Below are 70392 nucleotides of genomic sequence, written 5' to 3'. Positions count from 1 at the left end.
CCCAATGTTCACAGCAGCACTATTTACAATAGCCAAGACATGGAAACAACCCAAATGTCCATCGGCAGACGAATGGATAAAGAAGATGTGGTAAATATATACAATGGAATATTACTCAGCCATTAAAGAAGAATGAAATAATGCCATTTGTAGCTACATGGATGGACCTAGAGATTATCATACTAAGTGATGTAAGTCAGAAAGAGAAAGACAAATACCATATGATATCACTGACATGTGGAATCTAAAATATGACACAAATGAACTTATCTACGAAACAGAAACAGACTCACAGACATAGAGAACAGACTTGTGGCTGCCAAGGGGAAGGGGGGCACAGGGGAGGGATGGATTGGGAGTTTGGGATTAGCAGATGCAAACTATTATATATAGAATGGATAAACAACAAGGTCCTATTGTATAGCACAGGGAACTATATTCAATATCCTGTGATAAACCATAATGGAAAAGAATATGAAAAATAATATATATATATATAACTGAATCACTTTGCTGTACACCAGAAACTAACACAACATTGTGAATCAACAATACTTAAAAAAAAAAAGTTGAGAGGGAGAAAGAGAGAGAGACAGAGAGGGAGAGAGCAAGAGTGAGCAACTTGTTTGGAGCAGCAATGTGCCACTCCCTGGTGAAGGATCAAGACAACTTGTATTTTTCATACTGTACTTACAATCCAACAGTGTATCATGAAATTAAGTTAGTAGGTGATCTGACTAGTATTTAAAAAAAATAGAAAATATCAGTGTATAGCACACGTAGTAAACATAAGTTGTGTCTTATGAAAGTTTTTGCACTATGTTTCATTTATGTGTATTAGACTGTGATATAAAATGTGTTTCTCACTGTGGGCCACAGTCAAAAAAGGTTGAAAGCTAGTGTCTAAGTCAGTCTTGACAATCTTTTTCATGGCTTTCTCAGCTTCCTTTGAAGCTATAAGTGGTCACATGACCCAATTCTGGGCCAAGAGATAGGGAAAAGTGTGCTGGGGGGAGAGTGAAGACAACTTTTGCTTTCCTGATAGAAGGATCAGATAGATACCCCCTTTCCCTGCCTTTCTGTCTCAAATGTGGATAATGTGTAATGTCTGGAGCATTGGCAGCCATTTTGAGGTTATGATACAACATGTCCACATACTAAAGCTAGGGGAGCACAAAGATAAAAGAAGTCTGAGTCTTTATTATCATCATGGAGTTGCTGCATAATGCCTTCACTGCCTACTCTAGATTTCCTGCCATGGAGAAAAATAAACCACTATTGGTTTAAGCCAGAGGTTGGTTAAGTCTTTTCTGTAAAGGGCCAGATAGTAAATATTTTAGGCTTTGTGGGTTAAGTGCTCTGTGCTGCACCTACTTAGCTCTGCTGTTGTGGTTCAAAAGCGTCCACAGATAACAAGCAAATCAAAAGGCATGGCTGAGGTTGCAATAAAACTATTAACAAAACAGGATAGGCCACATGTGTCCCATGGGCTATGGTTTGCTAACTTTCACTTTCCCTAGATGATCTTGCCCCTAGATGATCTTGCCCCTTTTATTGCCTCTCTGACCTCATCTCCTCCCACTTCCCCTCCCTCTCTTTGTTCTGACCACACTCTTCTTCCCACATACCAGGCCCACTCCCACCTCACGGCCTTTGCACATGCTATTGCCCCAGCCTGGAAAGCTTTCCCCTCAAACATCTGCATGGACTCACTCCTTCATCTCCTTCAGGTTTTACACACAAATTGCTTTTCTTTGAGGTCTTCCCTGGCCCACTATCTAAAATGCCCATCCCTGGCCCATGCAGACTATTTTCTGGCACACTGTATTTCATTTCTTTTATCATGAGCTCCTTGACGGAAGGAGATTATATCTGTTTCCTTAGATATTGACTCTGTCTGGAATGTCAAGGTGTTTAATCAACATTTGGCGTAGAACTGATTTTTTTTTTTCTTTCTGCAAGATTCAGGTAAGAAAACAGACTTAGGGAGGCTCATTACCCCATCCAAGGGGACATAGAATCTGGGTTTGCCCCCTGGTGGCCCTGGTGGTCATGTTCGTGCCACCAGAGAATGAGAGTAGAACAATATCTACCTCTACGGGAAGATCGGGCCTCAGGGAAGCTGGGGCCACAGAATTTTCTGCAAGACTACTTCCCCCAGGGCATCACCCCAATAAAGGGGGCCTTTGGGAGTCCATTAAGGGAATAGAGCATTATCCTGTTATCTTGGGCAGTCTCATTTTTTATCGCATTCCTGCATCAGAAAGTCTTTAGAAAAGTTATTATTTTGTGAACAGTCCAGACTGACTTGGAAGATCCATAAAAAGCCAAATGGGAGCACTCATGAGCCAACATTTTTAGCTAAGAAAGAGCCACAGGGCTTCCCTGGTGGCGCAGTGGTTAAGAATCCGCCCGCCAATGCAGGGCACACGGGTTCGAGCCCTGGTCCGGGAAGATCCCACATGCCGCGGAGAAACTAAGCCCGTGAGCCACAACTACTGAGCCTGCGCTCTAGATCCCTCGAGCCACAACTACTGAGCCCGTGTGCCACAACTACTGAGCCCGTGTGCCACAACTACTGAGGCCCGTGGACCTAGAGCCTGTGCTCTGCAACGAGAAGCCACGGTAGTGAGGAGCCCGTGCACGGCAATGAAGAGTAGCCCCCGCTCACTGCAACTAGAGAAAGCCTGCGTGCAGCAACGAAGACCCAACGCAGCCAAAAATAAATAAATAAATAAATAAATAAAATAAGTAAATAAATTAAAAAAAAAAAAAGAAAGAGCCACAGAGGATAAACTTATATTTGATTCGTAAGTGTGGAAACGGAAAGGAGCTTGCGTCTGATCAAACACATGTGACTTCTTGCATCAGGTAAGGCTGCCCCTGGGGCAGGGGGCTCTGCTCAGCTTTTGCTTGAAGCTTCTTGGCACTAGGGCACCGTTCCAAGAAGACTGAGAAATTGCCTTCTTCCCTCTGGTGCTTTGAGAGGCAAGTCGTGAAAATGACTCGGTATAATCACATGCTGTTGAGATGCAATTTAGATTTCTCTGTGTCTTGAAGGAAAAATAGGCTTATGTATTTTAACATAAATAATATTAATAATGAAGATTATTTTCAAGGCCATTCCCTTAAAACAGTAAAGGGGAGTTTGAATTAAAATTACTGGTTAATTGCCTAAGGTCTTTTATGGATGACTTTGTATGATTTTTCCCCTTTACTCTCTCCAACATAAGATTCTGAACAAGTGAGGTTTTAAAGCAATTTTTCAAAAAGTCTGCAGATTCTCAGTGTATATTCTTTAGAAAACAATTGGATGATTGTATTTGATTGAGATCTGTAAGATCCAATTTAAACCAAGCAGCTTTTCTTTATCTTTAATGGGCTCTGTTTTATTAAACCCATCAGGAGGAAGAGGCCACTTACAGAATGCTTCTTGCACCATTTGTTTTGGTGGAATCCTTGAGTAGTGAGGTCATCCCATTGCATGATCTTAACATGCAGCAGGATTTGCCATCAGTTTTCAGATGATTTCTCAAATTATTTGCATACCATCTACCTTTCTTTCCTATGTGAAATGGTTTTCATTAACTCCATTTGTTAGCATAAATATAATAACTTCAGGTTAATATATGGAATTCTGCAACCCATTCCAGAGGTAGGCTGGGAATGAGAATTTATTCTCCAAATGGACATAAATTTCAATGATATATGCCATATAAGTGCCTTCTCCTTAAACGGGCATGCATGTGCGCCTGTGTGCGTGCACACACACACACACACACACACACACCCTTAACATATTGTTTGTCCTTTAAGTTATGCTTTGGAAAACCTTTTGTATCCCATTCTGCAGAACTAATAAGTGCTTAGGCACTGGCTTTCCTAGGAGGAAGAGAGTTTGCTTTAAAAGGTGATATAGCTAAAGACTGCTGTTGAAACTTCCTTCTGGGGAAAAATAACAGCTTATCTCAAGTCCCTTCTCCACTTGGTCCAGAGAAGAGGATGTAAATTGGCTCCAGATCTGCTCGAAAAAAATATGTGAGGACAAGGATGGCATGAACATCTACAGACAGAGAACATAAACAGATCTGGTTTGTTGATAAGTCAAAGCTCTTTCTCTACACCCCCCCCCTCCCTATCTTCCTGACACTGGACATACATACTTTTTTTTTGGTTCATCCAACAGTACAAATCAGAAGGCTAGGGAAAGGACATCTCTCCACTTCCTTGGATTTTCCCTGCCTTCCTGCGCCTCCCCCAGACCTGTGTCACCTCCCCACTCACCTGCATTTCATATGTTCTTCCACCTTCTATGTGGTTATGCCCCTGGAGGATGCTGACAACGTGGGGTTGCTAGAAAGTCGATTATTATGAATGGATGTTGTAATGGCCATGAGTTAATAACGTCTTAAAAATAAGATGAAAATTACTGGCAATGCAAAATTTCCTGAGCAAACTGCATTTTCATTGTGACTATGATTTTAATAGTAGAAAATGACTTTATGTTTTTTAAATATTTTGATTCATTTAGCAAAGAGCAAGACTATTTACTGGACACAGTGGCTGGTCCTGAAACAGTACAAGGGCAGGAGGACTTACAGGACAAGGCGTCTCAAAGGAGAAAGTCTTCAGTAAGGCTTTCCCTCCACACAGAGTCTGGTGTTGCTTAGGAGCCAGAATTTCTATGAATAGCAAGATACTGACTGATACTCAAGGCTGAGAACTGAGAAGTGTTAAGACCTTCCCTCAAGTCAGGATATTAAGCAGGCAAAGGAAGTGGAGACCTTTTAGATGGAAAAGAAAGGAATCTTGAGCGAGCACAGAGCATTTGACAAACAAGGGCCGTTTGTCCAGCTCCTGGGCTGTGAATTTCAAAATGATCTTCCTCAGGCACTTTGGGGAGACTCACCAGCTAGAGAATGTGACTGCTACTGTGTCCTGGTCTTCTAAGCATGCAGCTTCCCGAGGAATGTAAAACATCCCCAGTGGGGAAGGGGCAAGCTGGCCAGACTTGACCTGTAAACCCTGGGTTTAAAAAGATGTTTCAGCTGAGTTGACCTTACCTCTGAACCTGCCATCAAAGCCACCTCTGTTTAGCCCCTGGTGTGACAGAGGCTGTCCATTCCCAAGTTTCCTTCCCCAAATGTGTAACTATAAACTAAGGTCCTGGGTGTTTAAGAAAGGATGGCGCCATATAATTACTAAAATTCTTAAATTTTGTGTCCATTGGGAATCATTTCTGGCTCTTCACTTTGAAAACTCTCTCTCATTGTAATAATTAAGATGTCAGCCTTACAGCTGGGACAGAATTAGAACGACCAGTGTAATAGGGTTCTTAAGAGAAGCAGACCAGTAGGAAATATATATTATGTTATATTATTATATTATACTATATTACATTATATTATATTTATTATATACCTTATCGCGATAGGTAGAGATGAGAGATTTATTTATTTATTTATTTATTTACTTATTTAAAGGAATTGGCTCATGTGAATGTGGGGCCTGACAGGTCCAGAATCTTTTGGAAAGGCCAGCTGGCTGGAGATTCAGGTGAGAGTTGATGTAGCAGGCTTGAGTCTGAAAGCTGCAGACCAGCAGGCTGGAAACTCCGTCAGGGTTTCTATGTTGCAGTCTTGAAGCAGAATTGTTTCTTCCTCAGGAAACCTCAGTCTTTGCTCTTAAGGCCCCCTTAAGGCCTTAAGATTGGATGAGACCCACCCACATTATGGAGGGAAATCTGCTTAACTCAAAGTCTCCTGATTTAAATGTTAATCCCATGTAAAAACAATACCTTCACAGCAACATCTAGGCTTGTGTTTGACCAGACAGTTGGGCACCATGGCTTAGCCAAGTGGATGCAGAAAATTAACCATCACAACCTGTGAGTTTGACCAACAGCTTGTATCCCCTCATGTCCTTCTCGGGACAGACTCTGTGGCAGGTTGTGGCCTGATGCTTGGCATTTGAGACACTTTAGGATGTGACAGTGCCTCCTTTCCTAGGGATTTCATGTTTTCATGTACCTATATATAATCTGTGACAATTTTTGAGGAACTTTTGCTTCTCTGTTGGCCTACTGAGTGTAAATTAGGACTTGGCCAGATAGTAAATATTTTCTTATTTGTAGTCTATGCTGCCTCTCTTGGTACTACTCAAGCAGAACAGCCATAGACAAATCTGTAAATGAATGGCATGGCCGTGTTCCAGTAAAACTTTATTTACCAAAGCAGGCAGAGGGCCTGATTTGGTCCACGGGTAAAGAAAGAGTTGGGGTTGATATAGGACATTTTCTTTATGCAAAACCTGGCAAAGGGTGTGGGTAAGTTACACTCTAACATGGGATGCTTTCATCTGTGAGGAATAAAAAAACCCAAACAAAGGGGATTTTATTATCTCACACAGTAAAAAGCCCCAGAAATGGGTAGTTCCGTGGTTGGTTAAGTCAGTGTCTCGAAGACATTTTCAAGGACCCAAGTTCTTTCCATCTCTGCACTCATCCTCAGCATATTGGTTAAGTTCCCCCTCATGTTTGCAAATGGTTCCTATATTTCTCAGCAGTCATGACCTTCAATTGAAGGAGAGGAAGGGTGTCATCCAGTCAGGGTCATTTTAATAGCAAGGAAACCTTTTCCAGAAGGTACTGGGCCATCCCCCTCTCACTTCTTGCTGTCCAGCAGTGGGGTAGGGGTGCGCTGCAGAGGATGGACCCTTGTGACTGGCAGGGTGAAGCACATGGCTGGTCGAGGGGAGGAAGATAGATCAGCTGTGAAAATCCAGCAAGCAAGGGATCAACAGTGCCCCTGGGAAGAAGTCCAGCAATGCCTGCCCTGACTGCAAAGCCCCAGCAGACAAGGCCAGCCCATTCCAGGGGGCAAAGTCACTGCCATGTGATGAGTGAGCCAGGTCTGAAGCGGGAGGGGGAGGACAACAGATGGAGACAAGTTCAGGAGAGCACTGGCCTCTGCTGAGCACCAAGTAGGTGGGGTGGAGGCGCTGAGTAACTGGGAGAGCACCGTGGCTCGAGAAAAGTGGCCTGGCTGTGAGCGCAGGAGCTGCCCAAGCCAGAGAAATGGGAACTGAAAAGGTCCGTGGAGAAATGAAGAGCGGCCATGGGGTCCTGAGGCCAGAAAGACCTCCCACCAGCTGGGGGGGGGCCTTAGCCAGGGGGCTCTGGGCTCAGGGGAGCAAGAGGACTTTGGGGGGTTGTGCTGGCTGGTCTCTGTCTGCTGCCCTTTTTTCTAAGCACCAGGGACTGGCGCACAGCACGCAGGAGCCGCAGGAGCCCCGGGCCTCTGGAGGGAAACCAGAGGGTAGCCTGGGCGTTGATGCTGTCTCCCGAGGTGTCAAAGAGATGTTTACTTCGCCACTTCTCACCTGCATGGCAGGGGAGACCCTGCTGCGGCCGGGGGTTTTGTCCTGGGCGTGGAGGCGGGCCGCGTGGCGGGGTTTGGCGCAGCTCCCGGGCTTGGCTCAAGCCCATCAGCCACCAGGGAAAACCTCAAAGGCGCCAGGCCTCTGGCAGGGTGAGCCGCAGGGCACTGACCGTGCCGGGGGCAGGAGTCAGGCACTGCTCAGGCTCCCTCTGTGTTGGGGTGGGAGGGTTTAATGCTCAGAATAGAAACTGCTCCTGGGCATGCAAACACAGGGTGAAAAAGGGGGTAAACACAGTCACAGCCTCAGTGCGGAGCTGGTTTTCTGCCTTGTCCCACCTAAGCTAGCTCCCTAAACTTTCTTTCTCCCTCCCTGTTCCTTTCCTCCTCTCCATCCACCCCTGAGAAAAATCAGTCTCAGATGACTTAGATGTCAAGCACCTTAGGGTCATTTGGTCAACACCCTTCTCTTTCAAAACACAAGGGAGAGAGGCCCAGGGGAAGGGGCGTGGTCAAGGCTATGGGCTGATGAGGTCTGTGGCCAATCTAAGACTTTGTTCTCCTGATGGCATTAAGAATTTTGGTTCTGGGAACTTCCCTGCTGGCGCAGTGGTTAAGAAACCCCCTGCCAATGCAGGGGACACAGGTCCGTTCCCTGGTCTGGGAAGATCCCACATGCCACGGAGCAGCTAAGCCCGTGCGTCACAACTACTGAGCCTCTGCTCTAGAGCCCATGAGCCACAACTACTGAAGCCCGCGTGCCTAGGGCCCGTGCTCCTCAACAAGAGAAGCCACCACAATGAGAAGCCCGTGCACTGCATCGAAGAGTACCCCCTGCTCGCCGCAAGTAGAGAAAGCCTGCGTGCAGCAATGAAGACCCAACACAGCCAAAAATAAAAATTAAAAAAAATTAAAAAATAAAGAACTTCGGCTCCGGAGTCTGGAGTGAATACTGACTCTATGGCTTTTTAGCTGTGAGCCAATGTGCAAGTTACTAAATTCTCCATGCTATGATTTCCCATTTGCGACATGTAATTGTAAAAGACCCTGCTTCATAGGCTGTGAGGATTAGAGGAGATACACCTGCAAAGCACTGAATGCCCCACACACACTCAGGTCTCGCTTCTGTCCGTTGTTATTGTCTTTGTTGTTGATAGGGCTCTCTGCCTTACGCTTTTTGTACTGCACAAAAATCTTTGTTATGTATGGAGAACATATTGACTGGCTTCAGATTCTGATGGACTTTGCCATGCTTCCCTTGTCCCAGGATAGACAATTACATACCTGGTAATATTCTAGTCCTTCTTTTGAAGCTCAACACAAATCTACTTTCCTAGGTCTCCCTCTGAATTCATCTCTCGTGGCACATTGTCTGCAATTTCATCGTAACGCTTATATCTGCCTCATGTCGGCCACACTTCCATCTATGGGGTCAGACAGTAAGCTCAACTCACCCCTTTAGCCCAGCACCTTGCATAGTGCCTGGCCCACCAGGAAGAGCTTAATGAATATTTGTTGAGTTAAATGGACTCTTGTCCCTAGCAACCTATTCTCTAAGTTTATATTGGTGCTGCTGATCGAAAAGAGAGATGTGTTCCACTTTGGAAAGAGGAACCCACGATTGGGAGCTGCAAACATCTCACCGAGTTTCCTGGAAACTGGATACTGAAGCGATAGTGGGCTTCTGGCCCCCTCACCCCCACTCTGTGCCATGCGCAGCCTCAGACAGAAGCAGCTGTTTAGGGACAAATGAATCATCACAGGCATTGCCTATTACTTGTCATCTTCTCTTCAAAGAGGAATTTGATTTGAGACTCACAAAGGCTTTCAATATCCATTAGGTGGTAAACATTTCATTGGATGGCCTCTTGCACCTGCCCCAGTATACGTCAGTGCACTCCCGCAGTTCTAATGCTCCCAGCTGCCCCAGATCTCTCTTAAGAAGTTGTACAAATTTCCCGGATGATCATGCTGTTAAAAAACAACAACAACAAAAACCACACAGCCTATCTTTAGACTCAATATTGGATTTTCCTTGGACCTGCTCTGAAGTCTGGGCACATACTCCCTGTTAATGTGCCCAGCCCGGCATCCTTGAGGCTTGGAGCTGGCAGGACCCTTAGAGATGACCTCATTCTCTCACATTACATATGAGGAATGACCCAAGGCCCCAAATCTCAGCAGAGCCCAGTGGGACCATTCTCCTGGCCTCCTGGAAGCTTCTTTTTATAAAGTGTCTTCACCCTTATCATAATGTGAAACTCACAGCATAATGTTCCACTGAAATGAAACTCGGCTTCTCTGAATTCCACTTCTCTCCTGTGCAAAGGTCTTGACTTAGCAGTTTTTCCTTCTTCTCCAGACAATGATGAAATAACCAGCCAGGCAGATCTCATGGGGGCAGCCCCTACCCAGCCAATGGGGACAGTCCCTCTTTGTCTCCCAAGAGCAGTAGTTTTTCCTGCCCTCTCCAGGTGGCCAAACAGCTGGCTTTCCATCGACAGGACAGCAGCTCTAATCTCCAGCTGATCCCAGGGTTTTGAGGGGAAGATGCAGGCTGGATGACTGAGCAGTTTGCAGAGAAAGCTTGAAATTTTGTGCAGGCAGGGGATGGTGCAAGAGGTTCTCCCATTTGGATATATCAAATAGTATGTTTCCTTTGAGAGAGGTGTGGAATGGGGTAGAACACCAGGAAAAGAGGCTCAAGTTTGTTCCCAGGACATATATACCCTTGGCAAGGTTTTGGCTCCAGGCCGAGCTGAAAGGGTAGGTGGGACTTCAAGACAATAACATGCAGCCTGCAGAAAGGAGCTGGCAAAAGATTCCAGAATGGCTGTAGGCACCCGCATTCTAAAAAAGGAGCATTCAAGGACCAGGAGGGCCAGGGAGCTGATGTTTACTGAGTCCCTGCCAGCAACCAGGTGCTTTACTTCACTTATATCATAATATTTAACTCTCAGTCAATTCTTGGAGGTAGGTACTTTTATTATTTCCTTTTTACAAACGGAGAAGTGGAGGCTCAGAAGGGTTACATGAGCTCTGGCCACATAGCTGGTGAAAAGCAGATCTAGGGCTCCAGCCTACATCTTGTGCACTTGATGGTCAAAGTTCTCATCAATGCATCCCATTTCTTCATGGTCATGGCACAAAAAATTAGGAGCAAGACTTCTAGATTGGCAGTGCAAGGAGCTCGGGGGACACTCTCCCTACAAACCAACTATTTAACTGGAGGAAATTAAAAGTATCAATTATTTAAAATCTCTGGAAATTGTCTTAAGGGCATATAGCAAACGGAGAAATATTCATTCAAGAAAATCTACTAAATCTTGGTGAGAACAGGGCGGGTATATGGCATTTGAACCACTACCCATTCCCTTATTCCCTCTCAGCTCTATCTCTTGGAAATTATTCCAGGCACTCCACTCTGGGCGGGGGTGGCTAATAACATGGGGGCTCCCTCTCCCTCCAGCGTTCACCTTACATTACGGTTTTGCCCCAAGCATTTGACAAATCCAATAACCTTTCGTGATAAAATCACTCAACAGTGTGGAGATAGAAAGAAACTTCCTCAACCTCATGAGGACATCTACAAAAAACCTAGGTAGCATCATATTCAATGGTGAAAGAATGTTTTCCCCAAGAATCAGGAACAAGATAAGGATATCTGCTCTTGTTCTATTCAATGTTGTACTGGTGGTGGTAGCTAGGGAAATCAGGCAAGAAAGAGAAATGAAAGGCTTCAAAGGACTCTATCAAGAAAGTGAAGAGGGAACACATAGAATGGTAGAAAATATTTGCAAATATTGTAACTGGTAAAAGTCTAGTATCCAGAATATGTTAAAAACCCTTACAATTCAAAATAAAAGGGCAAATAACCCAATTTTTTAAAAAGGGCAAAGCATTTGAATGGACATTTCTCAAAGAAGATATATAAATGGTCAATAATTACATGAAAGGTTGCCCAAAACCATTAGTCATTAGGGAAATGCATATCAAAACCATAATTAATGAATGACTATAATAAAAAAGTCAGACAATAACAAATGTTGGTGAAGATGTGAAAAAATCAGTACCCTCATACACTGTTGATGGTAAGGTAAAATGGTGCAGCCCCTTTGGAAAACAGTTTGGCAGCTTCTCAAGAAGTTAAACACTGATTTACCACTTGACCAAGCAATTCAACCCCTAAGTATATATCAGGGAAATGAATATATATGTCCACCCAAAAACTTGTACATGAAAATGTTCATAGCAGCATTATTCATAATAGGCACAAAATGGAAACAACCCAAACGTCCATCAACAGATGAATGGATAAACACAAGTAGTATAACCATATAATTGACTATTATACAGCCATGAAAAGGAATAAAATAAAGATACATGTTACAACACGGGTGAACCTTGAGAACATTATGCTAAGTGAATAAAGCAAGTCACAAAAGACCACATATTACAATACAGGATTCGATTGACATGAAATGTCCAGAATAGGAAAATCTATAAAGACAGAAAGTAGATTAGTGGTTGCGTAGCATAGGAGTGGGTTGGGGTGGGGAATAATTGCTAATGGGTAACAGGCTTTTCTTAGGGGCGATGAAAATGTTGTGATCTTAGATGGTGGTGAGGTCGATCATGAACATAATAAAGGACATTCAATTATACACTTTGGTGAATTTTATGGTACTTGAATTATATCTCAATCAAGTTATTTTAAAAACTAAAAAAATCCTTTAGGACTGGTGGGAGAGAGATTGGAACACTGGGTGACCCCCCAGGGCATGGCTCCCCGTGATTGGGGGTCCACTATGGCTCTCTAAGCTGAAGGGTGGTATCTACACCCTTTCCAGGCTCAAGCCCTGGAATCTGGATTTGAGACCTGCATTGGCCTTGCCCTGGAGACAAGCCTTGGTGATGTTTTCTGTGTTTCCTTACTTTGGGGCTTCCTCACGGAGAGGTCCCCACAGTAATAGGAACATGCACTCACACCGACTTGGGTGATTTGTAATCTGAAAAGCACTTTCCCCGTCTTTCTTGGGGGACTCATTGCACCCATCCTGAGAGAAGTGCTGTTACTCCCACTTACTAGGGGAAACTGAAACCAGAGAAGTGATGGGGCTTGGCCCAGGTCAATCAACGTGTTAAGGGCAGATTTAATGATCCCCAGCCCAGGGCTCTACTTCCAATAGCTCTGTTCTACGTCTACGCAACATCTGCTCTGCCTTCTGCTGAAAAAGGAAGGCGGGCTACAACAAGGTCAGCCCTTCTAGTCTCTGTTTCTCAGCAAGGATGGGTGTCATTACACATTTGCAGGGATAGCAGTAGCTAAGGATGTGGTTATAGCGTCTTGGGCTGAGAATCAAATGGAGACATGTGGTAGTCGCCTGCTTTTGAGGAAAGTGCCACGTTTCTTACCTGGTCCACTGACAGAGATGAGGGCTCTGGTCTATTGAATGATCTCACCCAAACCTTTTTTTCAGGGGTGGGTGTGGGGTCAACAATAAGAGTGTGGAAGAGCTTTACTTTGGTAACCTAGGTAAGTTCATAATCGCCTCAGCCTCTAATGCAGCATACCCAGCGGACTCCCTTAACTGATGACAGCCACCAGGAAGCCTAGATGTCTCAGAATCACACGCACATCACCCAGAACTCCCAATGCCCACCTTACCTCTAAGACACATCCCAAACGATGCTATAACAGAGATGTTTATTAAATGGGGTCTGAAAGCTCGGACATTATGCTTCCCAATTTGCTTCTTGCAGCCTACTCACCCATCCAGCTCTGCTGACTTGGGCTGAGAATGGGGCAGGACCGTCGGGTTCCCCAGAGGCCTGTGCCACGAGGGTGTCTGTGCCCATCGTATCCTCCTCTCCACATGACAGGTGGGGACCCTGGCTCCTCCCCACTTGGGACTCCTTCCGTGCACAGCAGGCCAGCCTGGGACACCTGGCCCATTCGGAATCAGGTGCCATCTCCGCCTACCCAGACCCATGTTCCTTATTACTCATTCTCCCCCAGCTGTGACTCTCAGATCCTGAACTTCTTCCTCGGCGGCAGCTAAAGAAACAACGCTATTGCTTCCACCTCTGAAGGCTTGTGAGAATGTCTTTTCTCACTTGGTTTTACAGAAGAACTGGGTTATTACAGGGAGAGGTCTGCTTGTTTGGGATACCTGCTGCATTTAGGCACCAAACTGATACTAGCTTCTGGTTGGCTATTTCCATACATTTGCAAAATAACTTGTAGGGAATGTTGAAAAGTGTACAAGAATGAGCACACGTTTCTAATCTAGACCTTAAAGCATGTGCTCTAAGTTTTGCTCTACAGAACCCTGGTGTTTGCTCACACGCACGAATGAAGAAGCATTATAATTTCTCATTAATTAAGATTGGCTATGAAGAATAATGTGTCTGCTCTGCCTTGTAACAATCCCATGGACCACAGAACACTTTGTAGAAATACATATTGCAAATCCTTAACTGAGTATCTGATTCATCTTTCTTTGTTCATTCTGGGTTAATTGTCACTTTCGTGGTACTGTGGCAGAGACCTAGCCTGCTGCCTGCCCACTTTCCTGTCTTCCTTCTTTTCCCGTTCTTCCTTCCTTCTCTCTCATTTTCAACAAATATACATTTCTCACCTATTCTCCCAACAGTCACCAAGCAGGGCAGAGCAATGTCTCCGTACTGTGTGAGTCTCCAGGGCACCGCCTCTGTGGTCCCTGCATACAGCAGGCGCCTTGTCCTGTGTGTTGGCATTCATGGCTGAGGACTGTCAGATTTCAATCTCTTTCAGTTTACATCATCTACTTGGAATCTTGAGAGCCCATGTAGTGAGGATGTAGGGAGCCCTCAGCGATGCTTCTGGAATGAATATTGCTCATCTGGCCTGGCTCTCCCTGCAGTGAGCACAGAGCCGCATTGTCTCAAGTCACTCTGTGACTCCTGCTGCCCAGCGCCGGCCCCAGAGCGCGCAGAGAATTCGGCCCACAGCTCGGCGCTGCTCCCATCCTGAGGGCTCGCACCCTTGCCTTTTCTCCCTGCTCCCTGTCCTGAACCATCTCGGTTGGAGTTCAGGACCCATAGCTGTAGTCTACACCTGCCTCTGAGATGTGTAAGCTGCCAACGCATCCCTGGCCTTTCAGAGCTGAAATGTTACATCAGAGATGAGATGGGCCATGAGTCCTTGCTGAGTGCTGGGTCCTGTGTCAGGAGCAAGAGAAGCCCCAGGGCTTCTGGACTGACGCAGCCTTGTGTGATGTGGGAATGATGGTCTCCTTCAGGGGAAGCACAAGGATTTCTCCGCTCCATGTCTGGGAGAGAGAAACTTGTGAGGGTTCGAGGCAGTGCGAGCTTCGTTTGAGCCACCCTCAAGGTCTCCGCAGGACCTGTCATGTCGCTCGATGGTCCCAGAGGCCCAGATACCGTGGGGATGTCTGGTCACCCGTTGAAGAACTGACCTGTGAAGACCCCGAGCTCCCCGGAGGGCCCCTGGACATCAGGAAATTCCAGGCAGGGCTGTCTATCTATACCGACCCCTTGCTGAGCATCCCCCAGCCTGGAACAAGCAGCTCAGAAGAGGCTGGTGCCCGTGAGGGAAGATAGAAAGAGTGGGGCCTCGGGGGGAGGGATGATGGGGGTGGTGTCAGAGGTGGTCTCCTCTGGCTCGCCGTCCCCGTCGTCCAGGTCTTCGGCCAGGTCCGGGATCATTCTGACCATACTGTCCTCAAAGTGCACCTGCTTCTTCTTGGCCAGTGGGTCAGCTGGCTCCAGAGTCAGCTCCGTCAGGGCGTCTGGGTGCTGGAGGGCGTTGGGCTTCCTGGTCCCTTTCAGGACGCTCTTCATGTGGATGAAGAGGGAGCCAGGCCCCTCCTTGAGGGCCCCATGGAAGGTGTACGTTTGCTCGGTGTCCCCAGAGCCGGTGGTACTCACGGCGCTGCCAGAGGGGTCCGTGTACTGCTCTGGGGGGGGCAGCACCTCTGTGGCAACTTTGCTCTTTTTCCGCTTGCTCAGCAGGAAGTAGGCCAGGCCAGTGATGATGAGCATAGAGCCTGGAAGAGATCTGGGAGGTCAGGACGCTGGACGTGTCCTAGAGAAGAGCCAGAGGCTGTCCACGCCCACCGTCCCAAAGGGCCACTGCGGCACGCCTGTGTGGCCACACTCAGGCCCCCAGTGCTCCAGCCCTCACGCCTAACTTGTCCTCACAGACCCACATCAGACCCGTGTGGCAGGCCTGATGCCCGGCCGGGGGATGTCAGTGGGGCCAGTGCTGTGCTGGGGCCCTCAACCTGACAGTTAGCCAGGAGACCCTGTGCCCCAGGCCCCCTTCTTGCTGACAGCAGATCCTGGTGCTGCCCGCCTGTCCTCCCATCACCACGCTCAGCCTCCCTCTCAGGGACAGCTTGTTGGGGCTGGACCTGCAATGCCTTCGACAGACCTGGACTCTATGTTGATACTGGGCCCAACTGCTGAACTGGGCTTCCTTCCATTCCCAGGGGTAGGGAGATCCTGCTTTACTGCCCCCTGCCCTATAAACATGGAGGAAATTGCAAATCCCTGTGGGTGCAGCTGGCACAGTGTTGGCTCCCCTCCTGGCCCCTCATGCAGCCTCCAGGCCATAGGCCCCTCTGTCTCCCGCTGGGATCCCCACCCTGTCCAGAGGAAGGGGTGAAGGTGGCTGTCCCACCTGCCAGGGCCAGGGCCTCCCATGCATCTCACGCTCTCTAAGGAATGGGAGGCCGTGGCTCGCTGTGGCCTTGGCAGTGCTGAGTCCTGCTCAGGAGTCCAGCGAAGGCTGCACGGAGTGTCCCTGAGAGGCTACGACAGGTACTTTAAGAGAAACAGCAGGAAGGAAGAGGAGGCTCCACCTTTCCACCTCATCTCCAAGGGCGGTCAGCTTCCTGGCATTTTTAGATGGGTTGTGAGGAGGGGTGCAGCTTTCACAGCTAAGGAGGAGGGAGAAGGGTCCTAGCAGAAAAAATCATTGTCAAAACCCAGGAGGTGGAAGCATCAAGTGCTGGCTTCTGAGATCAGAACCTGGGCTGACTAGCAGGGTGAATGGAGTGGGAGAGGAAGATGGAGTTGCAAGGGTCTTTGGGGATCCCATTTGGTGTGCATTTCAAACCAGGCTGAGGAGTTTGGACTTGAAGGGGTAGGTGCTAAGGAGGCACAGAAGGGTTTGGATGGAGAAGTGACTATCTTGCTCCCTCTGAAAGCTCAGACCACACACAAGCATTGGAGAAAAGGTCAGTTCGCTTCTGTGGGTGTAGCCTCTGGACACCTATAGGAAAGATGCACTTCTTGGGACTTTCCTGCCACTTGATCAGTTCCTCATCCCTATGATCTATGCTAGAAAGGGCAGAGGGGCTAGTGGGGCCCTGGAGGCAGCGTCACTGCAGGTCCACGAGAGCGGGATGCAGCCCCTTCTGCTCAGAGCCTACCTGCAGTGGGGGCTGCCTGCCTCCACTACCTCCTGGAGCTCCTACCTGGGATGGTCACGTGCCAGACCAGGACAGGGTGGAGGAAGCAGGCCACAGAGAGCAGCATGTAGGCCAGGAACCTCTGGAAGCAGCCCAGCCAGTGGGCCTTCTCCCTTGCTCTGTAGGCCAGGGACCCTGGCTGACACCTGGGGGGAGGAAGTCCAGGATTGGCAGGGAGTAGGCAGCGACCCAGAAAAGCCCCAGCAATATATAAAGCCATCAGAGTCTGGGATTGGGTCCTATTATGGCCATGTTCCCTGCGGTGGCCTCTGGTTGAACACCCCCAGGGGCTGAAGTCCTCACTGTGGGTTCCACAGTTAGTGGCCTTGCCTGAGCCTCTCCAGAGGGTCTCCAGCACTTTTTGTGAAATGCAGCCCAGACATGCCTGTTTGGCCCAAGGGAGAGGAAGGTAAATGCTCTCAGGATGCTGCAAAGGCAGTGGGAAGAAGAGTAGGAGACTCAGAGGCACACTGGGAAGTCCACAGTGCAGTGCAGAAAGCGTGCAGTACAGGAGACACCTGGCTGGGACAGTTGTAAGGGTTGTGCACTGCACAAAGGGCCTGGCCATATGGGTGAGAGGGCTGGAATCCAGCTGCACCCTACTCGAAGGAGCCTTGGCTAGGCATGAGATGGCATTGGCCCAAGGAGGCTTCTCTGTTAACTGGCATGCAAGGACCACACGTGGGCCTGGCAGAGGCCTGATGCTGAGCAGGTTTCCTTAGGGGAGCTGTCTCCAGGTTGCAAAGGAGGAAAGTGTTTGCCTTTAGGTCCATCTCCTTCATCCTCTGAATTGGCTTGGAGTGGGGCTCTGCACACCGCCTCCTGCCCCGTCTGGCTTTGGGGGAGTGGTGTGGGCTGGCCGATGTTGTGTTGGACCAGAGCACAGCCCTCCTCCCACATTCTGCGGCCATGGCTCATTGGTGCCCCCTGGTGGTCATTATTTTGTAACAAACCCTGGCTGGGAGTGGAGGGACTCCAGAGATGGTAAAATGCCCCTTCAGGCCAGGGGGACCTCCCTCCCCTGCCCTGAGAAGTTGCAAGGGTCCTTTAGCAGTGACGTTCAGCAGAAATGGGGGAGGCCTGCTGCCTCAGGGCTGGTAACCCTGGGAGGCAGCCAGTGGCCTTGCACGATGCCAGGACAGCTGGATTTGAAGCCTGGCTCTTTTGCTGACCACCTAGAGACCCAACTGTCTAGATTCTGAGAACTGTGGCCAGGGGTCAGTCCTTGGCCACCCTGATGACAGCTTCCATGAACGGAGCATGACTGGGCAGAGGTATCGGCCTCTGTGGCCGTGTGGCCTCCTAAGATCCTGCAAAATCTGCATTCCTGCCTCACAAACGGGCATAGAGGCGGGCCCTGACTTGTCCCTGGGTCCCAGCAGGAGGCAGAGTCAGTTCTCAAACCGAGCTCTGCCCGCTCCAAGCTGGCTTTCCGCGAGGTACTCGCCCCGTGGTAGATGACTCAGACAGGGGGTACAGTGACTGGCTGTTTCCAGAGGATGGCGATGGACTCTGTCGGGGGACTCTGGGTGGGGTCAGGCCCTGAATGGACGTGTCAGTCCACTCCCTGGTTGGGAGAAGGGAAAAGGGGACCACTGAGCTCCACGAGCCTGAGCCCATGTCCAGGCTGGGGCTCGCGGCAGGGTCGGGAGGGAACCTGTCCGTGGCTGCTTCGGAAGCAGAACATCTACGGGTTGTGGTTTCACGGGTGGCGGCATCTGGGAGTGTCTGGGGCCGGGGGTGGAGGTGGGGCCGCTCTGGCGGTTACTTACTGGAAGCAGATGGCCAGCAGCTGAGCCACGAAGTAGGCCCCTTCGCTCACGGAGACGGCGGCTCCTGTAAACCTGTGGCGGAGGCAGGTGAGGGAGGCCGGGTATCCTCTGACCCTCCCTTCGCTTCCCTCGGCTGTCTTTTCTCAGCGCCTTGGCCTCCTGGGCCTCTGTATATAGCCGAACAACTGACCAGGAGTTTCTTGACCTAATCTTGTCACCCAGACAACATGAACCAGAAGCTGCCTGGACGCCAGGGCCTGTGCTGGGTTGGGCTGGGCCTTGGGGGTGGGGGGTAGGGGTGGAGGCCGGGGCCCAGAGATAGATGAGGGAGCTGCAGGCCAGCAGGGGAGACGACCTTGACCCCTACACTGTTGCTTGGACACTGGCAGGCACATCCTTCTACCCAGTGTCACCAGGGCTGACACCGACTGCTGGTTGTCTGAGCCTTAAAGCTGGATCCCTTCCTGATCCCCTGCCTTCTCATCATCCAAAGAGTCTCCAGCAGGGGCTGACTGTGTTCCTTAGACAGCCTGAGAATCACTCCCATTCTTTCTGGTCTCACCTGTATTGCCTGAGTTGGACACTTCCCCCTGAATCCTTGTACCAGCTTCCCCTTTTGGCTTCCCTGACTCCCTGACCCTCACCTCCTGACCTCCTGTTCCTCCAATCTATCACCACCAAGCTGCCCGAGGGCTCCTTCTGAATCTGATATTCCTCCCCTTCCAGACTGCTTCAAATGCTCCCCTGCTTCAAGTGTGGTCCGGGGATCCTCCAATCAGAATCTCCTGGAGATTCCTGGGCCAGCCCCAGACTGTATATATCAGAATCTTTGGAGGGGAACTTACATTTTTTATTGGAGGGTCTCACTGGCCTATAGAAATGAAATTTCTCAGCACGCCTTTGAAAGCCCTACACGAAGCTGTTAGGGGCCACACGGCCTTTGCACAGGCTAGTGCCTCTTGGAGGTCTCCCTCTTTCTTCTCTTGTCCGTTTGACAATGTTAGTTATTTCTCTCTTTCTCCCTCTGACCATTTACTACTTAATCTCTACCTTCTCCCACTTTCTCTATGCCTCCCAGTATCTGCCCAGCTCTTACTCCTCAGCTTTTAAATGGTAATAATGAATTTACATAATGAATACATGGCATACATTTCTAAGGGCTTTACAAATACCAGTTCATTTAATGATCTTTGTTAAATCACTGTGATTACCCTCAGTTTACAGCTGGGGAAACTGAGGCACAGGAAGGTCAAGCCCCTTGCTTATGGTCACATAGCTGCTCAGTAGTGGGGCAAGATTCGAGCCCAGCACTCAGACTGCAGAGCCTGTATGCCTACCAAGCACACCAGAGCATGTGCTTTGATAAACAAGTGACATTGCCTTTTTCTATGTCCTGGAGCAGACGGGGGAAACTGAGGCTTTGGGAATAGAGTGGCTCATTCAGACTTCCCAAGTGGTGCTACAGAGGCTGTGCCTCTTGAGGCCAGGGATGCTGGGCCACTCAGACGAGGCAGTGAATCCAAGCAGAGAGCCCTGCCCTTGTAGCAACATCCTACACATGAAGGCCTCTGCCCAGGGCTCCATGCCGCCCATGTGGACCCTTCAGCCACCGTGGGTGGGTAAGTGTGAGGAAGGCGCTGAGGGACCTCTTTGGAAGGAGGAAGACAGGAGGCAGCAGGGGTAGAGGAGAAGTGGAGAAAAGTCCGGAGAAAACCAATGACAGGTCAGCTCCTACTGGTGCCTACTCATGGCCATGGCCCCTGCTTGGCCCTGGGGACACAGAGCAGGAAGTGACAGTCTTATGGGGAGATGCTCCAGTAGACGGAGAGAACACAGTGGCAGGGCTCTGAGATCTGCAGGGGCGGGGGAGATTGTGAGTATGCGAGGAGGATGAGTGGAAGAAGGAGTGAAAAGAGGAGGGAGGGACATTTGGGCCTTTGGGTGTCCCTCGAGGAGTGAGTGGGGTGTGAGTGGCAGGAGGGATGGGCCGGGTGGGCAATGGGTTCCCATCCCAAAGGGTGAGAGCAGGGCATGGGTGGAGAACATAGAGTAGTTTACAGTAAGGGGCAGGGGTCTTGAGGGTGGAAGGAACATCTTCTAGAACTGGACCACAGAGTGACCAGACGGGCACAGTGTCCCCTCAGGACAGGGACGGAGCAGTCAGGAAGAGGCAGGGTTCTGGGTAGAAAACAGTCTGCATTAACCAGCCGTGGATCTGGACTGTTCCGTAGGATAATACCCTCCACCTCTTACCCGAAGTGGATGTTTGTGGGTGAACTAGGCAACCATGTGGAGAGGAGGAAGGCCTGCCCTGCTTCTGGATTCCAGGCAGACAGTGCACCGCGGCCAGGCACAGGCTCAGTAAGACGTGGAGGGCCTTTGGAGCAAGGAGAAGCCACTTCCAGCCAGCAGGGGCTCCAGGCTCGGGGAGGCTTCCCAGGGTGAAACGCAGGGAGGAATGACAGGCTTTGGGAATGCCGGAGTGGCTGGGAAGGCACTCGTGTGCTCTACAGGATGGAGCAACGGCTTAGAGGGGAGGTGATGTGGGTGAGTTTGAGAAAAAGTCAGAAGCTCCTGGGGTGTAAGTTGAGTGACAAGAAATAAGGTGGAGGCCAGAAGATGGCAAAGGAGTGTGGGCTGGAGGCTCTGGGATCCCTTGAAGGTGGACAGAGCGACCAGGTTTCTAGGTGGCTAAAGTTGTGGCGGTGTGGAGATGGGCCAGAAGGGTGGAACGGGGTTGTGGGTGGTGGGTGTGATCCACGTAGCAAACCGAAGAGGCTCCCTGAGGCAGGAGGGCTCCTTAGGACATAGACCAGGGCACCGCGACGAGGGTGGGTATGGAGGGGAGGAGGTGGGGGGCAGAGGATGCAGCCTGGTGACCCTGCAGGCAGGCCGAGGCTCCCTTAGGATGGAGCTGCTGAGAAGCTGGGTTGCAGAGCCCACAGGGACCCCAGGCTCTCCTCACCCCTCTGGGATACCACCGCACAGCCATCTTTTTCCCACTAGGGGGCGCCTGTAGAGGCAGCTGGCAGAGGAGAAAGGACAGAGGCTGAGAAACTGAAGGGACCCAGGTGGATGAATCTGGGCCCTGCTGTTCATGGGCTTGGTGATGTGGGTTGAGCTGCTTACTCCCTCTGAATTTTTTTTTTTTTTAATCTGCAAAACGGACTATATGCACTTCTTCTGTAATGCTGTCAAAGGTAAAGGACATAAGGTAAATAAAACATTTAACTGTGCTTGGCATGTAGAGGAGCTCAAATAGATAGTCCTTTGAACTGATTCCCCAGTCACTAAAAGAAGAGCTTGGTTATTGTTTTATGAATAAAGACATGGTTGAAGAGATGGATGGATGGATAGATGTATGGATGGATGGGTGGGTGGATGGATGGATGGGATGCTAATTGGTTGATTTATGGGATGATCTGGCAAAAGTCCTTCCCAACAAGGGGATATTCCAGAAGCCCCCTCTACTCCTTTCACCTCTGGGACAGGATGGAGCTCGTGTGGGATGGGGGGTTGCTGTGGGTGGGCCTCAGCAGATGGACCTGGGGTGAGCTGGAACAGAACGTACAGGCAGGGAGGGCACGTGCGCACATACTCACAGCAGATAGAAAGCCAGACTTTTAAACTGTCCCTGGAGGAAGGTCTCAGTGCCCACGCCGATCAACACTAAGGGGAGAAGAAGAGGAGGGAAGAGTGGGCCCAGGTGCTCCAGCCACGGCGCTGCCTTGTGCGGGCTCCTTGGGCATGGAGTGAGCCCTCTCCTGGGGACTGGGAACCAGGGTAGCCTCCTCTCCATGTGACACAGGGAGCTGTGGCTGGGAAGGTGCAAGAGAGCAAGGAGCCTTCTGGATTGGCTGGAAACCAGAGGGGTTTCATGCAACACCCCTTTTAATCCAGTCTCCCCAGAGCAGATGCCTGTCCTTCTCTGTCCACATTGGTCATGCTGCCACCCCCCTCAGTGCCCCTGAAACAGCCCACACTGACAGGCCACCAAGCCCTGGGCTCCACAGGTGTCCTCCACATGGAGTGGCTTCAAGGGCCCTCACCGTCCTGTAAGCCCATGTGGGCAGTGTTTCTGGGCCCTAGAACTTGGCCATGCGACCTGCCCCCACCTCTGTTCCCTCGCCCAGATCACTGTTCTTGCTGTTTCCGTGCCCTCGTTGCTGGCTTGGCGGCTTGGCAGCTGCATCACGCACTCCTGGCTCGTCACTTTGGACCCAGTGCTGATTAAGCCCCTGGGGTTTTGCTGGGCCATGAGATGTGGCTCAGCCTCATCTCTCCGCCTGTCTCTTCTTGGCAGTTGGTGTCTGTGCTCAAATACCTGACCTTCCATTTGTATGAGTAAATCCATCTTGGACCCACCTTTGTGGACTTGCTGGGTCCTGGCTGTCTCCTCACTCTCACGGCTTCACTCAACCAGCCACAGCCCTGACCCATCCACCCGCTGATGGAAACGTTCCACAGGCAGCATGCAGATGTTCCTCCCACCGTGGTGACCCACCCATCAGACCTCTTTCTGGCCCTAACTGATTACAGCCCACGCACCCTACACTTCTCTCTCTGGGCTCTGACAACCCATGCTGGTATTTGCCGAACAGTGACTTCAGCTCGTCTCCCTCCCAGGGAGTCAGAGATGGTGGGGCTGAGCTTCTGTTCTCGGCTGCCCGTGTGTGGCCCTTCATCTCTGCCACGCGGGGGACTGCTTCCCTGGGCCTGATGCCTCCTCTTTTCCCTGGCGGATTTGCTGCGTAAGCACCCATGCCCAGGTGACCGGAGCCCTTTGTCCACTGCGGAAATGCTGTCTTCTGAAATGCAGGGTGGAGCCGTTCACTTAGGCGCCAGCACCCCCTCCCCTCCCTTCGTGGGGGGATGCGGAGGTACTTCGGGGAGAAGGGGACAGAGCTCTTCCATCGAGGAAGGGGGTGCCTGTGTATTCTTAGTTATGGGGGTTCCAGTGCTCCCTGTGGTTACGGGCCAGGGCGGTGGTGGACACTGTGCCTCTGTCCTCTCCAGGTCCTAGCCACTTGCTGGCTTGTCCCAGGTGAGGAGTCAGGGGTGCCACACAGCCTCACTCCCCTCTGCAGTGTTAATGTGACCTGTAGGCACTCAGTGGCTGATACACAACGGTCACACGTGTCCTGGTTCCTCACAGCACAGGGAGTTCTATACTCCCCATTTCATAGGGACAGAAATGAGGCTCAGTGACCTTGTGTAGTTCTCCCAAGGACACATCTAGAAAGCAAAGGACCGATAGACCAAACTTGAGCCTTCTGGCTCCAGGCGATGGGCCATTTCCTGGTTTCCACTGTCGACCTGGGTGTGTGTGTGTGTGTGTGTGTGTGTGTGTGTGTGTGTGTGTGTGTGTGTGTGTGTGTTATGCAGGCAAATATTCATGTATTTAGTTTTCACTGTGTCTCCTGTCCTGTTCTCAGCACTAAGCATTTATTAACTTATTTAATCATCACAGCAGTCTTATGTGAAAGTACTGTTACCCTCACTTTACAGAAGAGGAAACTGAGGCACAGGGAGTATAAGTAAAACAAAGAAACAAACAAACCAATCATGGATGCCTAGGTCAGGTCCTGCATTTCGTTCTCCCATTTGCCAGTTAATAGCTGAGCCAATCTCTCTGAGGATTCAGTAAGTTAATTAATGCCAGGCACATCACCGGTGCTCAGTGAAATCATCGATTTTTTGTACAAGAATCCAGTCCAGCCCGGGGAAGTGTCTTCCCACCCAGGGCCTGGGGAAGGGGTCTTCTGCTCAAGGCTGATGCTTGTGATTGTTCACTTCTGGGGTGAGGCAGGACCTTCATTCACCTTGTAATCTTTGTAGATTTGCATGGGCTTCTGGCGATGACCAGCAGATGGCAGGAAGGGGTCTTGGGAACTCAGCCCCTTTCCCTGATTTGCACCCCTTTGGCATATGGAGCGGTATTTTGATGTCTTTTGATGGAAACAGAGGGTCAATAGTCAAAGGGGCATTTCAGGAACACTCTAGAGGCAGTTTGCAGTTAAAAAATGAGAATAACAATAGGGAAAAGAGAGAGCTGGGTTGAAATCCCAGTTCTGTGTGGGTAACGGTGGATAAGTACTTAACTCATCTGAGCTGGGTTTACCATCTGTGGAATGGGGAGAATTCGTTGTATCTCCTAGAGTTGTTGCTTGGATTGGAGGAAAATAACAGGTCTGAAAAACTGGGCTTTGTGCTCACAGATGTCACGTGGCCCATACACACAAGCTCCTTCCTCCCTCTACCTCTGGCCTGGGCAGCTTTCCCAGCCTCCAGGTACCCATTTTGCATCAAGAAAAGTGGGGTCACTCTTCCAAAAGCTCTCAACCAACAGTAAACATGCTGGATTCTGCAAGCCCAGGGACAGAGATATGCCCTTTGGTAGGGGGAGGAGAGCAAGGGGGTGAAGTCAGAAGCATGACCTCTCAGGCCAGGAGATCCGTAGGGGATTCTCACGGGAGGCCGTAAGTCCCTTTGACACTGGGGCCAAAGGGTCCCCCACTGGATCCTCTCAGTTCTGGGGCTCATGTTCTCAGAGGCAGACCATGTGAGGTTGAGGCAATGCTGGCCAACGTGAAGTCCTTCCTTCTGTCCCCCTCATCCGTCTGTCTGCTTGTGGCCTCGACCCAGCTTCTGCCCGCAGCTGCCTGCCCAGGCTCCGTGGTGTATCCTGACAGCTATTCCTAGACTGTGCTTCCATCTCGTCTTCTGTTGTTTCACAGGGCTCTAGCTCTGAGCGAAATGGGCCAACCTACATCAGCCACTCACTCCAACAAATGACGCTGTGGCCCTTGCCCTGAGCTGGGCACGGGGACAGAGGAGCTGAGTTTGAGAATGGAGATGGGGGACAAATGCCATACATGTCCCCAGAATCAGGGCTTCATTATAACAACTTCTCCATAAGAAAGAATTGCCCCAGAAGAGCCTTGATCTTGGGCTGCATTGTTCTTTGTGCCACAGGGGGTGCGGGTGTTGGGCTGAGCCACCTGTGCTACTTTTACACCCCCACTGGGGGCCTTAGACTCCTTCCATCCGTCCCTGTTATCTGTCCCTTAGGATCCTGTTGCCCCTCATCCCAACCCAACAGAATCATATTACAAGCCCACCCTGGCACGGTCCGGCCCACCCCTCCATCTCACTTCCCCTCACAGTCTCCAGGGAGGCATCTTTTCTGGCGTCTGGTTAGAACCAGCATCTGTGGACAAGCCTGGCCTCTGCATCTCATTTCCTGGCCTCTAGTTTCTTTCCCTCCTGTCTGGGCTGAGTCCAACCACAGCACAGTATTTTCTTCTCCCAGAGGCCAGGGCTTTCTTCTGAGTTGCCTTCCTGAGCTGTTTGTTATAGTTCAGACTTAGCAGGGATCAGAGATTCTGGACCTGTGATGCAGGCCTGGGCAAGGCACACACTGGAGCATCTTTCCGGGCATCCTGAGGCTCTGGTCCAGAGTGTGGGTCGATGAAAGCTATGGGCATGCAGTGCTGTGACAGAGAACGTGCGGCTTGATCAGAAAAACAGAGTCCTGGCTCCTCAAGCAAATGATAACTCCCTTGCTTGCTTCCTATTCCAGAAAAATGGGGATGATAAAACATGCGTAACTGACTATGAGCCTCAGGCTTAGTAAATTATAGAGAGTTGTGCAAATGTAGATGATGGCTAATGGAATTATTAGGAGAGGCAGGTTGTTCCCATCAGTAGTCTCAGGGGAAGGGGAGGGTTTATTCTTATCCTTTCCTTCCATTAATACATGTTTTTATTGTGGCTCAAGAGCTCTTCTCTATGTATTGATGTTGCTCATTGATTTTCCGGTCTCGGGTCCCTTCTGCAGGCCTGATTGATACAAGTGGCCCAAAGCCCCAGCTACCTGTACATCTCATGTGTTAAGCCCCTCTGTGCAGCCTGCTAAGGGCCCATGTGCTCCTGAGGATGGGGCCTGTCTGTGGTACTAATGGCTAAGGGGCTATCTCCAAGGCTTGTGCTCCTGAGGATGGGGCCTGTCTGTGGTACTAATGGCTAAGGGGCTATCTCCAAGGCTTCTGGCCTCGCGCTACCTTTGCCTCAGGGCCGATGTCATGGTTGGCTGTAGCTTATCTGTTCTGACTCCATCACTGGGTTGAATTTTGACACCTGTCTTGCATTCAGTGCAGTGCCCTGGTGGCAACATAGGACACTTCACAGAGGTCACTAGAGGCCACACTAACTGGCTTTCCATGCCAGGCAGTGGTCTTGGCCCTGGATGCCTGGGGAGCTGGGTGAGAATGTCATATTCACTGCTGCTAAGGGCACCTCATAACTCCCCATGTCGTATTTATTGCTCTTCTTCATCCTCAGCTATGGCATATCTCCTACTGGTCTTAGTGTCTGTAGGGACATCTCAGGTAGGGACACACTGATCTGATGACAATGGCTGGGGATGGTTCGAAACGGGTCACAGCTGACTGTAGACGTGAAGGCTAGGTTTGCACCATTTCTAAGAACACAGAGATATTGGAACTGGTTGCTGAGAATCCAGTGAGACAATAAAGTAGTAGCTGCAGGTTTCTTAACTCAGGAGAAGTTGTGGCAGATTCTAAGCCTGGCAGGGAAGTTTACCAGTGTGTTGAGAGCCATTCAGGTGACACCTATGAGCCAGGGTTCAGCGATACTATGAGAAAAGGCCAAGATTTTATAGAAGAAAGTTCTAGACATTCAGTTAGAAGAGATTTTAGAGTATAGGGTGGCCCTCAGTGCCCTCCAACCCACTCACAAGCCTGCTCAGGGAGAATTTCCTGAAGGTGAGAGAGTCCTCATTCTCTACTGGATTCTCTACTATCGACTATAGTAGACCATCCAAGAGGACTATTTTGTTTGGCCTTGTAGATTGGCCAAAGTGCCTGTAGTAGATTGCAATGATGCCCCTGCAAGCCTTCACCCCCTTGGTATCCACACCCTTTGTTATATGACTTTGCAGTCCCTTGCACTGAAGAGAAGTCTGTTTCCCCTTCCCTTGAGTCTGGGCTCAGCAATGTGACTTGCTTTGGACAACAGGATGTTATCAGGTACCAGGCAAGCACAGATGGGAAACAGGCCTGTGAACTGGACCTGCTTTCTCACGCCTCTGCCATTATCATGGGCACATGGCCAGGCCAGCCTGCTGGAGCACAAGGGAACTTATCATCCAAGCCAAGGCCAGTCTAGACAAACCAACAGCTGTCTGACCCTCAGATAGGTGAGTACACCCAGCCTACGTTAGCAGAGCTGCCTAACCTACTCGCCCAGATGTGTGAATGATAAAAGCTTATTGCTCTATGCCACTAAGGTTTTGCCGTTGTTACACAGCATTATTCTGGCAATAGGTAACTGACACATCCACTAATAAAAACAGCTTTATTGAGGTATAATTGACATGCAACAAACTGCACATATTTAAAATTTGCAATTTGGTAAGTATTGACATGTGTATACCAGGGAAACCATCACTCCAATGAAGATAGTGAACATATTTATCACCCCAAAAGTTTCCTTGTATCCTTGTAATCCTACCTTCCAACGCTTCCATCCACTCCCAGGGAAACGCTGTATCTATTTAGATAATAATATAGCTTTTCTTTTTTAGTTTGTTAATATGGTCAATTACATAAATTGATTTTCGAACATTAAAGCAACCTTACATTTCTGGGATAAACTGTACTTGGTTATGTATATTATATTTTTTATATATTTTAATTAGATTTGTCAGAACTTTTAGAATTTTTACATTTATGTCGATGAGGGGTATTAGTCTATAGTTTTCTTTTCTCATGATACCTTTTTCTAGTTTTGGTATCACTATAATGATAGTTCATAGAATGTCTTGAGAAGTACTCCCTCCTTTTCAAATTTCTGGAAAGGATGTGTAGCATAGATATTATTTCTTCCTTCAAGGTTATAAAATTCAAGGTTATGAAGCCATCTGGGCCAATACACCACCTTTTGCTGATGACATCGTTTACATGGAGGGACTCTACAGACCTTCGCTGATGTTATTGAGGATATTGACCCTGAGGCAGAATAGCATCCTTCTCGTAGGGACCCTCGGGGAAATTTCTTCTAGGTCTTGATTTCAGGTCAAAGTATTTGGCTGAAGTATTTGATTCTTATTCTTTCTTGCATTTAAAGAGAAGGCATCTGCTCACTCTTCCACATGGCAGCTTTCCCGGCACTAGAAAATAATGACCATGCCTCCAAATGTTCTCTCTGCACATGTTCTCTCTGCACATACCATGTTTCTTTCTTTCTTTCTTTTTATTGGAGTATAGTTGCTTTAAAATACTGTGTTAGTGTATCCTGCACAGCAAAGTGAATCAGCTATACGTATACATATATGCCCTCTTTTTTGGATTTCCTTCTTATTTAGGTCACCACAGAGCACTGAGTAGAGTTCCCTGTGCTATACAGTAGGTTCTCATTAGCAATCTATTTTATACATAGTATCAAGAGTGTATATATGTCAATCCCAATCTCCCAATTCTTCCCACCCCCTCCACTTTTCCCCCTTGGTATCCATACGTTTGTTCTCCACGTCCGTGTCTCTATTTCTGCTTTGTAAATAAGACCGTCTATACCCATTTTTTCAGATTCCACATACATGCGTTAATATATGGTATTTGTTTTTCTCTTTCTGACTTACTTCACTCTGTATGACAGTCTCTAGGTCCATCCATGTCTCTACATGTTTCTTTGTCTGACCTTTACCCGGCCTGTGGCAAGCTAGGAAGGCTCAGGGGAAAGCCCCAGGAGGGCTACATCTCCCCAGCGTCAGCCATTTGTTTCTGACTACATTCCTTTTCGATAACAGGCCTCGTCAGATGGTTGCACAGAGCTAAAGAAAAGTCTTAAAAGAACTGTCAGCCCATGAAAAATAAAATGAGGTTACCATCTTTCTTCTGGTTTCATCACTACATGTGATGTAGAAATAACCAATGTGCTGTGGGATGATCTTAATGACCCAAGCACAAAATGTGAAGAAAAATGTTACTCAGCGTAAGACCTTTCACAGTCTAGCCCCTTCCTCCCCTTCCAGCCTCCAGGGTCATATGTTAGCTTGTTCCTTTCCTCTGATCTTTCTTCTTTTTCCATCCTGCAAGAAGATTTCATTACTCACACTGTGCCGTCCCTGTGTCCTGCACGTTCCTCTAAAATTAACCAGCGCTGAGTGAGAATCTATGTGCCATGAAGTTTGCTGCTTTAGTCATTGTTTCACTGAATGCTCACATTCCCAGAGCGTAGACGCACTTGTTATTCCCATTTCATAGATGAGAAAACTGACATTTAAAGTGATTAGCTGACATGCCTAAGGTCACATATCTACTAAGTGGTAGAGAAGGACGCAAATTCACCCTCTCAAACACTAGGCTGAAGTGTTTGGCACTGGAATATGTATTTACTAGCTTGTCTCCCTGGTCAGCTCATGAGCTTCTCTAGGTTAGAGGTCATACCATCCTAATCTATGTGTCTACATTGCACAAAGTGGGGACTCAGCCAATGTTTGTCACATAAATGAATCCTAGGTGGAGATCCAGATTTTTTTGTTCTAAATCTAAGAAGGAGGACACAGGCACAAATAAGTAAAGAAAGAAATGCTTGAACTAAATTATATTATCTTCCAGTGGTAAGAGGGAACTAAGATGGGGATATTTCATTTGCTCATTGGGACAATCAGACTGGAAAACAGGCAACATCCACTTACAGGATCTGAAAACAATATGTTCTTGCCTGGTAATAAATCCACCTGTGGACGTGTTGGAGTGCATGAAGCTTCCTTAGATGGCAGGAGGTGGACACTGAGATATACATTTAAGAAGGGTGGAAATTAGCATGGAGGGCCCAAGATGATTGCCTCAGAAGCATTAGTTTTTCTTCTTTTGAAGGCTTTGAATAGGCCTAAAGTCAAACTATGCATTTGCTGTACTCTTTAAAAAATAATGAGAACATCTGGGTTTAAATACTTCTTTTATCCTAGACTATATTAATAAGCCAAGTCTCCATTTGAACGGAATGTGGCAAGGAATGGGGCTGTCAGGAACGTGGCTCTGTCCTTTATGTAGAGAAGAGGTTAATGAGCCAAAAACCTGGAACAAAGCAAAACTCTTAAGTGATCCCAGGTTGATCGAAAGTAATTGATTTGTGACAAGCAGGACTTGCTTAAAATGGCTTTGTCTCAAGCCCGGCTCCTGTCCTCGTTGGTTGAGTGGTGCCCTTCTCTTGGGAGCTGTGTGCCGACAGCCCCCAGATGTTCCACTGCATCACTGCCCTGTGAGTGGGCAGACTGGGGCTCCAGCACCAGATCTGCTGTTTACTGGCTGTGTAACTTCTCCCAAGCTACCTAAACATTCTGAGCCTCGGTTTCCTCATTTGTAAAATGGGATTTAGCTCAGCGCTCGGCCCTCATAGGCACTGGTAGGGCTGCAGCAACATAATGGCTTTACAGCATGTTGTCAGTCATGTACCTCTGGACCCATACATGGAAGGTCCTACTGCAATAATTCCTTCTGGAAATTTGTGCAGATTTGTCTGTCCCCAGATGAGGTCCAGGTGTGGGTTTGGCTGGAGATGGTCATGGTGGTGCCAGTCAAAGCATGCTTGGCAATCATTCAAAGACAGAGAATGAGCAGTTGGATCAAATATCAGTGACTTTACAGATGTAGAGAACAAACCAGTGGTTACCAGTGGGGAGATGGAAGGGGAGAAAGGCAATATAGGAGTAGGGGAAAAGAAAAAAAAAGGGTTATTATGGGATTATATGAAATCATGTGTGTCAGACTTTTGAAAGTTGTAAAGCACTCTAGAATTTAAAGAAATTTCATTCAATAAAAAAAGATCATATAATATTGCAGATAAAAAGAATATCAGTGTCTTTAGATTTAGGAAGTGTCTGGTCAATCCTTCCTTTGCTTCAGTGTAACTGTGTCCGCTCTCACCATGACCTCACCCGCCTGAGGCTGTGCATGGTCAGGACTGACCGATGGTGGGGGCACTAGACTGATAGGGTGGCCTCAGCCAGCCTCTTTGGTACCCTCTATGTGTCTTGCACTCTGCATCCCATCGTTTCGCCAAGACATAGAAAGACATGTCCTTTGGCCTGATTTAGGCGGAAGGCATGCTGATGTGGAGTAGGGTCTCAGGAGTAGATAGTCATCGATGGAAATCTTGCCTCTTTGCTTCCTAAGTGTGAGACTTCGAACCAGATACTTCACCAACCAGCCCTCAGTTCCCCCCCAAGTGCAATGGGGATGAGGATGAGCGTGATGGTGCTTCAAAGGGTAGTTATGAGGATGAAACGAAATACTACATTTAAAACATGTAGCACTGACCTAGGGTCACGGTAGATACTCAGGTAATCATGTTCATGAGCAGCTGTTACACCAAGAGCAGAGGCTGGAAGAGTGAAAAAACGCCCCCGAAGGTTGGGACGGAGAAGCTTGAGTGAGTTTTGCTCTGAGGAAAGTTGAGCGGCCTCCCCACAGGGCCCAGAGACATTTCCTCATCAGTTCTTCTTTGCGGGAAGCCCAGACCTGTCCTTGTGCGAGGACACAGCTGTGAGGAGAGGGCTTTCTCTCCAGGGTCAAGGCCTAGGGAAATGAATCTCCTCACCTCCCTCCGCACCCCAACCCAGATCTGGAGGGCCTTCAAGGTGTACCATCTACCCTGACACAGGGAGCTCTTCCCACTCTCTCTCTGCGGGCTTGGGGCAGGGGCTGAGGACTGGGGAGGAAGTCCATGGGGATTCACTCTGGGGGATAAGGAGGACAGCAGAGGTGCAAAGGGAAGCCAATCCTGCCTTCCAAGCACAGGATGGGGACCAACCTCGCTGGACAGGCCCCTTTCTCATTTTATGGAGGCAGTGCGCCCTGGGCCTCAGAGCTCCCATCTCAGATGAAACCCATTTTCTCAGGTCCCCCGCCTCCTGACAGTTAATGAGAATGAAACACACGGTTGAGCCTCTCCTGGGGCCTGAGTCTCTGACTCAGGGATGTCATGACCCTGTCTTGAGGTGGACACAGTGAGAACCTGCCGGAGGGATGGGCACGTAGGGATCCGGCATCTTTGCTGGCAGGTGTGGCGTGCTCCCAGCCCGTGTGCAGTTCCCCGGTTGTGTCTTTTCTTTAGGTGGCACCTGGTGCCACATCTCAGCAACAGAGGGACACCCAATGCCTTCCATGGCCAGGCAGGGGATACAAATGAATGACACCAGCCGAGTGTAAGTCAAATAAGGAGAGGTGGGTCTGTGATGACCTGGAAAGCTTATGACTTCAAAGGGAGAGAATTGCCTCATTTTCTAATTTTCAAAACACTTCTGCCTGAGGGCAATCTGCAGGGCCTGTTTACCCTTCTTTGGCGGTGGCAATGCTCTGTCTGTGCCCACTCGTGGTGTGGGGCTGGTCATGGGGGTGGGACAGCAATGACCCCTGGGACCACTGGACATCCTAATGAAGCTTCATTTAAAGGGGCTGAATGGGGAGGAAGAGGTGAGCTGTGCTTCGGCCACAGCCGCTGGGCCTTGCCATCCTGGTGCATGTCCCCAGGTCCTGGTGCCTTTAGAGCTGCTGACAACCTCAGATCCATCTGCAGAGGGAAAGGGAAACCAGGGAGGGGCTGCTGGATCAGGAGCTGCCTGGTCCCTGCAGGTGACACTCTGGGTGACCTTGGGTCACACGCTTTTCCTAGTTTCTAGGAAACCCACACTCCTCCCCACAGGCGGACCAGGGCTGCCTTAGGTCTCCCAGAGTTTCTGCAAAGTGACAGCCTCTGTCTCAAGTCTCATTTCCTCTCTAGCAGCAATGCCCCTATAAATGAGGTCTGGACTTCTTAACAGAGGATTTCAACAAAAAAGAGGCTTAAGAGAATAAGGAATTTGCAAATCTTACACATTGGAAATAGGCCAGCAGTTCAGTGATGCTGAAAGAAACTCGAGATTTTCCCAAGATGACTAAAGCCCCTCTTTCTAGCTTCCCACCTGCTCCCAGCACTCTAGAAAGCCCAAACACAATTATTGGAAAGCCTGGCCATTAGAAGGCAAAATAGTGGCCTATATTTAGCCTGGATCCTTTATCAAAACCAAGGGAGAGGACCGTCCTCTGCATTAACAGTGGCCCTCTGCACAGAGATAAGGGCTGTAGTTCAGAGGAGAAGTTTGTGTGTGTAGTGTGCGCGTGCGTGTGTGTGTGTGTGTGTGTGTGTGTGTGTGTGTGTGTGGCTGTAGACCCTTCCACTGGCTGAGATAAATCGGACTTTTAAACTGTCTGTAGCTAATCCATTAAAAGTTTATATACCTCTTAAAACAGCTTCCCGACAGGAGCCAGGTCTCCCCTCCGGGCAGAGCATGGCAGGGGGAAGTGTCACTGTGATTTGTGACAGATGAAAGGGGTGCGTTTTACATATTGAGAAACCAAGGCGTAGAGGAGGGCAGGGTGTAGTCAAGATCAACAGTGGTAGATGAGGACTCAAACCCCAGACACAGAAACCCCACTGAGGGTTAACTCCCCTTCCCCAGGATGGGCATTTAGGGGCCTTGGAGCTCATGTAGGTGACAAGGTGGTTCTGATGGAGGCTGGACCTGGATCCCCTACTCGTTCATTTACTCAGGGCCCTCAGCAGAGCAATTCCAGACCCTTCCTGGTGCCCACTGGATGGGGCTTCCTGCCTTGGGAAGAAGGAGCTCTTTGGGCAGAGTTCTGGCCTTTTCAAAAATCGAGCCATCAGGGTTCCAGGCCGGCTATCCCTCTGACCTGTAGCGTGACCTTGGGCAAGGTCACTGCCCCTGTTTGAACTTAGGTGCTCCTTCTTGTAACAGGAGGGGTGGGATTAGACCATCGACAGCAGGCCTCCCTGTGCCAAGTCAGGGCTAATTGCTAGAAGAGCCCACTGGCCAGCATAGCAGTGAAGCTGGCCCTGAACCCAGGGAATGACACAGATCCCCACTGAGCTCTGAAGTATGTCCTGGGGCTTCTCCCAAAAGGTTTACATCCTCAGTTCTACTTAGCTATGCTCAGTTCATGCATCCTCGACCCTCCAAAACACCTGGCTAGCAGGCTCAGTTATCTCTATCATAAAGACTAGATAGCGTGATCCCAGAGGGCCCAGGTGGCTCTCCCAATGTCACACATCGGTGAGCGACAGGGCTGGAGCAGGAACCAGCACTGTTTGGGTCTGAGCTGGGAGCCATTTCCCATTTTCCAAGACCCATTCATAAGATTGTGTGTAATGGTGGGCAAGGACTTGATCAGCAGTGGGTGTCTCTTCCTTGTCCCCAGGGGACAGTGGGGGCCAGAGCCAAGGCTCAGAATGCTACCTGCTCACCTTCCCAACACAGATCCTGGCCACGTGGGGGGCACGGGGCTAGGGTCTGGGTCCGAGCTGGGGAAGTTAGCAGGCAGAGCTCAGGGTCACAGCTGTGCAGGTACTACTGTAACCATCTGTCTTCCCGGCAAGTCGAGCAGTCCCCGGATCAGGCTGGGTGAGGAAGAGCAGCCCAGCACGGGGAACCATTTCTCCCCCCAAACCCACGGTGTTCTAAGGGAAGCCTGGGATCTCTGTGTCCTGCTCTCTAGCTCAGCCTGCCCCGTGTGCTGGGAATTCTCTCTCCATGAAGTGGGGCTGTGGTTTGCATCAAACAAGATGCACTCCAGTGACCATTGACTGTCCAGTGAGGCAACTGATTCTTACATTTGCCCAGCCCTTTACACCTTCACCTTCAGCTCCCACCTCCACCTCACAACAGCCCCCAAGGAGGTGGGGCAGACCCTTTCAACTCATTTCACAGATGACGATGCTGAGGGTTCCCAAGGTCACAGGGATGGTGGGTTGCCAAGCAGAGATTCTGTACCAGGCCCCTGGATCCCAGCCCCAAGCTCACCCCACTGCACCTGCTGCTGCCTTGAAGAGCAGTGTTTCTGGGGTTTGGGGAAAGAAAGTGACGAATATGTGGCCAGGTGTTTCTTCCCATCCCTCGCTGGCCGGCTCCCACCCCTTGGGCAGTCCTGTCTGCTGTGCCCAGTACACAGAGAACCGAAGCTGGGGGGCAGGGTCCTACCTGCAGCAGTGGTGATGCCCAGGAGCCGACAGGTGTATTCCAGCCCCGTCCAGAACACCTGCAGTTTCATGGTGCAGGGTCCCAGAAAGGCAGACAGCAGAAGCTCTGGCCCGAGATGCTCCAGGTGGTCCGTGTGCAGCGGGAGGCTGCGGCTACCAGCTCCGGGCTCTTGCACCCTGGAACCCTGCCTTCCCAAACCAGTCCAGGTCACCTCAGCCTGGCCGAGGTGTGAATAGGGCTCACTTTCCCAGCTTGCCAGGTGCTCGGCTTAATCATTACCTTGGAAGAATGTCCCCACTGCTCCACGCAGCCAGGGCCTGGTCTGGAGCTGCTGCGGCCCCAGCGTGGCTGCCTGAGATCAGGCCGATTAGGGCTGGGCTGGAGGCAGCGTGGAGCTGGCAGTTAACTGTTTCTGGCTGGGAGGGGGGAGCCAGTCAAGGAGCCAGCCCAGGCCGTGCCCTACTGGGTAGCAGAAAGGCGCAGAGAAAGTCACATCTGGACCTGAAGGCTTCAGGGTCTGAGAGTCAGTGTCTGGAGGTGACGGTGTACATGCAGGTTTGTGTTCGTGTGTGTATGGGAGAGAGGGATGTGTCTTTAAATCACCAGCAGAAACAACTTTTGAAATGAGTTCCAAGCCTCTATTCTGCTGTATTTAGGTGGATTAGAAAGCTTCCAAGTCTGTGGCAGATTTGGACTCTGACCAGACATGCTTAGCTCAGGCCCATGCCACACACGGACCTTTCTTTATCTCTGACATGCATCCCTGACATGTGATGTGGGAAATTACTATAATCTTTGGGAGGTGAGTTGCTATGTCAATAATTAACTAGGTGACCTTGGGGAAACCCAAAGATATGCGTGAGCCTTAGTAACTTTTGCAGAAAACAAATGAGCGGATTTGGTTGGATTGGTGGTTCTCAAAGCATGTTCTGAGGGCTGCTCCAAGAAGCCTATCCTCTAAAATTGGACAATGGTGGGCTTTTACTAATTCTTACTTTACTAACTGGCACAAGGGATTGAATTATATCAAGTTTTAGTTTTCCTCCCAGGCATTTTTCTGGAACTTTTTATGCCTCTGCCCATATGGGGTAGACATCAAAAACAACCAAAGTAGGAGAAAAAAATTCCAAACTAAATTCTAATAATAGAAAACTCAGGCATAGTCCGTTTTGCTTTTTTCTTTGCTGAGCATGCGTAAGCCCTCATATAATAAATATTCTTTGCTGATTGATTTGATTAATCAATTTGATTGATTAATTTGATCAAGATTTCATAGCGTTCCATAAAGACTACTAATTTTCCCGCTTTGCATGAGTTTAAGAACTTCTGTGTTCACGTGATCTTTAAGATCAAGTTTAAAAATGTGTGATTTGACGTATGCGTTTATTTCTTTGGTTGGCTGACTGAGTTTAATAGCAGACTATGTTCATCAACTCCAAACTTCCCAATTTCGACAGGTCTTGACACTCACGCACCTCTCCCCCAGTGCTGGTACCTGAGTCTCTGTGGCACAGGCTGAATTGCACGGGTGGAGGTGCTGGGGGCTGGGGTCAGCAGCCTGTGGCTCACATCCTTCAGGCACCTGTTCTGCCCCACAGCACGCCTGGCTTCTTCCGTGCTGACAGCAGCTGACTATGCTGTAAACCTGGCCCCTCCATGCTCAGGAGACATGGTGCCCTTCCAGGCCTTCGTAGGCGGGGTCTGTTCAGCTCACTGGCCCTGGTTACAGCCTCCCCTTCCTAGCAACTTTGGTTTAGGAATGAGCATGTAACCCAATTCGGGTCAAAGAGCCTGGAAGGGGCAGGTACTGCTGTGCTGCTGGGAAAGTGTCCCTGACTTTTAACGCGCGGCCCGAGGACGGGCTGCACTCTCTCCCTTTGGATATGCCTGTGTCGGGGTGGGCCGTTATCTGGTGTTGAGGGGATGAGGTGAAGGGCATAACCAGCAGTACTGGGCACCGGATGTCCTTACGGAGCTGGCTAAATTCACCTGTTCCTTGCTGGTAAGCCGGTTGACGTAGGTTCCATTTCTCTCCACAGCCTTTTTCTTGGGAAGCTCTTTTTTTGTGCACTGGGCTTAGGTTGGGAGAGACTGAGAGCTACGGGGGCTGAGCATTAGGAATATTCTTCCATCCCTGAGGGTCCCCTTGCTTCACCGGGGTTGCACCCTAAGAGGGATGGAAGAGGAGGGGCTGTAGGGCCTGTCATAAGGGTACAATGTGGAGGAACCCCAGAGAGGGCCCTTTTTCAAGAAACTGCAAAGAAGACTCTGGCAGAGTTTATGACCCCTCTTACTACGATTCAGTGATCTGTGAAGCTCCACGGGGAAAGGAGAAATCTGGTTGGGCCCGATTAGACCTCTCAGAATTCAGAGAAAATATTGCCAGGAGCCAGGGGCCAGAGACCTTAAAATAGAAGCTGGCTGAGAAGGCAGAGAAGCTCCCAGACATCCAAGTCTGACCTTGCAGTCGCAAACGGGTCCAGAGGAAAAAGAGAAGGGGCGTTTCCTGGGGAAATTGGGGGACTGCCCGGGCAGCTTGTGAAAGGCTGAGAAGGGGACAGGACAGAAGGAAGGACTGAGCACTGTGCAGGGCTGAGGAACCTGCATAAAGAGTGTGGAAAAGTACTCTGAATAACAAAAAGGGAGTCTCAGATTACAGAGGCCTAAGAAGCAAAGTGCTAGGGACCCCACTGCTCCAGACAATGGTGTGACCTGGATCTCATACATAGAAAGCATTGTTTCAATTGTTATTGCATCCTGCGGAGTCCAAGCTTGCACTAGTGGCTGGAAGTTATGGGGGGAAGCTTTCAGCTCCAAGTAGGGGAAAGTGTTCTAGCCATCATTCCCCCATTGGTAGGATGAACTGTTGCAGGAGATAATAAGCTCCTTGGAGCCCACATGAACACTTGGTGGGGGGAAGTGACATGATGGGCAGTTCTCAAGCACTGATTGGATGATTCACACCTGGAAGTCTGTGATTCTAGATGATTATGATTCCTTAAAGAATCCAGACAAGGACTGTGAGATGTGCCAGGGATGTCACCTAGAATTCAAAGGAAGAGAGCTGGGGTTTCCTACGTTGCCTGGTTCCTCTTTCGCCCACCTGCCTGTGGGCCCTGGATGCCCAGCCTGGGAAGAGAAGCAGTGTGGTGATTGGCGGGGATGGATTCCAAACTCACTTCTGCCATTAACAGCTGTGTGGCCTGGGACGTTCCTTACTCTCTTTTAGTCTCAACTTCCTTATCTGTAAAATGGGTCTACTAGCTGTCTTACTGGGTCAGAAGTGCCATGTCAAAAGTACCTGTCCAGAGCAGATGCCAGTAAATGGGAGCTAATACACAAGTGAACAAACTGACTGCACTGTGGCCCCCCCTGTGCAGGATTCCACCCACTGAACCAACGACACCCCAAACTGGGGCACAGCCTGGCCTCAACATCATAGAGAACCAGGGTAAAACGAGTAGCTGCTCTTTGAGATGACAGGGCTCATCCAGAGCTTTATTTACTATATTGTTTTGTTTCATGCTACAGCAACCAGAGCCCCTGTGTGTTGCAGCCATAGGAAGGTAGGTTGACTCAAGAAACTTACAATAATCCAAGCCCTGACTCCAGGGCTGTGAAAACTAGTGATGATGTCAGTGATGATTGTCATAGCTAGGTGCTGTGCTAAATGCTATATACACAACCTTATTCTTATTATTATTCGCATTTTACAGGCGAGGAAACTGAGTCATGTTTGGTTAAGTGCATTTGCTCAAGCTCACACAGAACAGAAATGAGGAGATTTTGAGTCCAGTGGTCTCAGCTTGGCCCCCTCTATTGCCCCCTCTGGTTTTACAGTTGCCTCTGTCACAAAGCTGCCCCAAGAGAGGACACCATCCCAGTACCCTTGGGCAGATCATTCAGAAAGGCTTTGGGTGGAAGCTTGGTGTTGATTTCCTCACTGCTCCTGGATCCCAGGAGGCAGAGGTGGGCTTGGTGAAGCTCTCCACCTTGTTCTCCCAATGGTGGTCCATGGGAATGAATGCTTCCAGTGGTGGGCTGCAGCTCTCCCTGGGTCTTGTCTAGAGCTTCTGTGTATTGCTATAAGTGGATACTTCACAGATACTCCTCACTATGTGGGATAGCCAAAAATTGTGCACAATTAATAGCAGCAAAAAAATTCCAGATGCTTGGGATGGCTCTGGGGAGCATAAGTCAGGAAAAGATGAGATGTGGGTGTATACGAATCTTCACCTGTTGGGGGTGAGGAAGCTTCAGCAAAATAGTAGGAAGCTCACGGGCATAGCTCACGCAAGTGCCTGGCACTGGAGACAAATCCCGGGATCTGGTCTAAGCCTTTGACCTCTTCAGATGCCCTGTCACCTCACCCCTCATTTCAGTGTCTGCGGAAGAAAATAGACCCTCAGACCTGCACCCCCAAAACCCCTTGCATTCCTCTTAACTGCATCCTCCCCCTCACTTGTCCTTTCCTTCCGATGGAGGCTCCAGGGTTAGTCCTCACACTTGTGCTTTCAATCGCTGTCCTTGTATGTCTCCTGAGCCCTTGGACCCATGTCTTCCACTTTTGCCTCCGCCTTTCCCATCTACTCATCTACAGCTAAGAGCAAAGCTATCCTGCAAGACGCTGCTTTCCCCTGCAAGACACATGCAGTCTTTCCTCCCTTCACCACCTAGACTTTTGAAAGTGCTCTAAATTTACCACTCCCTCCCGTTGTTTCGTTTTCTGTTCAGTTGTTCACCTACTAAAACGTGGCTTCTACCCAGGTACATGTCACTGCAACTATGCTGGCCTGGCAGCTGACCACCAGACCCAGTGGCTTAATTGTTGTGCTCATTCAACTCCACCTCTTGGATTTTTTTAGCATTTGCCACTGTTAACTCTTCCTTCCTTCTGGACAACCCCCCTATGACATTAGCCTTTGGCAATCATCCTACGTGCATTAGGGCTTGCGTTCTTTCCTTTTCCTATGTGTCCTCCTTCTTTGCTGTTTCCCTGGTGGTGATCTGTGGTTGGCAGCCTCCAAATGGTTCCAGCGATCTCCCCTCCTGGTATTCACACCTTTGTGTGGTGTTCTCCCGCATTGGGAGGGTTGGTCTGTGTGACTGAATATGAAAGAAGTGGTAGTATGTCAGCCTGATGTTAGGTTATAAGAGACATTACCTTGGCCACTTTCTCTATCTCAGGGGAAACCAGTTGCCATGTCTTGAGGAGCCCTACTGAGAAGCCACATATTGGGGAAATGATACCTCCTGCCAACAGCAGCAACGTGAGTGAGCTTGAAAGCAGACCCCCTGCCCCAGTTGAACCTTCAGATGTCAGGCCCCGGCTGGCAGCTGGACTATAACCTTATCAGGATCCTGAGCCAGACACCCCACCCCCACCCCCGCCCCCACCTGAGCTTGTTGTTTCAAGTTGCTAAGTTTTAGGGTAATCTGTTACTCATCAAGAGTTAACTAATACATGCTTTGGAACCCTCTTTTCTCTCATCCACTCTCCACTCTCTCTAATTGCCTGGCTTGAGTGTTACCAGAATGAGAATAATTCCCACGTAGGCCCTCTGGCCCAAACCTCTTTTCCTTAGCTGTGGAGCTAAATTTCCACCTGTATTTTGGTCAACTATACATCAAACTCATTATGTCCCAAGTTGAACTTAGTATTTCCACTCCATTCTTTTCCTTTTTCCTCAGTTTTACATCCTGGATACTAGCCTCATTATTAGTCTAGTCACCAAAGCTAAACACATTAAAATCAGTTTCCCTCTTTCCCCAGTTCTTCTAATTCTGCACTATAATTGCTCCTCATCTGCCTCCTCTTGTCTGTTGTTCCTAGTCCTCTTTGAGCTTAGCCCTCATTATTTCTTGCTCAGCTAACGGCCACAGCCTGGTCTTCCAGCCTCCATCCTATGCCTGAATTGTTGGTGGAGATTGCAGATCTTCACAAGTTACAACTTTGCTTAATACCTTCAGAGATTTCCCACTGCCTAAAGAATAAATTCTGAACTCCTCAGTCCAGGATCCCAGGCCTTCTGTAAGCTGCCCCACGCCATTTCTCCAATCTTTGCCCCCTCCCTTCTTCTCTTTCTCCAGACTGTCTGGGGTCTCAGCCTCAGCCCCACCAGACACGTTCATGCTGCCTTTCCTCATGTTGTTCTCTCTGTAATATCTTGTTTCCTTTTGCAATAGTCTCTCCTCCTCATCACCATTACACTCATCATTGAAAGTCCAGGTGAGTAGCACCTCCTTGAATTGTTTTTGATCTCCAGAGTCAATTACTTCTCCTCCCAGGCCCCCAGGACCGGTCACATTGTGTTTGAATTATTCCCTAATTCTTAGTGCTGCCCTCTCCCACCAGCTGACAAGACCTGTGGACTCAGGGATGGTAGATGCTTGAATGAATGAAGGACACTTGTTCAAGGGGATCCTTTATTTATATTTTAGTTCTTTAGGATCAATTTAGCCAAAAAAGCAGGAAGTAGGCAAAGCCACATACCCAACAGTGTGAGGTTGTGCAGTTGATACATTTCAGGTAAACTCATCTTTGCCCCTCATCTCTCCCTCCTTCTCTGGGTTTGGTGCAATCTGTGTTTGCTCCCTTACAGTGCAGGGGTGTACCCAGAATCTGTGCACAGCTTGCGTGCAGGGTTGTGTTAATGATTTTCTTGCAAGTCTTGAGCTCCCAGGGAGATAGAGCTGCCCAGGGTCCACCAGGCGTTGCTTGTGCAAGGTGGGGTGAGATATCTGCTCTGAAATGGGGTGGAGAGGGGCTACCCAAGCTGCATGGGTCTGTCCCCGCTGCAGCTCAGATAAGGGCTTTGGCAGCTGTCATTTTGACACCCTGGTTCTGGCAGAGGGATGGTACAGTGGTCTTCAGGCCAGGTTACCTGGGGGTGAATTCCAACTTGCCTCTAAGATCAGTGTGAGCTTGGTTAGGTCATGCTTCCTGGGTGTTGGTTTTTCTGTGTTTATAATGAAGCAGTTGGACTCTTCAGATCCTTCTGAGTCACTGAGGCTGAGGTCTTTATAGCCTAAAGTCCATTTCAATGAAGACATCTTGAAAGAGAGGAGGGATAATTTAAACCACAAAATCAGAATGTTCAGAATGTTCAGAATCCCTCACAGTGTGAGGGATTGCTATTCCTGGTGGGGGTCTGACACAGGCACCACCTGCTTTGCTGAGTAAGCCTCATCAGACATGGTCAGATGGCCCTGCCAGTGCAGCTTGGGCTTCTGGGACCATCCGTCAAGACACAGATTTATGGGGTGCGGCTGTGGAAGGTTTTAAACATTCCATGGGCTTGGCCTTCTTGATGATCACAGATTTCTGGAAATTGGTCTCTGACATCAGTCTTCCCAGGGGACACAGTGAGACTAAATACCAGTCCAGGTTTGTAGCATTTAGGAGGTTAAATGCCCAGTGTTCCCGGGAGTGGGCCCCAATGTGCAGCGGAAACAATATTTTAGTCAAGGGCGTAGAGTCGCTTTGGACAGGGTCTCCCTCTGCTGTTGCTGTGAGGAATGGGTTTTCCTCATCAATCAGAGCCACAAGGGAGGCTCAGGAGAAAGAACACAGGCTCCTTCATCAGGGTCCTGGTTGTGCTCTCCCAGAAAACCACACCCACCCTGAAATGGAAGTGCTGGAGTGAAATTAGGAGGGGGAAGCTACAATTTCCGTTCCGTGTCAGTGCTTTTAATGATTGTGTCTCTGAACATTCTGATTTTGTGGTTTAAATTATAAAAAGATGTTCAAGGCTCTGTCAGGAAAAATGAGAATTCTGTTCGTAAGTCAACCAAAGTCATTTGTAACTTCCCATAAGTACTAAATCATGTTTTATTCATTTGTTTCTGTTCAGTCACCCAACATCACCCAATTGGTCATCCACATACCAAAAAAATATATTTTCTGATATAACTAAAAAAGAGTTTATTTTTGAAAACACAGGGGCTTGCAGGTGAATGTGGCTCTTTAGTGGTAGACATTTGGCTCCCCTCTGCCCCCATCAAAGTGCAGCATGAGAACTCTAAAAAGTGTTCACTCCAAGGACACAAGGTAAGAGCAGAGAGGAGGATTCAAGTGAAGGATGGAGGCATGGCAACTGAGTTTTCAGAACATGGGAAGTTTCGAGCTACTTGCCTGCAGTAGGTTTTCCTGTCAGCAGTGTGCCTTTCACCCTGCAAATCCCTGAGGGGCTCAGCGCCCAAGGACACCAAGAACTAAAGAGCAAGGGTCAGGTGCGGGGCTAAAAATGAGTGGATAGTTGAAAGTCAGTAAATAGGGACTTCCCTGGTGGCACAGTGGTTAAGAATCCGCCTACCAATGCACCGGACACGGGTTCGAGCCCTGGTCCGGGAAGATCCCACATGCCACGGAGCAACTAAGCCTGTGCACCGCAACTACTGAACCTGCGCTCTAGAGCCTACGAGCCACAACTACTGAGCCTGCGCACCTAGAGATCGTGCTCTGCAACAAGAGAAGCTGCCTCAGTGAGAAGCCCGCACACCGCAAAGAAGAGTAACCCCCTCTGGCCGCAACCAGAGAAAGCTCGCGCGCAGCAACAAAGACCCAATGCACCCACGTCATCTGGGGACCCCATCCCTCCTCTCTGCCCTGCCCTTCTCCTGCATCCTCAGCCAATGGAAACCAGAGGCTTATTCTCCAGATGAACTGAATGGTAGCAGTGTGTCAGGCCTTGGAAGGCTAGGCAAAGCAGAGGACAGAAGACAAGTATTAAAGTCAGACTTGTGCTGAATTGTGGGCTTTTCAGACTTTTTCTCCTCCCCGACTCTAGAATAGCAGCAGGCAGATCTATATCCCCAGGCAGGCAGCTGGAGGACTCTTTCTGGAGAGTATGAATAGCCCCAGGGAAGACCTGGACCCTAACTTATGAGGAACCAAAATTCCAATGACCTTCTGGTGAAACCCACAAGTCCTTGAAATCTCCACAGAACACGTCCAATTACTGTTGCAGTACCTTGTCCTAGGTATAAGGACAGCGCAGGGCCATGAGATATTTGAGGAAGGTGCCTACGTGACAGAGAGGGCCTAAAACAAACAGAAAAAGAGGGCTCAGAGAGAAGGTGCAGGCAATGTAGGAAGCATAGAAAACTTAAAACGAATAAACCCTCTTATTACCATCTTGAGAGATACGTGGGAATATGTTACATCTATAAAACAAGGACAGAACACAATGAAAAAATAACCAGAGCACAAAACTTTTGAAAAGAAAAACAAACAGAACCCAAACAAAATAAAGCAAACAAAACAAAAATGATAGAATGGTTGGACGCTAAAATCAAGCCGAACAAAAGACAAAGAAAGAGAAATAGAAGGGAAAGGCTGAGGTTCATCTACTGACCTATAGGAGTTCCAGACAGACAGAGCAAGGGGAAAAAAAGTATTGAAGATGTAGCACAAGAGAGTTTCTCAGAAATGAAGAAAACAAGTATCCAGAATGATTATATTTTAGGAAGATGGGAGGAGAGGCAGTGAGGAGGATGTCACAAGTTCATGCCTACAGCTGATCAGTCAAAAACTGCAACATGAATATTACCAAATATATGAAAGTGAATATCAGAAGAATTTGCCAGAAGAGTTGACATTTGTCTTTGGGGAGTGGAACTGGGGAGAGGAATTAGAGAAACAGATAGTTGTTTGTTATTGTTGCTTTATTAAGACACTGATTATTTCTTGACATATTAAGCTTGGTTACTTTTTTATTACTTAGACAAAAATAAAAGTGTATTTTGAAAAAAGAAACAAGGATAAAAATTAAGGAAGTACCTCCCTCCAGATGCTAATATATTAGAGAAAATCCTTCGAGTTATATAGTTGTGCATATAGGGAAAAACATACTACCACAACAGGATTATAAAATGCATGCTGCTAAATAAATGATTTTTTAGGCTAAAAATATACTGGAATTGTACACCTGCCAACAAAAATATATAGAATGCCTATATATGGAAGGCCCACTGCTAGGTGGTACAGAGAGAATTAAGTTGTATATAGTTAAAAACTATTGTATAAAAGCTGCATGAACTTAGTTCTATGGGAGAGAAACTACAGGGCTGAGCCCATCCAGGGAGGCTCCTTAGAAGTGGCTTCCAGGAAGCACTTGAAGCCACAGATGTGGAGACTTCAGTGATGGAGAGGACAAAGTGCCCCAGACGATGCCAGCCCCATGCCATCCACAGCTATTGAAGCACGTGTATGAGACTTGCTGGGCCAAATCAGTCATGGTTGTAGCCCATGTAGAGGCCAAGGGACAGGAAACTCCTTGCTTGGTTACAGGGGGCTCTGTCCTGTCCCTGGCTGGGAAGGAGAGTGGGTGGGGTCAGGCCCCTTCCTCATCTCGGTGATGACATTCACCATGTGCCTCACCACACTAGACCCACATCCCGTTTTCCTTGCTGGGACGTTTCCATCAATTGTCACACTGTGAGCTGCGTAATGGTGAGCCGAGCTGTCTTGAGCATGGCGAGGTCCCATCACTGGAGGTTTCCAGGGAGAGGCTGCATTAGGGCAGTGGGGATGCCAACATAATCTTCCACTTGGGATCAAGTCCCACATTCTGACTGCTTCCTTTGTCAGCTCCTTACCTATCTGTTTTCAACTTTAAAAGCTAGCCTCACTTTTCCTCTGTTTGCTTTTCCTGTGATACCTCACCCCTCTGTTCCTTCCACCTACAGTTTCTACCTGTATAATTCCCACCTGTTTTACCTGGTCCAAAAGACTTCCTTGGAATGGGGTTCTGGAAACTTTGAGGCAGAGAAGACTGCACCAGGGCACACACACTGGACAGAAGCAGCACACAGGGATGTAAAACCACAAAGTTCTGAGGCTGCAATGGGAGCCCAATTATTGAGTACATGTGGGGAACCCAGGTACATGGTTCTCCTTACTGAACCGAGTGGGAGCCATTGTCATAACTAAATCACATGCGATAAGTGTTAGTTCCAGTTATTGTTTCCATCCCTTCTGTAAAAATTCCTATTGCTGTTGTAATAAATTCCCACACATTTAATGTCTTAAAATGACACAAATTTATTACCTCATAGTATTGGAGGTCAGAAGCCCCATACAGGTCTCACTGTGCTAAAATCAAAGTGTTGTCAGGGCTGGGTTCTTTCTGGGGGCTCTGTGGGAAGATCTGTTTCCTTGCTCATTCAGGCTGTTGGCAGAGCTCAGTTCCTTGTGGCTGTAGGACTGACAGCCCCATTTCCTTGCTGGCTGTCAGCTGAGGGCTGTTCCCAGCTTCTAGAAGGCACTCACATTCCTTAGTTTCTGGCCCCCTTTCTCCATCTTCGAAGCTGTCAAATGTGGTCCAGTCCCTCTCACCTTTGAATCTCTTCTTCTTTTGTCTCATTTCTCTCCCAGATGGGAAAATGCCTCCACTGCTATTGTACTGGGTGTACCTGGTTAACTCTGGCTAGTATCCCTAACTTAAGGTCAGCTCATTAGCAACTAAATTCCATCTGCAACCTTACTTCCCTTTTTCTATGTAACATAACACTCACAGGTCCCAGGGATTGGGACATGGGCATAGTAGGGGACCATTACTCTGCCTGCTACACTGTCCATCCTTCCACTGCATACTCTGACTTCTACAGAAGGTTGGGGAGGGGAACCAAAGCACAAGAAGTTGGGATATTTTATTTAGCCTTTCAGAGAATCCTTAGAGGAAAACTGCAATTGCGAGAAAGGTAGAAAGCTGCAGCCTATGGACCAGTGTTTCTCAAAGGATGCTCTCCGGACCAGCAGCACAGCATCACCTGTTAGAGATGCAAATCCTGCCCCCCACCACCCCAACCCTGCCACCCGACTGAATTAGAAACTCTAGGGGTGGGGCCCAGCAATCTGGGGTTTAACAAGCCCACGGGTGACTCTGATGAGACCCCCGGCCCCAGATCAGCCATCCTTCCCTGCCTCACTGTGCTCTTGGGCTGGACCGTCTCTGTGTTGTGCTTAGGTTTCTTAGGCTGCCAGTGCTTCCCAGTCACTGGGGCCTCCCTGGAAGACTGGGAACTTGATCTCCTCAGAAGTCAGGCTGCTAATACTTTGCAAAGGTAACATAACCCAGAAAATCTACCAGAAGGAACTGAAAGGCCTCTGGCAGGGTCTTCTGGGAAGCCAGCTGGTCTCACAGTTCACACAGGGATGAGGGAAGTCAGGATGCAGGAGAAGAGCCTCAGAGGCGGTTCCAGTGCAGGACACAGGCCAACCCGAGCTCTGCAGCACCGGCTGCAGGGTTCTCTGTGTGGGAGGGTGTTTGAGGAGCAGGTGAAACCAGAGATTTTGACACTGGAGAATGAGGTGGGCAGAACCCTATGGGGTTAAACATCCAGAGGATGGGGTCCTTGGACTTTTCTGAGAAATCCAGACTCCCTTTCCCTAAGTGTCACCTAAGACGTTGGGTCTTTTTCTTGACTGCACAGAGGAATCAACTTGGGGAGCTTTTACACATCCTAATGCCTGGGCCGCACCTCAGGCCAATTCAATCAGAACGTCTGTGGGGGGATGGGGGTGATGGGGGCGTTGGACTCAGGCTCAGTACCCTTTTTTAAAGCTCCTCAGGTAACTTTATTGTGCTGGTGATGTTCAGAACCGCTGGTCTAACAGTGGCTCTCAATCCTGACTGCACATCAGAATCAACTGGGAAACAACAACAGCAAAGAGCAGGCGGCCTCAGTGCCCTAAACCAGCTCCTGAGGAGATCAGCCTGGGCCTTGTAGGTGTTAGAGCTCAGACAGGGTTGGAGGCCGGGGTCTAATGGGCACGGGGCTGCTTCTGCTGGCAGTGTGTGGTCTGAGGTTCAGCTCCACCCTCCATCTATGGGGTGGGGGGGGGTCTCACCTTTTAATTTCAAGGCGTGAAGCTCCCGGCCCAGCCTGGGCACATGGCAGTGCTCAGTGGATATTCCTTTGTCTCTGTTAAACTGGCTCTTATTTTTGTCCAGCAAGGAAACATGTAGCAGAAGAAAGGCCCTCCAATATGAGACCTGGGAAGGATCCCCAAACACAGGGAACTCATGGAGCAGAGGTGTAGCTGCTACTCAGGACGGCTGTGGGCCTCCCCAGGGGGGGTCACTCCATCTCTCCGGTCCCAGGAGCTTGGGGTGTGTGTGTGTGCTTCTAGGAAGATGGCCCTGTCTTCTTCCAAGGAAGTTTCTCCTGCCTCACAGGAGGAGTTTCAGTTTCTAGTCGCTTTATGATCAGTGTTTGGCTTTTCTCCTTTTGAGCCTGCCATATGAAATACATCATTATGAAATACATCATTATGAAATACATAGTACATAATGATGTATTTCATATTTGCACTGAAGGGGGTCTCATGTCTGAACCCACCCATTGGCATGTCAACGTTTTGTTCTTGCTAAAAGAATCAGCTGGGACTCAAATGTCAGTTAAAAAAAAAAAAACAAAACCGATTTGTCAGCAATGATCTCAAAGTCTCCCATTTGAGGAAGGATAGGTGCCGCCCTTAATAGATGTTGGTGGGCGTGTCGGGGTCAAGGGGCTGGCCTGGGAGTGACAGGCTTGGGGCTGCTTACTGCATGGAAACCCTGGACCTCGATGATCTCATCTGTATGATGAGGTGAGAAGTCCAAGGATCATCAACATCCCCCTGGCTCTGATACTCTGAGACTGTGAAATGAGGTGAAATCTTGCTGAGTGGGAAGACGACCTGTAGCCAAGGACACGGACGTCTTTCCCCCAGTCTCTGCCTAGCTTTCGCTGAAGTGCCGGGAAGTGCTCCTCGCTGGGAGTTCAAGACCTCGCTGTGTGTAACTCTTACCCAGGAAAGCATCTTCTTGCTTTTTTTTTCAGACCATGGAACGTCAGCGCATGAATGAGCTGGGATTTATATCTGTAGGCTTGGCTGCTCTTTGGAGCTTGCTTGGATTTTGAGATATAAATTACACCTGTGAGTGTGTCCTGCTCCAGGACCTGTGTTATTAATTGTTTGAGGTTGAGGATCACAGAGGATCAGATCTGGGGGACCAGGTGAGTCTGGCCAGGGACTGTTTAAAGGCTCTATATTTCCCCTGTTCTTTACCCACTCACACTGGTTCCAGTTGTTTTGAAAAAGAGCAATGGCTCATAGATATGAGTGTGAAGCCTGGGTGAGTTGCCCTTGGCCTTGCCTTCCTCCTGGGCACAGGGTTTAGCATGCACAGGAGTAGCAGGGTGATGGGGGAGGAGAGGGCTAGGACTGGCTTTTAACATCCTAGGTCTGAAAGTGACACAATACCAAGCTCTCTATACAGGCTGCCAGTCCCCTGACACTTCTTTTTCCATGGAAAGAAGCATAGAGACAGTTATACATTTGGGAGTACCTTTGACAATGCCTTAAATTGCCCATAAGGTACAGAGTGCGGAGGCTGGTGTATACAACCCTGGACAAAAATGTGTACTATGAATAGTGCACAGAGCAATGCAGGCATGTCATGAACATATAGGCAGGAAACATTCTGACAATAATTATTGTGATTATATAAAAGAGAGCAAAAGACTGCTTCACACCCACTTGAATGACTATTACTAAAAAAAAGGAGAATAATAGGTGTGGCCAGGATGTGGAGAAATTGGAACCCTTGTGCACTGCTGGTGGGAATGAAAAATGGTGCAGTCATTTTGGAAAACAGCAGTCCCTCAGAAAGCTAAACACAGAATTACTGTAAGATCCAGTGATTCCTCTTGTAGGTGAAGCTAAGTGAAATGTTAGACACGAAAGGACAAATTCTGTATGATTCCACTTTTATGAGGTCCTAGAACAGGCAAATTCATAGAGACAGAGAGTAAAATAGACGTTTCCAGGGGCTGGGGGCAGGAGGAGTGTGGAATTATTGTTTAGTGGGTATAGTTTCTGTTGGGATGATGAAAAAGTTCTGGGGATGGATTGGATGGTGGTGATGGTGGCATAACATTGTGAATGTACTAAATGCCACTTAAAAATGTTTAAAATGGTAAATTTTATGTGTATGGACCACAATAAAAAGGGCAAAAGCGCCAGTGGTTGAATTTGCCTCACTCACCCTCCCTCCAGGGTTGGGGTGGACTCCATCACGTCCCACCTGTGCTTCACCACGGTCCTGTTGGGGGGACATCAGTCCCATTTTATGGGTGAGTAAAGAGGGCGCAAGGAATTTGCCCAAGGTCTGTTATTCTCCTTTAGTTTCTCCCTAACACATACATACGTATTCTCATTTGCATCCACTAGCATATGCATCCTCTCAGGGCAGGGACTTTGTGGGGTCCCTCACCCCAGTATTCCCAGTGCCTGGAACAGTGCCTGGCACACAAGAGACGTTTATAACAAATGAAGACGCAAACTATACTCTTTGAGCTGGTGGGGGGCAGGCACAGAACATGTGCCCCTCTTCCTTCTGGCTCTGCCACCCTGTATTCGGCCTGGATGGGCGAGTGGGGACCCCATAAATGTGAAGCCTTTCATGCTCCAAACCAGGATAAATGGCCTCAGGAGAGCCGCCCCCTGAGCACTGGCACTCTTTCGGTGGCTGCAGGGCCTCCCCCTTGGAGTCACCCGTTTCTAAGTGGCTGGATTCTTCCTAGCCTGCTGCCCCGCCCTGCCTTGACCCTGCCCCAGCACACCTCGGTGTCTGGACAGATGTGGCCTCTTCTCTTACTTTGCTCCCGCTGGACCCAGACTCTTCTGCCTCTCGGTCCTGGGCCCGAGTGGAAGCTCGCCCTGTCCCTCTCAGGGTAGCTGAGAGCCAGAGCCCGGGCACATTTGGGCAGGAGGTGAAAGCTGGCTCCAGGCTAACCTTCGGGCGCCTCGCAGTGGCTTTCTTCTCCCTTGGTGCTTCCTCCCCACCCTTGGAGCTCCCTGGGGCTGACGCCTTACCTTCACTTTCACCCCTGTGTCCAGCACAAGGGCCTGTCCTGTCAAAGCTGATGGCAGATCAAGTTGCCCCCTGCTGACAGGGCAACCGCTGCCGCTAACAGACCCCTGTCCCAGCCCTGGTTTTGGGATGTGTCAGGGTTGTGGAGCTGGCCTGGGAGTGACAGGTTTGGGGTCTGCTTACCTCCTAATGATCTCATCTGCTCAATGAGGTGAGAGGGTCTGAGGGTCACAAACATTCTTCCAGCTCTGACGCTCAGATCATAAAACAAGGTGAAAACATGCTGAGCAGGGGAGATGATCTGTTAGCAAAGGACACAGACACCTTTCCTCCAATCTCTGCTTGGATGACACCCTATGTTCAGGGTCACGGGGTACCACCCATTACTTTGATTTCAACACGGCTCAAAGAGACTCATCTTTTCTCGATCCTGGTCCTCAGTTTAATCTCCTTCTATGACATCACTATCTACCCATCACTCAGATTCAGAACCTCAGAGCAGACTTTGCTTCTAGTTTTCCTTCAGCCCTTCCCAGGTCAGCAGAAGCCCTGCTGTTCCCACTTCCTGGCGTTGCCCTCATCTGCCTCCTCTTTATCACCCCTGTGTCTGTGGCCGACCCCAGGGCTGCCTGCTTATCCTCTGATGCGTGCCATCGACTGCCAACTGACCTCCCCGTCTCTCACCCCTCCACCTGCCGCTCCAGATGCCACACTACAGCCAGGGCGTCGTTCAGAGATATGGACTAAACCATACCACTTTCCAGTGTAAAGGTCAACAGTTCCTGCAGGTACACAGGGCTCTGGGACAATAGCATGCTGGCTGGTAAATGTTTAACAACAGCCGTGCAGGACGAGAGCCCTTATTTGTAGCAAAATTCAATGTATGTACACCAGGTAGGTGAATGTCATGGGAATGTGGTTAATAGGTACTCCAAACTGCTGAGCTCAACTTCAATATTAGATTTGTAAATGGTGCCTACGTACATCCCCATAACCCCTGTGGGTGGTATGACCTCTTACTTCCTAATTAAAATGATCCCTTTATCATTCCTCTCTCAGCGCTAACTCTGTCTTGTTTTTTAAATCTAGTTCACTCTATACCAGCAATTTTCATTATTTCCCAGGGGTGGAGATGTTTCCATGGTGATGCTGGGAATGGTTCAGGTACCCTCAACTCTGACCTACCTAAGGGACTTGTTGGTGGGAGACTTTATCCTGGGATCAATGGGTCGGACGCAGGAGTTGTAACCTCTACTTCTATCTCTTCCCCACACTTCAGTGCAAAAGAAAGTTGCAGAAAGCAGAAGTGAGGTGAGTGGAGAAGGACCTCATGTGGCTTTTTACCCCCTAATAAACCACTTCACCAAATGCTTATATGATTGTTCTGATCAGCATGGCAGCACGCCAGAAGTTCTCACAGAGAGAGAGAGAGAGAGAGAGAGAGAGAGAGAGAGAGAGAGGAGAGCAAGAACATCAATGCGCCATCTCTCTGCTTCCCTTAGAACACAGCTTCTGAGTGAGGGGCTGCATTTGTTGTCTCTTTGGTGTGTGGCATGAGGAGAAAGCTATCCCACACCTACCACTGTTGATTTGTAGAAATTGTATAGTTATATGGTTAATATAGTCAATGCATGTTGACAAACTGGATACTTTGGTGCCAAAGATTGGCTTTTCTGAGTCATCCATAGCCGACCTTGGTATTTAGCAATTTAGTATAGTTAAGAATTTATAGAGCGCCTGTGGTGTGCCTGCCCCTGGGGATGCAGAGATGAATGACATTCCTTGTTATGTCCCAGGAGTTTCTGGTTTGGAAGCTCAGAACTGGGGGAGGCAGGCAAGAATCCTGATTCAGGGAATGCATTTCATAGACACTGCCTCTGTAGGCAAGTTTAGATGTCCACGACTGCATGGGAACCCTTCCTTAGCAAGTCCCTGGCAATGAATTGAGGGTTGGGTTGTAGAATTAGACATGGACTCCACTTTGTCCTTTATAGCCCAGGGCCCCCTCTGCCCACCGAGAGACAGATCTCCATTCAGTTCCTAGGTCCATGATCCTCAAGGAGAGAGCTTTAAAAGGTTTTTGAAAATCGAGGCACAACCAATATACAGTACCATGGAAGATTTTAATCTTTCAGTTTGGAGAATTTTGATAATCATATATATCTATGTAACTATCACTCAAAACAAAGGCTAGAACATTTTCAATCTCCAAGCGAGCTCCCTGTACCCCCCTCCAATCAACCACCCAACCACTGTGTTCTTACTTTTGTGTGTTAAAGATTAGTTTTGACTATTCTAGATTTAATATAAATGGAATCATAAGGTATGTATCCTTTGTGTCTGGCTTCTTAAAAATTTAAGATTCTTCCATTTGGGTTTTTATATCTGTTTTTATTATACCATAATTCATTTACCCATTCATCTGTTATTTCCAGGTTTTAACTGACTATTATGAAGAAAGGTGCTATGAACATTCAAGTACAGTTCTCTTTTGTAGACACAGGTATTTATTTCTTGTGGTAAATACCCATGAGTAGAATTGCTGAGTCATAGGGTAGATGTATGTTTACCTTTATAGAAACTAACAAACAATTCTCTTTAGTGGCAATTTACACTTACAGTTGTGGTGGAGAACTCTGGCTGGGTCTGATTTTAGCCAGATGTGAAATAGAATGTCATCATGGAGAGTTTTAACTCACCCTTTTATTTATTTATTTATTTATTAGTTTTGGCTGTGTTGGGTCTTCGTTGCTGTGTGTGGGCTTTCTCTAGTTGCAGCGAGCGGGGGCTACTCTTTGTTGCGGTGCGTGGGCTTCTCACTGTGGTGGTTTCTCTTATTGCAGAGCACGGGCTCTAGAGCACACGGGCTTCAGTAGATGTGGCGCGTGGGCTCAGTAGTTGTGGCTCGTGGGCTCTAGAGCGCAGGCTCAGTAGTTGTGGCGCATGGGCTTAGTTGCTCCGCAGCATGTGGGATCTTCCTGGACCAGGGCTTGAACCCGTGTCTCCTGCATTGGCAGGCGGATTCTTAACCACTGCGCCACCAGGGAAACCCTTAACTCACACTTGTTTGGCATTTTCACACTATCCTCCTGATGCTCACAGCCTACCCTACCTTCAGGTTTGAGGATATCTTGTTTACAGACCAAGAACCCAATGCTCATAGAGAGTGAGTACCTTGTCCAGTCAGCCAGGTGATACCTGGCACCTCTGGCATTCCAGCCCGGCTCTGGCTGTGTGGTATAATCAAAAATAGACTTTTGATCTTTGTCCCTGGGTCCTGACACAGAGCTCCTAAAACCTTAGGAATTTCTTGAGCGTTTTTTATTATTCATAACAAGCCCCTTTCAACCACACCAGAATTTATGCTAATGAGTTGACCACACCAGAATTTATGCTAATGAGTTGACCACACCAGAATTTATGCTAATGAGTTGACCACACCAGAATTTATGCTAATGAGTTGATTCTTGGCAGCCCCTACAGAGCTTCAGGATGGGGGTTGGTTGCCACGGGAACCAACCACTTGATTAGAAGGTTACAACTTTCAGCTTCACCTTCTGACCTTTGAGTAGGGTAGAGGGTCTGGGGATTGACTTCAATCACCAATGGCCATGATTTAATCCATCATACATCATAAAATTGTACTTGTAAGTAGAGTTGACTCCTTCTAGCAAATTATAAACCTGAGGAGGTCGTGGGAACCCTGAATTTGTAGTCAGCCAGGCAGAAGGGTAGGTCTGGGGACTTCGTTTGCAACTGGTATCTAAAGTGGGGACAGTCTTGTGGGACTGAGCCCTTAATCTGTGGGATCTGCATCGGCTCTGGGTAGTTAGTGTCAGAATTGAATTGAACTGTTGGACCCTCAGTTAGTATCAATGAATCAGAGACCTGGTGTTGGAACGATGTATGTGACCTCAGTTAAAACCATGCAGGCTGACTCTTAGCTGCCCCCTCCTACTGCCCCTCTGTTTTCTTTGGGCACATAGTACTAGGTTGCCCTTTAAACAGTGGGACCTGCGGGTGTTAGAACTGAAGAGTGACGAGAGCCCTCCTCTGAGCCATGTGAATGTGCTGATGCTTGTGTTAAAACAGCAGAATCATGACGTGAGCAGACATCTCCAGGGATTTGCCAGATACAATTTACCAAGCTTCTCAGGACAGACAGTTACCAAGACTGAATTCCAGAATGTGTCACAGAGATAAGGAGGGGAAGCAGACAACATAAATTGCCAACTGTGAGTTGACAGAGATGACATGGAGAAGAAGTCTTATAAGAATACTTTAATGGAAATAGAAATGTCATCAGTGAACAAGACTAAATGACAATGGAGTCGTATTTAGGGACATTTTATGAGTTTTATTAAGTTTTGTGCATTTTAAAATGCTAATAACGGGAAAAGAGGGATAAGATTTTTGTCTCTCATTATTATTTATACATAATAAAAATATCCATTAACGTTGTTGGGACTATTTGCTAGTTTTTTGTTTTTTTGTTTTTTTTTTTTAAAGATTTATTTTATTGATTGATGATTGATTGCTATGTTGGGTCTTCGTTTCTGTGCTAGGGCTTTCTCTAGTTACGGCAAGCGGGGGCCACTCTTCATCGCGGTGCGCGGGCCTCTCACTATCGCAGCCTCTCTTGTTGCGGAGAACAGGCTCCAGACGTGCAGGCTCAGCAGTTGTGGCTCACGGGTCCAGTTGCTCCGCAGCATGTGGGATCCTCCCAGACCAGGGCGCGAACCCGTGTTCCCTGCATTAGCAGGCAGATTCCCAACCACTGCGCCACCAGGGAAGCCCTATTTGCTAGTTTTATCTTTTTCAGAAGTGATGTTTTCCCAGAGTGTCTAAGACTTCTTCTCTCATACTGAGTTGTTGAACCTGGAGTACATTGCAGTTTAGACTCTGAAGCTGACTTTATCACGAGGATATCTGGGTACTGACACTAAGCTGTGAAGACAACCCTTCCCATTACCTGTGCATGAAAGCCGCTGGGGAACTCCTGATGCCTTGAGACTACACAGTTGCGTGAGCACATACTGTGGAGAACCACGCAATGCAGAAATTTCAGTTCCATGCGTTTTTGCAGGAGGTGGCCTCGCACATCATCTCTTTTCACCACTCGTTAGGAGAGGAGAAGCTCAGTTCTGGAGAGGTGAAACACTTGCTTAAGTCCAGCTGGTCACTGGCAGGGGTGGGAGGAGAATGCCATCTCCTTGGACTTTCGCTGCTGTGTGGGATGCAGTTTGTGGGGCAATGCCTTGCCTTTAGAGAGAAAGGAAAGAAAGAGAGAGTGATGTCTTAGGAAAATAAAAGCTCCAATCTATTGAGCATTTACCATGTGTCAGGACTCTGTCAATGCTTTTCGCATCCACAACCCTAAGGAGAGAAGACTGAGCCTGGGAAAGGCGAAGTGAGCTCTCCAAGGTCAGAGGTCAAGCGAGTGGGCATCTGCCATGTGATCTGTCTGTACAGCAGCCCAGGGTTGTAAATGCTGCCCTCCCCCTGGTTCAGAGTCTCACTTATCCTCATTGTCCAGATGATGACATGACTTGGGTCTTCCCGGCCTCAGTATTCCAGAATCCGTTGTCAGCTCATTTTTAGGCTGGTCCCTGATCACCCAAGGACCACTTGCCAGTTGTCCTTGTGGAGGAAGGTCAGGCTCACCCTGAATCATGCACCTTTATTTTCTCGGGTTTTTGCTGAAGCTCTGAAAAGGGGATGGGACACACGGAACACGACTGTTCCAGGGTGACCGTGTTCAAGCCCACCTTTTACGCACCTCCAGCATCGGCAGCCTCCTCTTGGTCTGTCCATGGCTCTGTTTTCCAGTGGCTGAAGGAACACGTGCCGTCTGTTTTGACGCATGTTCTGTGTCTTCCCAGAGCCCCCGTGCCACGCGCAGGCCTGGGAACTGCGTAGTCCCCCAGACACAGAGAAGTCTTCCAGCCGCAGGCAGACAGCCTAGGAAGGGAACATCCCTGGCCCAGCAATGAGCCCTTCTAGTTCCTGGAGCCAGGAATCAGAGCAAACCTGCTTTTAACAAGGCTTTCCTGGCCTTGGCTTTAAATCTGCAATCTGGGGAGAGAAAGAGTTGGATCCACAAGGACTTGGAGGCCAGAGCAAGTATTTGGTGAGGCTTTCACATTTCACACGTGCTCCTTTTGCACGAGCCCCACCTTCCATCTAACACCCTGACCAGGAGCCTGGGGGTGGGCTCATCTTCCACACCCAATTGTTTCCTTGCCTTCTTTAGCACTTTGATCCATCCCCTTCTCAGCACACTCACTGCTCCTGCCTCAGCTTAGGCACTAATCATTTCTCACCTCGATGACTGAAATGGCCTCAGATAGGGTCCCCTGTGGCCTGTATTCCCTGCTCCCTCTTGTCCTGGGTGTCTTGCCCTCTTTACTCATGCAGCGAGAGTTCTTAGGTTGGAAGCAACAAGGACCTATTCTAGTAACTTAAACAGAAGAGGATACATTGGAAGGATGCAAGCTTGTCCAGGGGTTGGAAGGGAGGGCTGGTAGGCCAGGCCTGGAGCAGGCAGATAGATGTCCAGGGTCTCACTGGAGAGAACAAACCCACCTCCCCTGACTTTACTTTTGCAAATCAAATGTCCACTACAGTTGCCAACTTTCAGATAGTGTCTTGGGGAGGGAGCAGAGTCTGGCTGAGGACATGACTTCCCAGGGCCCTGAGTGAAGGATTTGGGAGTAAGGGAATGAGGTGATGGGCAGTGTCTTTGGGAGTAAAATGAAATCAAAGCTCAGAGGGCCATGCAAACCATTCATCAACTGGAAGAAGTGAGGCAGGGAGAGAGAGGGAGGGAGGAAGGAAGGGTAGGAAGGAGGGAGAGAGAGGAGACAAAGAAGGCAAAAAGATTAATGCGAAAGGAAGGAAAGAAGGGAGTAGAGTGGAGAAAAGACGAGCTCTGAAATTTGAGACAGTGGTTAGAACCCAGGAAGCCTGGCCAGGCATCAGGAGGTTTGAAGCAGAGGGTGGGAGGTGGCCCCAGGGGAAATTCTTTGAGCTGCAGGGAGGGGCCTCTGGAGCACTGGGTGGGGGATTTGAGGCCTCGGGTGTGGATAAGAAGAGATTCTCTAAGGACACCCACCCAGAGCCACGCTGGGCACTAGGGGAGCAGGAGGAGTGAGTCACAGGCCTGTCCTCAGCGCCCACAGGGTGGCAGGGACCCCAAGACCAGCCAAGAGATTCGAGAGCAACCGAGGACAGGACAGGATGCAAAGAGCTAAGTCTGTTGAGCCCTACATTGTTCTCGGTCCTCTGCAAGGTGGGCATCCCCAAACCTCCTCACAGGTGAGGACGAGCAGACCCAGAGAGCTCGAGAGCCTTCCTCAACACCCACAGCTAGACAGCAGCACCACTGGGGGCTGGGCGCAGGGGCGTCTGCTCCCGCCAGCACTGTGCTTTCCTCCACACTACGTGTGCAGCCTCTGAACGACGCTGATCCGGATCTGAGGCTCAGGGAGGCCGAGGCAGGAGGTGGAGAGCGCAGCTTCGCGGGTAAGGGGGCGTTTGTGCTGGGCAGCGGTGCACTGCATCGAGGCAGCCGTCCCCTCCCCGGCCCAGGTGCACCCGGCTCCTTCTCAGAAACCCCTTCTCTGCAGGTGGGTGTGCAGCAAGGAAGTGGTGGGGGCGTCCTTACCTCCCCCAAGCTGGCCTTTCAGTGTCACCAGGCTGCTCCCTCCCAGGTTTCAGCACATTGCCCAGCCGTTGATTGCTCCAGGGCCTGCAGGAATGGGTCCCATGACCTGGCTGTTTTCTCAACCCAGGGCGGTCACAAGGGGTTGTTTTGTTTTCCGCTGCGCTATTAACTCAAACCGTGCTGTGTGGCATCTCATTTTGGCTTTCAAGCACCTGTTTTATCCCACCCCCCAGGCTTGCCTCCATTGTCATACCTTTCAATATGCCATCTGGAAGTCCTATAACCATTCTGAAAGACAAGGGACCTTGTTCTTTGGAATTCTCTGCTCCTTTCCTAATTAGGAGTCAGTGGATTGAACATAAGCGAGCCCTTAGATCTATTGGAAATGCCAAGTTCAGATGATTCTGAATTTTCACTTAGATATTTTCTCGGTCTTGGCCCAGCCTTACAAATAAATAAACATTTGAACGTTACCCAGTTACTTTGTTTGATATGGTTGGATAGAAGACCTGTCTCTCACAATTGATAATTCAGGCCTCAGTGTGGCTTCGGTGAATTCTTTGATTTGACTATGGCTCTGATTAATCAGAGAATTGTATGCTTTCTTCCTTTTGGAAAGATCCTTCCCACGGCCCAACTTTACATGTGTGAATGTAAAAATGAAACTGGACTTGGTGACACAGAGCATCGTCACTCCCACAGCTGGTGAGGGACGTTTCTCCTGGGGTCTCCGCTCCACGCAGGAAGGAGAGCTGCAGCTCTGGGGACTAGAGCCAGGAGTAGTGACCCTCATGGTCATACACTCACTGGGGTGGCAATTTGAGCAAAGCATTTGCACTCAGAAGATGACCATGAACTGCAGTGGGTGGAGCTAGGACCCCATATTGGCGGGGTGGGGGACACAGAGGGACCCTGCTGGCCTGGGGGCTGGAGGTTGTCTCTGACCCTGCGGGGCTGTGTGTTCCACCAGCCCGTACTGTGGCAGCATCGCCACAGACACAGAGGTCATCGCTTGTATTTTATGATCGCTCACATTTTGTCCATGGGACCCCCAGTGTGTGGAGTAAGTTCTGCCTGGCTGATTCTCCTGCTCTTGTTTTCTATATCTGCTTACTTTAAGGGAGTGAGAAGAACTGGCCACAAACAGTGGGTGCGTTTCAAGCGCCATCCTGGGCGGGCGGGAGGACAGGCCACTTTCACACAGGTGCAATTTTAAGTTTCATTCCTAGGCCAAGGCCTTGGCCTGTCCTCCACTGCTTCTGGTCTTCTTCTTCCTGGCCCATCAGCAGGGACCGAGACTTTCCTCCGCATTTTAAAGGTCCACACCCTGCAGCCTGTGCTGCTGATTTTTCACCCCATCTCACGCCCCAAATCTTTTCTTCTCTCCTCTTCCTGTAACCATATTGCTTTTACAAACCCCGGCACCAATGCTGTGCTCACTCAAGGCACATTGAGAAACTAAAGGGCCACATGTAGACAAATTGGGCTGATGTGGATGGAGCCAGGCCTGGAGCTGAGACCTGGATGCATCATACGTAAGCATGTATGGGAAAGTGGAAAAGCACCTTTAGGTAAAAGAGGAACTTCATTCCCTGCAGAACTGGGAGAGAGATGGGGGGCCAGATCCCAGTTATAGAGCCCCAGACATGGCTGGGGACCACGGTGGGCCCAGGCCTTATCTCTAAGGCGGGATAAGAGCTGTGGTTATCCAAAACGCTCCTCTTCCCCAATTCATTCACCTCATTATGAAGATGCGGCTAATCTGATTTTGGCCTTTGTTTTCATCTAACAGTCTAGGAATGTAGGTGAAGCCCACCGTTTTTCTTAGTGCTGTCCTTTTTATTAATTGACATTTACTTATCATCCCTGGAGGCTGGAAGAGCAGAGTTCATCAGAGGCAAAACCACTCTCTGCTAGCAAGACCGGGTGGATCTAGTTAACTGAAATGTACTTGTCTATGTCTAAGTATAAACAGACATTTATGTCTAGATGGGAACATGTCACTGCAAAAACAGGACCACGGTGCCAGATCTGAAGTTAGAGTTCATCCTTGTCTCACGTAAGCAGGAGGAGTCAGCACGTTCCCATCAATCAAACATCTCACAGCTTCCCTTACCTGCTCTAATTGGACATGGAATTCTTTCTATTTTTTTTTTTAAGTTTTATTGAAGTATAGTCAATTTACAATGTTGTGTTAACTTCTGCTATACAGTAAAGAGGTTCAGTTATATATATATATTCTTTTTCATATTCTTTTCCAATATGGTTTATCACAAGATACTGAATATAGTTCTCTGCGCTATACAGTAGGACCTTGCTGTTTATCCATCTTATATATAATAGTTTGCATCTGCTAATCCCAAACTCCCAATCCAGCCCTCCTCCACCCCCCCTCCCCCTTGGCAACCACAATCTGTTCTCTAGGACATGGAATTCTTACAGTTACTCCCCTTAGGAAAAGTGACTTCTGTGTACAACATCCAGCTCTGAGGGGGGAACAAAGTCTCTGCTTTGCAGAACACGTAGAATGCATTGTATCCAACACACAAGAATGTTTTGGAAATGATAGATATGAGAAATGTCAGAAATTATTATTACTATTATTATTATTATGCCTACATGTATGTATATAGAGACCCTAGCTTTCATCCTAAAATGCATTGACTTTTAAGTACGTATAACCAAAAACTATCTGGGCCTGCTTGCCTTGTCGTGAAGGTCCAGTCTTAGCACTGTGATGAATCAAAAGAAATGCAGTTTCAACTCCAAAAGCATTTCAGAGTAACAGAAGACTTGAAGCCTTTTGGTGGGCTAGCATATGGGAAACACAAAACACAGCATAAGGTCTCACAGAATCTTCAGGAGTGTTTCATTGCGGTCCTTGCCATCACGGTTTCTCCCTCAGCCCCTCTCACAAACCACGGTCCCTCTTCTGGTCTCTCCTAAAATCTCGGGCCCACCCCCCTTTCACAACCACTTTCCACCTCCACAGCTACCGTGCTGGTCCCCTGGCTGAATACATAAATGATTCAGGATCCATTCACGCTGCCAATAAAAGTGAAATACAGGAAAGGTTATGAACACTTTATGCCATATTTTTATCTTTGTGACATATATTGCAAAACCCAGGCAAGTTGGGTCCAAAACTTTCTTTGGACCACATGTGAGGAGTTGCATCTTAATAACCCCTTGCAAAAACCTTCTGTGGGGCACACAGGGAAAGGAACTTCAGCCCTATTTACCCATGAGGAAACAAAGGTTCAGAGGGGTGATTTGACTTGTCCAAATCACTGAGTCCTCCAAGGGTGGCGCCCGGTCTTAAACTCAGGTCTTCTGGCTCCAAGTTTAAGGCTGTGTCCACTAATTCTCAGAAAGCAGGAACTGAGCCTTAGAGTTGATCTTTGGGTCATGCATGGTACAACGGGAATCACAGCTGCACGGGGAATACACGTAGTTTTGTTTTGCTGCACAAGCTGGCAGTGTTTCTAGCAGTAACACTGGCTGAGGGGTGAGCTGGGCCAGGCTGAGAGTGAGGTTAGGGAGCTACCTTTGGGATTCAGGCTAGTGATCCTTAACTCACTCACGCTGCATAAGCCCAGCAAGAGGAACACTACCTTCTAGCCACCCTAGTCAGGCCCCACTAAGACTACTGGTCCCTTAGCACCCAAAGCAGCTTTTCTTGATGGAATGCAAACAATTCCCTGCCTGGGGCCCTGCCAAACCTTAGCAGAATTAAATGTGACATTCAGTTCCAGATTAATGCAAGTTGGAACAGTTTTGCTGAAGGCGTAGACTTTTGTTTGTTTGTTTATTCATTAACTTACTGAGACCCCGAATCTGCTTTAATGACCTGGTTTTGGATTTCTGCATGAAAGATGCATGAGCACAATTCGTGTGATTTGTATAAGGGCTATCCATAATAATTCTATTAACTCTGGCACCTTCTTCTATTTCTTTAAAGTTTGTTTCTTCCTTTTAAGCTTCATCCCAGGAATTTGGGCTGGAATTCAGGGATTCATAGAACTTCACAGTGTGAGAGGAGAGGAAGTGTCCTAGCTGCTCCCTGAATCCTCTCTATGAAATTCCCACCAAGGGTCCTCCAGCTTGAATCTCCTCCCGCTGTTCATGGGGAACTTCCTACCTTACAGAGCAGTTCATTTCCCCTCCAACAACACTGTCTGAATGTCTGTCTCGAACTGATTCAAGATATGTAAAACTTGGGTGGAAGAGTTACTGGGTCTGTGTTTTCACAAGCCCTCCAGGGGATTCCCAAACATGCTAAAGTTTGAGACCCACTGCTCTACAGAGCACTGTCTTTCTGATCTATGACTGTGTGATAGTTACTTTTATGTGTCAGCTTGGCTGAGCCATGGTGCTTAGTTGTTTGGTCAAAAACTAGTCTAGGTGTTGCTGTGCAGGTCCTTTTTAGATTTAAATCAGTAGACTTTGGGTAAATCAGACTACTCTTTATAATGTGGGTGGGCCTCATCCAATCAGTTGAAGGGTTTACGAGAAAAGACGGAGGTCCCCTGGGGAGAAATGAATTCTGCCTCTGGACTGCCCTGGAACTCAAGACTGCAGTGTCAACTCCCGCCAGAATTTTTCTGCCAGCCTGCCCTGTGAATTTCAAACTTGACGGCACCCACAATCATGTGAACCGATTCCTTAAAAATCTCTTCTCCCTTCCCCTCCACTCCCCTCCCCTTCCCCTTTTCCTTCCCTCCTCTCCCTATCTCTCTTTCTCTCTGTTTCTCTGTCCACCTATTGGCTCTGTTTCTCTGGAGAATTCCAACAAATACAAACAACGTTAGAATCCAGTCTGCAATCTTTCTCACTTAGCCCAAACTTGGCTGCACAATCTTCGTCGGTACAAGACTCCAGACAGCTATTTTATTAGGCAGGAGTTAGTACAGGCATGGAATTTAATAGCGATCCAGGATTTAAAATATTAACTAGGAGCTTAAATTTTTGTAGGTAGATTTGGCAGAAACCATTTGATTTGGGTCATTCCTTGGAAGCTTCTTTATGGAAAAAAATTCTAGCTTTCTGTGAGTAGTTTAAAACCAGATGGATCTGAATTGGAATCCCCACTGTCACTTAACATGTGTGAGTCACATTTTCCTCATCGGAACACGGTTACTAAGTTTCTTTTTCCTTTTGTGGCGTTAATAAAGCTTGTAGGTAGCATATCCAAAGCGACAATTTATGTCAGGCTTAAGGTAGGCATTCAGTGAGTGGGAGCTATTATTATTTCAGCTGTTACTTCTAACAGTGGAGGTAAATGAGAAAGATAGTACTGTCAACTGGAAGTTCTAGGTAACTGTTCTCTGGTTAATCCTGGATTTATTGTAATGTGATACCTTTTTCTGCCTTTTATTTCTTTCCCTTGCCCTGTTGGATTTACTAGAACCTCCAGAAGAATGTTGAGTAGAAGTTGTAAGAATGGACATCCTTGTTTTGATCTTGATCTTAGGGGGAAACATTTAGCCTTCTACCACTAACTGTAATATGAATGGTAGGTTTATCATAGAGGTCCTCTACCAGATTGAGGAAATTCCTTCTATTTCTGGTTTTCTTAGAGTTATTATGAGGAATGGAAGTTGGATTTTTGAAAATTTTTTACTATGTCTATTGCGATGCTTATATGGTTTTTCTTTATTAAATTTATAAATATGGTAAATTACATTGATTGATTTTTCAAATCATAAACTAACCTTGCATTCCTGGAATATACCTCACTTGGTCATGATGGATTATATTTTTATGTTGCTAGATTTCAGTTGCTAAAGTTTTGTTTGGCTTAAAAAATTATTTTTTCTTTTTTTGCTTTCGTATTCATAGGGATATCATCGGTCTGTAGTTTTCTTGTAATGTCTGTGTCTGGGTTTGTTATCTGGATAATGCTGGCTTCTTAGAATGGGTTGAGAAGTATTTCCTCCTTTACAATTTTCTGGAAGAGTTTATATAGAATTGGTATTAGTTTTTTTCCTCAAATATTTGAGGAATAAATAAAGCCATTTGAGGAGTAATAAAGCCATCTGGACCTGGAGTTTTCTTTGTGAGAAGATTTTAAAGTAAAAATTCAATTAAAAATAGATACAAGGCTCTTTCAGGTTATCTCTTTACTCCTGAGTGAGCATGGATAATGTCTTTCAAGGAATTTGTCCATTTTATCTAACTTGTTGAATATATGGGCCTCAGGATTTTCATAATATTCTCTTATTTTATTTTTAACATCTGTTGAGTCTACAATTATGTCATAACTCCCATTCCTGATATTAGTAATTTGGACCTTTTCTCTTTTTTTGGTCGTCAATCTGACTAGAGGTTTATCAATTTTATGATTTTCCAAAAAAACAAAACAAAACAAAACCCAACAAACAACAACAGCAAAAAACCCCAAAAACAACCCCTACAGCTTTTAATTTCATTGATCTTTTTCTCTTGTTTTCTGTTTTCTATTCCACTGATTTATGCCCTGATCTTTATTTTTTTCCTTTCTTCTGCTTACTTGGAGTTCAATTTGCTTTTCCTTTCTATTTTTTTTTTTAAATGTGGAAGCTGAGATCATAGATTTGAGACTTTCTTCTTTTCTAACCTATTTTAGTGCTATAAATTTCCCTCCAAGTATTTCTTTGTCCACAACCCATCAGTTTTGATATGTTATGTTTTGGCACTCAATCCACTGATAGAGTTTTCTTCCCAGTATGAGCCATTTTCCCTGCCTCTTTGCATGTGTGGTCATTTTTTACTGGATGCCAGACATTGTTACTTTTTTCTTGTTGTGTGCAAGATATTTTTGTTTCCCTGTATGCATTTTTGACCTTTGTCTGGGACACAGTTAAGTTACTTAGAAACAGTTAGATCCTGTCAAGTCATGCCTTTAAACTTTCTTAGGGGGAATTGGAGCTGCGTTTACTGTAGGGGTACTTGTTTCCCACTCCTGAACCTAATGCCTCATGGTATGTGAGGTTTCCAGCCTGGCTGGTGGGAAGATACACTATTCTGGTTCTGTGTGGACGCTGGATCTTCTTCTCTCTCATCCTGTCAGGCGGTTCTTTCCCAGGTTCTGGTACACTTGTGCCGATCAGTACTCTGCTGGATACTTTGCGGTTTTTTGGAGTTGTCTCTCTATGCAGTTCCCTCTTCCCTCAGGAACTCTGTATCTGTCTTGGTTTCTTTGGACTCTCAGCTTTGTCTTCTCAACTCATGGAGTCTGTGAGCTGTCCAGGGTCCCCTCTCTGTGCTGTGGCCTGGAAACTCTCTGGGCAGTGAGGTGGCCAATGATAGGAATCATCTGTTTGCCGACTCTCAGGGATCACAGACCATCCGGTCTATGGGCTTTGTCTTAAAAACTAAGTTTCAGATTGGAGGATAAATCTGGTCCCTTTTACCCCATATTGGGCATTTAAACCTTTTAACAATCTTACAGGTAAGGCCTATTTTACCCCCACTTTACAGATGAGAAAACTTCTGCAGGGCGATTTTAAGTGACTTTCCAAGGTCACCAACTAGAAAGCGGCAGTGTCTGAGTGGAGCCCAGCTTCAGGCGGCTGTCAGCGTCTGGGCTCCGTCAGCAGAGGTTGTGGTATGGCCAGTGTCCACTAGAGGGTAGCAGAGGTCCAGTATGGTTTGGAGAAACGCAGTGGCTTTGTTTCCCTGTGGCTTCTTTCACTTTTTCTTGGCTCCTATCCTCTCACTGCTTTTGTGTCCTCTCCTGGTGATTTCTTAGCTTTAAGCTTTATTGCCTCATGACTTTGCTTCTTGGATGGTAGGCTGAGACGAAGCCCCAGAACCACTGCCCTGAGGGCAGCAGGTTACAGACCCTGGGCAACGGGGTCTGAGCTGAGAGGCAGCTGCATGAGGCCAACCACAGAGGACACGTGGTGTGGAAAAGCTGGATTTCCCTTCACTCTCCAGCGTAACTTATACAAAATGGTATGGGTTTTAAAAACAGGTTTACAGGCTTTCACGAGCTAAAGTCTGGTTACAGCTTCAAGTGGGCGTGGCTGACTAGTGGTTCTCTGGCTCCGTGCTCTCCACCTCACAGTGATGACAAGGTGGGATAGTTACTGCCCTTATTTAAAAAAGGTTTGCTTTACTAGACCTTGATGAAATATATAAAAATGGTTAAGTGCCATAAACTCATTCTTTATGTAGACTGTTCAAGGAACTGATATCAATCAGTTCCTCTTGTTGAAAGTTCTGGAACTTCAACAAGCCATCTGCTGAATGCAGAGGCAGCCCTCCTGACATCTGGGAGTGGATGCCTTCCTGTCACTTTTCTCCAGGCACAAATGCAGACCCTAGAGGGACAAAGGGAAGCAGAAGTCACTAGAAACCTTAACAGAATGCAGCTGCACAGAGACCACCAGACTCCCAGACACGCATGTTCGCCCCTCTTGGATCTGGGCTCCTGCTGGGTTCACCTTTTACCCCCTGGAGCTCACCCAGCTCAGAGCCAGTGCCAATACGCATTCTTAATAAAACAACATATTTGAGAGACATTATGTTCTCTTTCCTCATACCCACGGCATCATGACCTCAAAGACCTTCAACGTTTATTTATTTACTCATTAATGCAAATGTATTTATAGATCCCATGCTGATACAGTGGTGTGCAAAACAGACACCGTCGCTGTGTTTATAGAGCTTGACATCAAGCAGGAGGATGGATGCAAAGGGTGCAAGGGGCATGGAGCCAGGAGGCCCTCCTGGGGCCTGGGGTCAGGAAAGACTTGCTGGAGAAATGAGCTCTAAGCCTGCAGGTGGGACGCGCAGGGTGGGGGGCAGGGAGGAGCCTCGGGTGAGCAGACAGTTCCTGCAGAGGGTGTGCAGGGAGGAGCCGTGGACGGCCTCTCCGGCCGGCAGGGCCTGGGACCCTGTGAGCTTCTGCTGAGGGCCTTTGCTCAGGGTTTTGCAGGGAAGCAAAATCACTCTAGGTATTTTGAGTAGAGAGAGAGATTTACTATGGGCAACTGGGGGCTTTTTGAACCGTGGGAGAGACTGGGGAAGTGAAGGTCGGGAAGACTTCCTTAGGGCTTCCAGAACAGATAGGGAGGGGACCCTGGGGCCTGCAGTCCCAAAGCAGGTGTTGTCAGGACACCTGCAAACCTGAGAGCTGGCTGCCTGTGGGTGTCACCTACCTGCGGCACCCAGAGGACGATTCTCAGGAGAAGCCCTGGGAGGCAGAGAGAGCACCACCCATAAGCAGCTGCAGGACGAGTTTTCTCCACTTCCGCACCAGATCCCAGTGCCCGTGTTACCAACGGAAGCTAACCTGGACCCGTTGCGACAGTGATTCTGTGGCCCCAGGTGTATCCCTGCGAAGCAGAGGACAGTGTAGCAGAGACAGGGAGATGCTGCTGACAATCGACAATCCAGAAAAATCAGTTTTGGAGGAGGAACTGGGCTCGTGTCCCCTGTCACTAACTGACTGTGTACCTCTCTCCAGATCTCAGCTTCCTCCTCTGGAAAGTGGGGTGACAATATTACCTGCTTAATGTGTGTCATCAAACATCAGACAAGGTGACATAAGTAAAGTTCTTAGCACAGTGCTGGGCATGTAGGTTTCAATGATTTCTGGTTATTATTATTATTATTGTTAGTAATGTTTATGTTATTATATATTGAAAAAAAAGTTGAAAACCATTAATGGATTTTAAAAGCAGAACAGAAATAGGCTCAGAAATAGGCAGTAGTTTTAGGCTGTCACCGGGAGTGACAACCACACGTGCCGAGCTGACTAACTCTGTGGCCAGGACCACCAGGGTGAGGCCCAGAGCACATCCTGCGGGGCCATTCAACTCCCACAGCCTATCAAGTTCTTGTGAGTCTTCAACACGTTCAAATAGACCACGTGCATGAGGCGTGTGGAGTGGGCAGGATTATTTCCTCCCTTTTGGCCCAATGAGAATTTGCCTTTCTCCATGGGCCACTGTTTCTAAAACTCTGTCCATGGAGTTCAAATGGTGTAGTTTGCTTAGTTCCTGAACTGTTTCAGGAGGTTGCTCTGGCTTACTTCTTTTTGCATCTGGCGGGTGGCATGGGGCCACAGGAGCCTCTGAACGGGATTTGTACTCCTAGTTTGGGGCATGGTAGCAATGCAATTCTGGGAGTATCTGTCTTGGAGAAACAGCCCCTGAACAAGGGTGGGGATGGGATGGACCCCTGAACAAGGCAGATGTGGAGTCACGGCTGAGCCAGATGGGCAGGGGTCCAAAGGCAACGTTCACAGGCCCAACAGGGAGATTTCACTCAAAAAACTAAAAAGGAACCAGCTCCCAGGGGCACAACTACACAGAAACTAAAGGCCCAGACAACTAAAGCCTCCAGACTCCATCTGGAGTGTGGCTGCTGGTGGGAAGGAAGATCTAAACCCTCCGCTGGCTCGGAGGTCCTGGGGGTCTGAGCCTGCAGGAGGAAGGTCTGGAGTTCCCGTGGGAAAGATGCTGTTCTGAACCCTGTTCTGTGAGGACCATTTAACCCCCACACCAACTCTAGGAAGCAGGTGCTGTTATTATCTCCAGTGACAAATGAAGAAACCGAGGTTCAGAGAGGCTAAGACACCCACCTCAGGTCACACAGCTGGTGAGTCGGATGGCTGGTGCCCCAGTAACCTGGCTCTGGAGAATGAGTCGGGCACCATGCTCCCCCGCAGATGCATCTGTGCACTTTCTCATCCGCATGCTCTAGAGTCGTCTTGAGGGCAGTGCTCTTCAAAGGCCCATCTGCGGAATTTGTGGGCCTTCGAACCATTCATTGATCATAAAAGACAATCAGCCTGGAGAGAGGGCAGGGCTGTTCTGTGGGGAAGAATGTGCCTAAGACAGCGCCAGATGTAGCCCAGTACAGGGCCCTGAGCGCTGCGTGTGTGTGAGTGTGAGTGCATGTGTGCGCATGTGTGTCTATACACTCCGGAAAAGGCAAGCACCAGCTCTGGCAAAGGCTGGAAGCTAAAGATGCAAACACACTGGATATCTGCCTGACAAAGCCAGTTATTTCTGTGTATTCATTTGTTCTTTATCATTTTAATGGAGGCAACATTGACCCTGAGGGAATAAGTTTAGAAATGAAGCCTCTGTGTTTTGTGATTTTACTGGCATTTAGTAATCACGCGTGCGCACGCCCCCCTTCCCCCTCCCCACCCCCAACACACACACAGAGTGTCAGAG

General features: G+C 48.5%; 2 protein-coding genes across 8 annotated transcripts; one reads left to right on the top strand and one right to left on the bottom strand.

Annotated features, from left to right (window-relative positions):
* Window positions 1-11701: 11701 nt before the first annotated feature.
* On the bottom strand, window positions 11702-35942 carry TMEM72 (transmembrane protein 72). 7 transcript variants are annotated; one of them, XM_082423925.1, is made up of 6 exons: window positions 35690-35942; window positions 32986-33222; window positions 22230-22296; window positions 18628-18699; window positions 16862-17001; window positions 11702-15427 (listed from the first exon to the last, which is right to left on the bottom strand). In XM_082423925.1, the coding sequence occupies exons 2-6, from the start codon at window positions 33080-33082 to the stop codon at window positions 14949-14951; spliced, it is 855 nt and encodes a 284-aa protein (XP_082280051.1). In that variant the 5' UTR covers window positions 33083-33222; window positions 35690-35942; the 3' UTR covers window positions 11702-14948. The 7 variants fall into 7 exon arrangements, with proteins under 7 accessions (XP_082280051.1, XP_082280053.1, XP_082280054.1 ...); XM_082423927.1 differs by lacking the exon at window positions 16862-17001 and adding an exon at window positions 20881-21134 and having other exon boundaries at window positions 13070-15427; window positions 35690-35934; XM_082423928.1 differs by lacking the exon at window positions 16862-17001 and adding an exon at window positions 20881-21004 and having other exon boundaries at window positions 13070-15427; window positions 35690-35934.
* On the top strand, window positions 35763-60426 carry LOC309642376 (uncharacterized protein). Its single transcript, XM_082423956.1, has 5 exons — window positions 35763-36244; window positions 52677-52716; window positions 52832-52863; window positions 53988-54055; window positions 56375-60426. The coding sequence occupies exons 1-5, from the start codon at window positions 35978-35980 to the stop codon at window positions 56418-56420; spliced, it is 453 nt and encodes a 150-aa protein (XP_082280082.1). The 5' UTR covers window positions 35763-35977; the 3' UTR covers window positions 56421-60426.
* The last annotated feature ends 9966 nt before the right edge of the window (window positions 60427-70392 follow it).

The sequence above is a fragment of the Balaenoptera physalus genome, assembly GCF_965194825.1.
Source record: "Balaenoptera physalus genome assembly, chromosome: 14".
NCBI classification, from domain to species: Eukaryota; Metazoa; Chordata; class Mammalia; order Artiodactyla; family Balaenopteridae; genus Balaenoptera; species Balaenoptera physalus.
This window is presented reverse-complemented; position numbering and strand designations above follow the sequence as displayed.

Bases quoted from the DNA above. Each gene is read 5' to 3' on its own strand.
- TMEM72 (XM_082423925.1), bottom strand. From the start codon at position 33,082: ATGTCCAGTGGTCCCAGGGGTCATTGCTGTCCCACCCCCATGACCAGC. The intron at 22,297-32,985 runs GTAAACAGGCCC...TTCTCCCCTTAG, and splicing joins ATTGCCACCGCCAAAGAAGG to TGTTGATCGGCGTGGGCACT. The intron at 17,002-18,627 runs GTAAGTAACCGC...TCCTCCCCCCAG, and splicing joins CTGCTGGCCATCTGCTTCCA to GTGTCAGCCAGGGTCCCTGG.
- LOC309642376 (XM_082423956.1), top strand. From the start codon at position 35,978: ATGTCCCCACTGCTCCACGCAGCCAGGGCCTGGTCTGGAGCTGCTGCG. The intron at 36,245-52,676 runs GTTTGTGTTCGT...ATTATTTCCCAG, and splicing joins AGGTGACGGTGTACATGCAG to GGGTGGAGATGTTTCCATGG. The intron at 52,864-53,987 runs GTGAGTGGAGAA...TGTTATTTCCAG, and splicing joins TTGCAGAAAGCAGAAGTGAG to GTTTTAACTGACTATTATGA.